At 43.4% G+C, this 72,089-nt stretch overlaps 1 protein-coding gene across 1 annotated transcript; it reads left to right on the forward strand.

Moving 5' to 3' along the window:
• The first annotated feature begins 11,011 nt into the window (after positions 1 to 11,011).
• Positions 11,012 to 39,069, forward strand: LOC120063965 (5-hydroxytryptamine receptor 2A-like). Its single transcript, XM_039014275.1, has 3 exons — positions 11,012 to 11,474; positions 31,510 to 31,710; positions 38,213 to 39,069. The coding sequence occupies exons 1-3, from the start codon at positions 11,012 to 11,014 to the stop codon at positions 39,067 to 39,069; spliced, it is 1,521 nt and encodes a 506-aa protein (XP_038870203.1).
• Positions 39,070 to 72,089: the final 33,020 nt, after the last annotated feature.

A 72,089-nucleotide genomic window follows, 5' to 3' on the forward strand; every position in this document is an offset into this window, starting at 1 on the left:
AACAATTTCAAAGATTTTACTAAGTTACAGTTCATATAAAGAAATCAGTCAATGGAAATAAATTATAATCTATGGATTTCACATGATTGGGAATACAGATATGCATCTGTTGGTTATGGATACCTTTAAAAATAGTTATGGGCCTGAATCAGATAACCAGTTAGTATCTGGTGTGACCACCATTTGCCTCATGCAGTGCAACACATCTCCTTTGCATAGAGTTGATTAGGCTGTTGATTATGGCCTATGGACTGTTATCCCACTCCTCTTCAATGGTTGTGCGAAGTTGCTGGATATTGGCGGGAACTGGAACACGTTGATCCAGAGCATCCCAAATATGGGTGACATCTCTGGTGAGTATGCAGGCTATGGAAGAACTGGGACATTTTCAGCTTCCAGGAATTGTGTACAGATCCTTGCATCATGGGGCTGTGCGTTATCAGGAAAATTATTATGCACCGCCCTATGCGACCAATCACTGCCGGGTGTGATACAGCCTGGACTGTAGTAACGCTTCTTGCACTGACATGCAGTGCCTTAGACCGCTGCACTACTCGGGTGATGGTGGCAGATGAATGGCACGACAATGGGCCTCAGGATCTCGTCATGGTATCCCTGTGCATTCAAATTGCCATCGATAAAATGCAATTGTTTGCATTGTCCGTAGCTTATGCCTGCCCATACTATAACCACACCCCACCGGCACCATAGAGCACTTTGTTCACAATGTTGACATCAGCAAACCACTCGCTCACAGGATGCTATCTGCCCGGTACAGTTGAAACCAGGATTCATCCGTGAAGATCACACTACTACAGCATGCCAGTGGCCATCGAAGGTGAGCATTTGCCCACTGAAGTTGGTTATGACGCCGAACTGCAGTCAGGTCAAGACACTGGTGAGGACGACGAGCACGCAGATGAGCTTCCCTGATCTGAATTTCCCAGAAATTCTTCGGTTGTGCAAACCCAGAGTGTCATCAGCTGTCCGAGTAGCTGGTCTCAGAAGATCCCGCAAGTGAAGAAGCCGGATGTGGAAGTCCTGGGATGGCGTGGTTACAAATCAAATCAAACTTTATTTGTCACATGTGGCAAATACAACAGGGGTAGACCTTACCGTGATATAATTACTTACAAGCCCTTAACCAACAATTCAGTTCAAGAAAGATTTAAGAAAATATTTACCAAATAACCTAAAGTAACAAATAATAAAAGGTAACACAATAAAATAACAATAACGAGGGTATATACAGTGGTACCGAGTCAATGTGCGGGGTACAGGTTAGTCGAGGTAATTTGTACAATTGGACATACTGCCAAATTCTCTAAAATGAAGTTGGGGGTTGCCTTTTATTGTCCCCAGGACAAGGTGCACCTGTGTGAAGATCATGCTGTTTAATCAGCTTGTTGATATGCCACACCTGTCAGGTGGATGGATAATGTTGCAAAGGAGAAATAGTCACTAACAGGGATATAAAGAAATGTGAGAAATAAGCTTTTTGTGCATATGGAACATTTCTGGGATCTTTTATTTTAGATCATGAAACATGTGACCAACACTTTACAAGTTGCATTTATGTTTTTGTTCAGTATATATATATATTATTAAACATTTAAAACTGAAATATCACATTTACATAAGTATTCAGACCCTTTAGTCAGGACTTTGTTGAAGCACCTTTGGCAGCGGGTTATAGCCTCGAGTCTTCTTGGGTTGACGCTACAAGCTTGGCACACCTGTATTTGGGGAGTTTCTACCATTCTTATTTACATAAGTATTCAGAACTTTTACTATGAGACTCGAAATTGAGCTCAGGTGCATCCTGTTTCCATTAATAATCCTTGAGATGTCTTTACAACTTGATTGTTGTCCACCTGTGGTAAATTCAATTGATTGGACATGATTTGGAAAGGCACACACCTGTCTGTATAAGATGAAACAAAAACCAAGCCATAAGGTCGAAGGAATTCTCCGTAGATCTCCGAGACAGGATTGTGTCGAGGCACAGATCTGCGGAAGGGTACCAAAACATTTCTGCAGCATTGAAGGTCCCCAAGAATGCGGTGACCTCCATCATTCTTAAATGGTAGAAGTTTGGAACCACCAAGACTCTTCCTAGAGCTAGTCGCCCGGCCGAAATGAGCAATCGGTGGAGAAGGGCCTTGGTCAGGGGGGTGACCAAGAACCCGATGGTCACTCTAACAGAGCTCCAGATTTCCTCTTTGGATATGGGAGAAGCTTCCAGAAGGATAACCATCTATGCAGCACTCCACCAAATCAGGGCTTTATGGTAGAGTGGCCAGACGGAAGCCACTCCTCAGTAAAAGGCACATGACAGCCTGCTTGGAGATTGCCAAAAAGCCTCCTAAAGGACACTCGGACCATGAGAAACAATATTCTCTGGTCTGATGAAACCAAGATTGAAATCTTTGGCCTGAATGCCAAGCTTCACGTCCGTAGGAAACTCTTTAGCCTTCTTCACCTCACTGTCTGTTTGAGTGGATGGACCATTTCATGTTGTCAGTGATGTGCACGCTTTTCACCCTCTCCGCTGTGGCCATGTCGATATGGATGGAAATGCCCCTCTGTAGCATAGCATCTTAGATCAGTGACATCTAGATAACCAGTCAGTTACTGTTGGTTTACAATGTCCATCTATAACTCTTGTGAGATATAGATCAGTCAGCCTTCCAATGGGATGTGATGGATCACAGTGACCTTTGACCTTTACAGGGGTTTAACATCTGTTTGCTTTCCTCCATTCTCATCTCATTGAATTATATCATAGCACAGTCAGTAACTGTTGATTGAGAACAACATGATTTATCTACATAAGTCTTTTAACTGGGTGACCTTTGACTTTTGACATCAGTTTATTTCCTTTTCCTCTCATAGCTATCGATCACTTCTGTATATCCGCACATTATTAATGGTGTAAGCAGATAAAACGAGAGAGGAAGGGTTGAGGGAGGGAGGGAGGGATGACTGTATCTGTCTTTGTGAACAGCGAGGACAGGTTGTTTATCAAGATGAAGTGTTGTGGAGAAGGGAGGGGAGTGTTGATGGAGGACATTGTTTAGGACTACAGTCAGCAACATGAATATTATGGTCTATTGAGCCAATCTCTGTTCTCTCTGTCGTCCACTCAACATTTGTTTTATCTGAGGTAGGCTTCAGTAGGCAAAAAAGGGGAAAATCACTGTCCTTACTTACCAATATTTCTGAGCCACCTGACCTGCCTCCTGAAAGATGAGCCCAAGGACAGAACACCTGTTATGTCTGACATGGGGCTATCATCATGACCTGTAACACATGGGGGAATGCATATTGATTACAGTACCTTGAGCAACATCCTTGTGTCCAGACTTACAGTAAAATACAGTACAGATAGTAGTTTACTATAGTTAATCTTCCATATAATCTGAAATGACACTGATGTAGGACAGTGAGGTAAGGTGTGATGGTAAACGTGGAACTCTCAATCAAGCCCTCTGCCATTAATATGACAATTGGAAGTGGGGTTGGATGACTTCCTCTCTCTAAAAGGCCAGATGAAGGTTAATAAAAACACATTTTGAATATCGAAAAAAAAAGAAGATATTTGCATAATTTCCTGATTGTTAGACTATCTGTCTGTCTGTCTGTCTGTCTGTCTGTCTGTCTGTCTGTCTGTCTGTCTGTCTGTCTGTCTGTCTGTCTGTCTGTCTGTCTGTCTGTCTGTCTGTCTGTCTGTCTGTCTGTCTGTCTGTCTGTCTGTCTGTCTGTCTGTCTGTCTGTCTGTCTGTCTGTCTGTCTGTCTGTCTGTCTGTCTGTCTGTCTGTCTGTCTGTCTGTCTGTCTGTCTGTCTGTCTGTCTGTCTGTCTGTCTGTCTGTCTGTGTGTGTGTGTGTGTGTGTGTGACCTTTGCCGAACAGCAATTGAGAGCATAGCCTGTCTGGCCAGTGTGAAAAATTAAGCTTGGCCTCACATATTCTCCTTTGTCCCATCTGCTGTTTTACCACCTTAGTATTCATTAGCTAGGTGCCAAAAGAGACATTTGCACCGTTCTGAAGACATACAGTATACGTTCACAACCTGTGAGATAATTTAAATTGTAGCTATTACAAATATCTTCGAAACTATATGGAAATGTACATTAAACACGACTACAGAGTAGCCTGACTCATTTGTTTAAAAGTTACATTTCCTTGTGCTGTTTTAAATACTCTCAGACACATTATTCAGTCTCCATTTTAAGAGCCCTTGCGTAGCACAAGAGTCTGATAATTGGTGGTGAAAATGTATTTAGTTTGTATTTCCATTTGTTAATTGCTTTGTTTATTTCATCTGTCTAACATGTAATTCAATCAAACAGTGAGCTGGATCTCATTTCGCTGCCCAATCCAATATCTGATATCTAGATGCCAATCAAATTCATGTGGCTTACGACATGAGGAAGTCACTAAGCCCGGCCCACTTGGACTTTAGATAATACAATTTAGAATATAGAGCGCTTATAAAAATGGCAGAGGGAGGAAAAATAATAAATTCCAATGAGAATAATTTTTGGGTGGATCATAAAAAAGGATTCCATTATTTCACTGGATCACAGTAAATCTCCACGAATGCTTGATTTTATTGGCACTTTTATTAAGCGCTTCGGTCATAAATGAATGGACCTCCCTTGTCTGGGATAAATGATTTGGCCAGGAGGAGTGAAGGAGGAATGAGAGAGCAGTGAGAGAAGAGTGAGAGAGCAGCGAAAGAGGAGTGAGAGAGCAGTAAGAGGAGCGGACTGGTACGATAGGAATCACAGCAAGTGACCCAGCTCAGCGGTAGCAGGGCCAAGCTATAGGATACGTTTGGTTGGGACACTCTCAGCTGTCACCTCTATCAATGGAATTTGTGGCTTACGGTTTCAATATTCCTTCTAGTTGATTCCGTAGTGCACTGTAGCTGACATTGCAATGTTATGATAGACTTCTGTTATGATAGACTTCTGTTATGATAGACTTCTGTTATGATAGACTTCTGTTGGCAAAGACCAGCAGCTGTGTATGAATTGTATGATTTATGATTTATTGTATGATTCCCTGCAGAAGCATTCAATAGTCTTGTTATGTTAACAGTGCTTTGAGTGTGTGTCTGACTGTCAAAGTGGTAATATAGTGAATGTGTCTGTCTGCAACGTTTTACCACTACAGTATGTGTTTGTGTGTGTGGGGATGTGTATGTTCATGTATGTCCGTGTGTGCCTGTGTGTGTTGTCTGGCGTGTGTGTGTAAATGTAGGCAGCTACAGTATCTTTGTCAGGCAGCAGCCTCCGCTCATATCAGGTTTTTTTCAGTGTTAATTCACGCCAACACCGCTACAGTATAGCGCTCTGCTACATGAATTAGCATATAGCTAATTGAAAGGGCAAACAAACTAGCCGAGTCATCTCTGTTATGTGGTGCTGGCTGTAACTTCATAGTATCTACCATGACTCCTACTAATACTATGTGGCAGGTAGCCTAGTGGTTAGAGTATTGGGCCATTAACCGAAAGGTTACTGGTTCAAATTCCTGAGCAGACAAGGGGAAAATCAGTCAATATACCTTTGAGCAAGGCATTTAACCCCAATTTGTTCCAGGGGTGCTGTACTACTATGACTGACCCTGTAAAACAACACATTTCACTGCTCTGATGTGTTGATACAACATTGTATTTATTCACTACTCCACTAATGAGGGAGATCATAAATCTCCAGTACAGTGACAGGAGAAGACATATCACCTCACTATCTTATGATGAATGCACTAACTGTACATCACTCTGGATAAATGACAAATGTAAAAATGGGAAGGAATCTACTTAAGACACATGAAACACTAACATACAAAACAGAAACACCTTTCAACCCCACACTGGCTTACGTAAATAATGTTCCCATTAGATACACAGATTCTGTATAATGCTTGCTTTCAGGTTCAACACACGTACAGTCAGCCAAAGACACATCTGTTCTCTCTCTCTCTCTCTTCCTTTTTTGGCTCATTCAATCATTTATCTCTATCATCCTAATCCCATTTTATCCTGGCATTACCACTATCTCTTTCATGACTCAAGCTCATGTGGTTGGCAGCAGAGAAATGTTTGTGTTCCTTGTCCCTGTCTGCCTGCATGCGTGCATACATGTATGTATGCTAGAGTATGTATCTAAATATGTTATGTTTGTGTTTATGTGTCACATCAAATCAAATGTTATTGGTCACATACACGTGTTCAGCAGATGTTATTGTGGGTGTAGCGAAATGCTTGTGTTTCTAGCTCCAACAGTGCAGTAATATCTAACAAGTAATATCTAACAATTTTATAACAATACACACAATACACACAAATCTAAAGTAAAAGAATGGAATTAAGAATATATAAATATTTGGACGAGCAACGTCAGAGCGGCACAGACTAAGATACAGTAGAAGAGAATAGAATACAGAATATACATATGAGATGAGTAATGCAAAATATGTAAACAGTATTAAAGTTACTAGTGTTCCATTATTAAAGAGGCCAGTGATACAGTTGAAGTCACACGTTTGCATACTCCTTAGCTAAATACATTTAAACTCAGTTTTTCACAATTTAATCCTAGTAAAAATGCCATGTCTTAGGTCAGTTAGGATCACCACTTTATTTTAAATATGTGAAATGTCAGAATAATAGTAGAGAGAATGATTTATTTCAGCTTTTATTTCTTTCATCACATTCCCAGTGGGTCAGAAGTTTACATACACTCAAATAGTATTTGGTAGCATTGCCTTTAAAATTGTTTAACTTGGGTCAAACGTTTCGGGTAGCCTCCCACAAGCTTCCCACAATAAGTTGGCTGAATTTTGGCCCATTCCTCCTGACAGAGCTGATGTAACTGAGTCAGGTTTGTAGGCCTCCTTGCTCGCACACGCTTTTTCAGTTCTGCCCACACATTTTCTGTGGGATTGAGCTCAGGGCTTTGTGATGGCCACTCCAATACCTTGACTTTGTTGTCCTTAAGCCATTTTGCCACAACTTTGGAAGTCTGCTTGGGGTCATTGTCCATTTGGAAGACCCATTTGCGACCAAGCGTTAACTTCCTGACTGATGTCTTGAGATGTTGCTTTAATATATCCACATAATTGTCCTCCCTCATGATGCCATCTATTTTGTGAAGTGCACCAGTCCTTCCTGCAGCAAAGCACCCCCGTAATCAGACCAGAGGACATTTCTCCAAAGTACAATCTTTGTCCCCATGTGCAGTTGCAAACCGTAGTCTGGCTTTTTTTATGGCGGTTTTGGAGCAGCGGCTTCTTCCTTGCTGAGCGGCCTTTCAGGTTATGTCGATATATGACTCGTTTTACTGTGGATATAGATAATTTTGTACCTGTTCCTCCAGCATCTTCACAAGGTCCTTTGCTGTTCTTCTGGGATTGATTTGCACTTTTCACACCAAAGTACGTTCATCTCTAGAAGACAGAATGCGTCTCCTTCCTGAGCGGTATGATGGCTGTGTGGTCCCATGGTGTTTATACTTGCGTACTATTGTTTGTACAGATGAACGTGGTACCTTCAGGCATTTGGAAATTGCTCAAAGGATGAACCAGACTTGTGGAGGTCTACAATTGTTTTTCGGAGGTCTTGGCTGATTTCTTTTGATTTTGCCACGATGTCATGCAAAGAGGCACTGAGTTTGAAGTTAGGCCTTGAAATACATCCACAGGTACACCTCCAATTGACTCAAATTATGTCAATTAGCCTATCAGAAGCTTCTAAAGCTATGACATCATTTTCTGGAATTTTCAAAGCTGTTTAAAGGCACAGTCAACTTAGTGGATGTTAACTTCTGACCCACTGGAATTGTGATACAGTGAATTATAAGTTAAATAATCTGTCTGTAAACAATTGTTGGAAAATTGACTTGTATCGTGTACGAAGTAGATGTCCTAACCGACTTGCCAAAACTATAGTTTGTTAACAAGCTATTTGTGGAGTGGTTGAAGAACGAGTTTTAATGACTCCAACCTAAGTGTATGTAAACGTCTGACTTCAACTGTATATAGGGCAGCAGCCTCTAATGTGCTAGTGATGGCTATTTAACAGCCTCATGTCCTTGAGATAGAAGCTGGTTTTCAGTGTCTCGGTCCCAGCATTGATGCACCTGTACTGACCTCACCTTCTGGATGACAGTCTTGGAGGGCAGGTAGTTTGCCCCCGGTGATGCGTTGGGCAGACTGTACCACCCTCTGGAGAGCCCTGCAGTTGCGAGCGGTGCAGTTGCCGTACCAGGCGGTGATACAGCCCGACAGGATGATCTCAATTGTGCATCTGTAAAAGTTAGTCAGGGTTTTAGGTGCCAAGCTAAATTTCTTCAGCCTCCTGAGGTTGAAGAGGCGTTGTTGCGCCTTCATCACAACACTGTCTGTGTGGGTGTACCATTTCAGTTTGTCAGTGATGTGTACGCCGAGGAACTTGAAGCTTTCCTCTGCGGTCACCTTCTCCTCTGCGGTCCTGTCGATGTGGATAGGGGGGTGCTCCCTCTGCTCTTTCCTGAAGTCCACAATCAGCCCCTTTGTTTTGTTGATGTTGGGTGAGAGGTTATTTTCGTAGCACCACACTCCCAGGGCCCTCACCTCCTCCCTGTAGGCTGTCTCGTCATTGTTGGTAATCAGGCCTTCTACTGTTATGTCAGTCTGCAAACTTGATGATTGAGTTGGAGGCGTGCGTGGCCACGCAGTCATATGTGAACAGGGAGTACAGGAGGGAGCTGAGCAACACACCCTTGTGGGGCCCAAGTGTTGAGGATCAGCGACGTGGAGGTGTTGTTTCCTACCTTCATCACCTGGGGGCGGCCCGTCAGGAAGTCCAGGACCCAGTTGTGTGTTAGTACTTTATGTCCTCCTACATGTTTCTGCTTAAGCAAGTGTGTGAAAGCCCCCAGAGTGGGGGGAAAGAGGTGGTCCTTCGGTGTGTTCAGCAGGGGGGTTTATTGTGCTCAGACTGGTCCTTCGGTGTGTACAGCAGGGGGGTTTATTGTGCTCAGACTGGTCCTTCGGTGTGTACAGCAGGGGGGTTTATTGTGCTCAGACTGGTCCTTCGGTGTGTTCAGCAGGGGGGTTTATTGTGCTCAGACTGGTCCTTCGGTGTGTTCAGCAGGGGGGTTTATTGTGCTCAGACTGGTCCTTCGGTGTGTTCAGCAGGGGGGTTTATTGTGCTCAGACTGGTCCTTCGGTGTGTTCAGCAGGGGGGTTTATTGTGCTCAGACTGGTCCTCCGGTGTGTACAGCAGGGGGGTTTATTGTGCTCAGACTGGTCCTCCGGTGTGTACAGCAGGGGGGTTTATTGTGCTCAGACTGGTCCTCCGGTGTGTACAGCAGGGGGGTTTATTGTGCTCAGACTGGTCCTTCGGTGTGTACAGCAGGGGGGTTTATTGTGCTCAGACTGGTCCTTCGGTGTGTTCAGCAGGGGGGTTTATTGTGCTCAGACTGGTCCTTCGGTGTGTTCAGCAGGGGGGTTTATTGTGCTCAGACTGGTCCTCCGGTGTGTACAGCAGGGGGGTTTATTGTGCTCAGACTGGTCCTCCGGTGTGTACAGCAGGGGGGTTTATTGTGCTCAGACTGGTCCTCCGGTGTGTACAGCAGGGGGGTTTATTGTGCTCAGACTGGTCCTCCGGTGTGTACAGCAGGGGGGTTTATTGTGCTCAGACAGCACTCAGAAGGACCCCTGTATGCACACTATGCTCCCTGGATTCAGCTTATTTATCAATTCAAAGCAGTACTTTTATGAGCTCTCACATAACTTCTAATGCTACTGTGTGTACATGGAAGACCTACAGTGAACTGGACTGTGTCAAGAGTGAGAGAGAGAGGGGGAGAGAGAGAAAGAGAGCACGCAAATTGAGTGAAAGAGGGGAGGGGCAGTGAAAGAGGGGAGGGGAGGGGCAGTGAAAGAGGGAGTGAGAGAGAGAGTGTGAAACAGGGAGGGAGAGAAAGGTGGATGGAGACAGGAACAGAACACAAAGTGTGTGAGAGAGCGAGAGAGAGCAAGAGAGAGTGAGAATGTGAGGCACGGAGAGCATATGTGAGTGCCTGTGAGAAAGCAGAAACAGCACACAGTGGAATACTGCTCAGTAACTGACGGCTGAAGTGGGAACTTCCTAATAATCAGGGGACCTGGAGAACCTGTCACTTGTCAAATAGGAAAGAAAGCAATGTAGGCTCTGTTGAGGCTGGATTAAAGGGCTAAAGGAATAAGGAAGAAAAAAAGAAAAAATGGAAGAAAAGTAGAGGAATGTTTTTAGGGTGACTGTTTTTCCCAAACTAGGATTTTCCATCCATCACATCTGGCAAAACTCGTCTCCCTCCCAGCTCAGAGAACGGACCTGGCTGGAAGTGTGTGTGTGTGTGTGCGTATATGTGTGTGAATGTGTGTGTGTGTGACTGAGAAAGAGAGAGATAGTGTGTGTGACACCTGTCGTCACTCATCATGCTTCTGAATCATTTCCATAGCACTCACACACAGCTGTAAACCCTAGCAGGAGCAGCAAAGACACCTGAGGATTATCTGACACACACACGCACATCTCATGTCTAAACTTCTCCATCGCTAAGATGACGTAAGGATTTAACCGAGCAAACGGTGCCATCTGACAGCGTGGATACCTTTCTCACCAAACTGGCATGCTAGAGTTGAGCACATTCTAATGATTCTACTTTCCTGAATCCAAATGGATTCAACCTCTGATCAACAGGTGATAATGTGGACCTGAGAAAAGGAATGAATGTGAGAAATAGAGCTTAGGGTAATTGCTCTCTGGTTTGGGATACTTGCAACAGAGCGAAAGTCATAGACCTCTATTGTTCTGTGGCGTTTTTTGACACGTTGCTCTGAGCACGATGGTGGAGACCATGTGGAGACTTTTAAGGACCCGACACATCCCTTTTGCTCCTCTCTTGTAAGAGACCTGTAGGAGTAAGTGTGTTGTTGTAAGTAAAGTGCTGGAGGTGTATGGGAACTGACATAATGAACCTGCACGGGAACGTATCGGAGTTGATCTCATCTGCTGTCAAAGCTGTAACTATTCCGCCCTTTAACCCTGAACCTTGGCTTCCCGGGTCAGAGGGACTTCTGGGAAATGGAGGCAGGAATTTTTCAAACGGGTGTAACAGGAATGAAGACGCCGATGTGAATTACTTTCCATCAGGCAACTGGACTCATGGCGTCAGGGGTTACAGTGAGGAAGGGAGGATCCTGGCATCATCGCTGTGTGCAACGGGGATGATGGCAGTGGACAAGAACTGGGCAGCGTTGCTGATCCTGGCGGTCATCGCCGTTACGGTGACGGGTAACATCCTGGTTATCATGGCTGTGTCTCTGGAGAAGAAGCTCCAGAATGCCACCAACTATTTCCTGATGTCGCTGGCCGTCGCTGACATGCTTCTGGGCATCCTGGTTATGCCCGTCTCCATGGTCACCATTCTCTATGGTGAGTGAGTTCCAGCTCAAGTTCAAAAACGTAATTGTCCCATCGTTTGATTAACAATGTATATCTGTCTTTGGCTTGCAGACAAACAGGCTCAGACACAGCATGCAGACATACGGGCTCAGACAAAGCATGCAGACATACGGGCTCAGACACAGCATGCAGACATAGGGGCTCAGACAAAGCATGCAGACATAGGGGCTCAGGCACAGCATGCAGACATACGGGCTCAGACACAGCATGCAGACATAGGGGCTCAGACACAGCATGCAGACATACGGGCTCAGACACAGCATGCAGACATACGGGCTCAGACACAGCATGCAGACATACGGGCTCAGACACAGCATGCAGACATAGGGGCTCAGACACAGCATGCAGACATACGGGCTCAGACACAGCATGCAGACATAGGGGCTCAGACACAGCATGCAGACATACGGGCTCAGACACAGCATGCAGACATACGGGCTCAGACACAGCATGCAGACATACGGGCTCAGACACAGAATGCAGACATACGGGCTCAGACAAAGCATGCAGACATACGGGCTCAGACACAGCATGCAGACATACGGGCTCAGACACAGCATGCAGACATACATAGTTGGAAAATGACATTTCTTTATGCAGATTTTTGAATATTCGGATGAAAATATGTCGCCAATTGGATGGAAACCTAGCTACAGCTCTAGTTTCTTGGTTTTGCTTAGATCATGAGATGGAGAACATGCAGCCTTCTGACAACTGCTGAACTAGGGGAAGATGTGTTTCATATAATCCCCTTATCCTCAGACCTTCACTCTTTAGACTGTCTTTATGAGAGGAAGATTGCCCCCTTGGAAAAAATTGAACTAATCCCCTGGGTGATGGACTAGAGACATGTAAAGAGAGAGAGGGAGAGAGAGAGAGCAGAATAGAAAGAGAAGAAGAGAAAGAGACAGATACAGTCAGCAGAGAGAGAGGGGAGAGAGAGACACACAGACAGAGACAGAGACAAAGAGAGAGAAAGAGAGAGTGCGAGGGGGGGGGGGGGGGGGACTGTGTGTAGCGTTTGTTTGGCTAGGGTTAGAAACTTGGTTTGTGCTCAGCTATTTAGCCAGACACGGGTAGAGTTCATGTCAATCCAGCAGCAGCAAAACAAGAGTCAGCTGGCATGAGAATGAGCCTCAGCAGCTTCCTCTCAGACACGACCACACACAGAACAAAACAAAGCCATGTCATTATCTGCTGTCAGAGAACCAGATGTGTGATAGCAGGGCAACAGGTCATTCACAGACGGAGAGAGACAAGCGGAGGAAAATAAACAAGTGGTTTCGAGAGGCGAAAAACAAGCGATGGGAATGACAGAGTTCCTGATGCTTCAATCAAGGGAGGGACTGGGAGAGAAACATCAGAGAGAGAGGCAGAGAGAAGAGAGGGAAGAGACAGGGGGATGAGAGGGACGAGACAACAGCCTTGTTTATACCTGGTGCTAACATAGCGGGAGAGGTTGTTGTCCTGGCACCACACTGCCAGTTCTGACCCCCTCCCTATAGGCTGTCTCATCGTTGTCGGTGATCAGGCCTACCACTGTTGTGTCGTCAGCAAACTTAATGATGGTGTTGGAGTCGTGTTTGGCCATGCAGTCATGGGTGAACAGGGAGTACAGGATTAGACTAAGTACACACCCCTGAGGGGCCCCCGTGTTGAGGATCAGTGTGGCAGACGTGTTGTTGCCTACTCTTACCACCTGGGGGCGGCCCGTCAGGAAGTCCAGGATTCAGTTGCAGAGGGATGTGTTTAGTCCCAGGGTCCTTAGCTTAGTGGGCACTATGGTGTTGAACGCTGAGCTGTAGTCAATGGACAGCATTCTCACATAGGTGTTCCTTTTGTCCAGGTGGGAAAGAGCAGTTTGGAGTGCGATTGAGATTTCGTCATCTGTGGATCTGTTGGGGCGGTATGTGAATTGGTGTGGGTCTAGGGTATCCAGGAGGATGCTGTTGATGTGAGCCATGACCAGCCTTTCAAAGCACTTCATGGCTACCGATGTGAGTGCTCCGGGGCGGTAATCATTTAGGCAGGTGACCTTCGCTTCCTTGGGAACAAGGACTATTGTGGTCTGCTTGAAACATGTAGGTATTACAGACTCGGTCAGGGAGAGGTTGAAAATGTCAGTGAAGACACTTGCCAGTTGTTCCGCGTATGCTTTGAGTACACATCCTGGTAATCCGTCTGGCCCCGCGGCTTTGTGAATGTTGACCTGTTTAAAGGTCTTGCTCACATCGGCTACCGAGAGCATTATCACACAATCATCCAGAACAGCTGGTGCTCTCGTGCATGCTTCAGTGTTGCTTGCCTCGAAGCGACTTGTAAGATATCCAGACACAATGCATGCCTGACTACCTCCTGAGGTTGTCTACACCCATCTAAAAATGTGGACACACATTTGTCCTCATCTTGTCAGAATGTGGACAAGATCAGGACATATTAAGGACATATTATGCATGTTAGAACCAGGTAAAAAGGAGAGGAGCAAGAAAGGGTGAAGAGGAAATTGAGTGTTTAGGTATGTGATAGGGGGGCAGTTTGAAAAAAGATTTAGTAAACGGACAGACCCTTTTAATCACGTGATTTTATGTGAAGTTAATGTGATAACATGTGCAATGTGATAACATGAAACTACACATGTGGAAACATGATCTCATGTGATATAAATGTGACAACATGGAGATGCAAAATTTTACGATGTGATCCCATGAAACTATACGTGTCAAAATGTTTGCACATGTGAAGACCCAGGTGTCAAAATGTAATTGAAAATATCTTACCTTAAAAGGCATAATTGGCATTAATTCAATTTAAACAGTCATGGTCCCCTGCAGGTTTTATCTTGTTCCCGGTTTGTTCCAGAAATGTTCAAAAGAACATTTTTAGAACGTTCTTAGAACATTGTGTCATGGTTTCCTTGAGGTTTTTGTCTAGTTGCGGTGAAAATGCAGTAAATCTACAAGAAGCTCTACAAGAAGTGTTCATGGACAGTATGTTAGGGTACAGTGTTGTTCCCTAGGGTAAAAAAAAGTCACAGGTACACATACACTATATATACAAAAGTATGTGGACACCCCTTCAAATGAGTGGATCCGGCTGTGAAATCAAGTACACAACATGCAATCTCCATAGACAAACATTGGCAATAGAATGGCGTTACTGAAGAGCTCAGTGACTTTCAATGTGGCACCGTCATAGGATGCCACCTTTCCAACAAGTCAGTTTGTCAAATTTCTGCCCTGCTAGAGCTGCCCCGTTCAACTGTAAGTGCTGTTATTGTGAAGTGGAAACGTCTAGGAGCAACAACGGCTCAGCCATGAAGTGGTAGGCCACACAAGCTCACAGAACGGGACCGCCGAGTGCTGAAGCACGTAAAAATCATCTGTCTTCGGTTGCAACACTCACTACCGAGTTCCAAACTGCCTCTGGAAGCAACGTCAGCACAAGAACTGTTCCTCGAGAGCTTTATGAAATGGGTTTCCTTGGCCGAGCAGCCGCACACAAGCCTAAGATCACCTTGCACAATGCCAAGCGTCGGCTGGAGTGGTGTAAATCTTGCTGCCATTGGACTCTGGAGCAGTGGAAACACGTTCTCTGGAGTGATGAATCATGCTTCACCATCTGGCAGTCCGACTGAGGTTCATACAGAAATGTTTTTCGAGAGTGGTGTGGAAAAACTTGACTGGCCTGCAAAAAGCCCTGACCTCAACCCCACTGAACATCTTTGGAATGAATTAGAACACTTACTGCGAGCCAGGCCTAATTGCCTAACATCAGTGTCCGACCTCACTAATGCTCTTGTGGTTGAATGGAAGCAAGTCCCTGCAGCAAAGTTCCAACATCTAGTGGAAAGGCTTCCCAGAAGAGTGGAGGCTGTTATAGCAGTAAAGGGGGGACCAACTTCATATTAATGCCCATGATTTTGGAATTAGATGTTCGACGAGCAGGTGTCCTCATACTTTTGGTCATGTAGCGTATGAACTCACATGGTACAGTTCGGTACCTTGCAGGTATAATGTGACATTTTCTACGCAATTTTTGTAATATAAGGTACGATCATCCCAGCGCGTTGATGGTTGAGGGCAATGTACACCCATCAGTGAAAGTGTTATAGCAGTTTAAGTGTTTGATGCTTATGCCGATGTAAGTCAAGCACCTCTTTTGACACTGTCTGTTCTGCAAACTTTGTAAGAGAATGTGTCAGTAATGAGTTGCACTGTAAAGAGGTTATTGTGCTTTTTCCAGTAACTCAATGGCAACTTGTTACCAGTGTGAATTTGTAATTTCTTAACTGAAAACAATTTGTCAGTAAGTTATTGTAAAATTCACAATAACTTACTGTCAAAATGTTGCCAGTAACCTACAGGCAACTTGCTGCCACTAGCAATACATGCCAGTAACTTACTGTGGCTTCACTGACTCTTCTGTTGATAACATGCAACGTTACTTGCTGATTGGCAGCAGTCCCTGAAAACACATCCAGCCCAAAGTGTGTGGTTTAAAAAATACTTAGTAGTCACTAAAAGTTCCGGATTATGTGTTTAAAGCCTGACATAGCTGCATGTGATACCAAAGAGCCTTACCATATTTCATTTATAGCAAGTCAGCATGTCATTGTACTCACTTCCCATCTACACCATCAGGTCAGTGAGTGTGACAGATTAACTACAGTAAATAACTGTGAATATTACAATAACCCACTTGCAGCTAGTTGAAAGAAAGTTATTGAAAATTAAACATGAACTTTATGTGAACCAGCTGAAATTAAGCCACTGGAAAATGCACAGTAAGCTCATAACAGAGAAGCATGTGATACTCAAAAGATTTACATAGATTGTAGCACTGACCTTGACAAAAGAGGTGCCCATGTTCTTCAACATTACAATAAATCCCTTAATGGTACAAGATTTCTATTGACGGTTGGCACAAATACAACATATTTTAGACCATTCCCCGAAATATGCTAATGAATCCCCACCAATACATTGCTCCCACCTACATTTCAAATTGCACTAATGATTGTACCTTATATTGAATATATTGGGTAGACAAACGTACCACTATACTAGATTATCCTCACAGTCACATGAACCCTAAAAGATACTGACCAGTATGATGTGAGTTCCTATGTTCCTATGACCTTTTTGTACACCAGGGAGCAACATTGTACCGTAACCGTACTCTTATTTTTGAGAGAATGTGGACATACAGTGCCAGTCAAAAGTTTGGACACACCTACTCATTCAAGGGTTTTTCTTTATTTTTACTATTTTCTACATTGTGGAATAATAGTGAAGACATCAAAACTATGAAATAACAATAATATGGAATCATGTAGTAACCAAAAAAGGGTTAAACAAATCAAAATATATTTTATATTTGAGATTCTTCAAAGTAGCCAGCCTTGATGACAGCTTTGCACACTCTTGGCATTCTCCCAACCAGCTTCACCTGGAATGCTTTTCCAACATGCTTGAAGGAGTTCCCACAATTGCTGAGCACTTGTTGGCTGCTTTGCCTTCACTCTGCAGTTCAACTCATCCCAAACCATCTCAATTGGGTTGACTGGTACTGTATGTTCTTGGTAAAAAAAATAATTAAACATTTAAATGTACCTGGTGACCCTGCTGAGACATTAAAGGGATAATGCGGGATTTTGGCAACGAGGCCCTTTATCTACTTGCCCCGAGTCAGATGAACTTGTGGATGAACTTTTTATGTCTCTGTGTCTAGTATGAAGGAAGTTAGAGTTAGTTTTGCGAGCCCATGCTAGCATTAGCACAATGACTAGATGTCTATGGGTATCTGCTAGTATCTGCTGACATTGGGGAAGTAGATAAAAGGCCTCCTTGCCTAAATCCCGAAGTATCCCTTTAATGCACTCCAGACCAAAATGTTGCAAGTTCAAATCCCCAGAGCATTTATGCACACTTAACGTCAAGTGTCCCTGAGCACTGCTACTTAATCACACAATTATTGACTTGATTCTGTGCACCTTTTAACAGTGCAGAAATGTATTCTTTCCAATAAATTTGTGGCAGATCTCTGTCATGGACACAGACCTGGTGGTATAGCAACAAAAAAAATCAGGTTGCTGGCATCTCCCTTACAGAAAAAAACACATAATTTTACATGTGGAAAATCATTGGAAAATGTGTTTTTGGAACACTTAACATGTGGCATTTCAAATGTGAAAACATGTGCTTTTGGAACATATCACGTGACATTTCACATGTGAAATCATGTGTTTTTGGAACACTTCATATGTGACATTTCACGTGAAAACGTGATCACATGAAATTCATGTTTTTTCCCTAAAAGGCTCTGCATGGTCAATCCCCCGCAGAAGTCAGAGCAAACATACTTTTTGTGCTTCGCGGAGCAGTGCTGTTGTGAAGGAACTTGCCAAGGAAATTAGTTTCTGTTTATACAGGACTTCCAGCCCCCACCTACCATCAACCAATAATGTCAATGCGGAGCTATACGGAGCCCTCCGCATTGTTACAGAATGTGAAAGGTTTACAGCGATGCGGTACGGAGCTTGATTTGGCCTCTGCATGCCTCCTGAGGCTCCACAATTCTGTTACACCCTCCATACAAAGCCTCTGACCACATTTTCAGATCAAGCATAAACTGGCTGAGTGAGGAATGTTAGGATTTTTCAAAGATGTTCTCAAGACATTTGTTTTACCAGTCATCAGGACATCACATGATGGTCCCAGATGGTCCCAAGCCATTTATAAGTAAAGTAATTGTATGGTTGTTTTAAAGTAAGTGGTACACTGTTCAGCTAAAATATGACCTAGTCTGAGAATTGAACTCACAATCACTGGATTTCAGGTGCACTGATCTGTCTGCTGCACCACAAAGCCTGTTATATTCCCCTACACCTTTCTTACCTATAATACATCTCTGCACATAGCAGAAGTGTGCCATCTGCAGTCTGAACTTCTGTTTTATATAGTTATAAATTCATCTGACTACTCTCATCATTGATTTAATTGACTTATTTCAGCAATTTGAGAGTTTTCTGTATAGTTGTCTGATGTTGGTGGGGCATATTATGTTTCAATGCTACTCCAGAATCACTATGATAAATATAATCGTTTTTCTTGAGTATACTTTTAACAAAGCTGAGATTTACTTTGAAGTCAAAAGTGTAAGAACACAGGTTAAATCAGTTGTTGACACAAGTGAAGGCGTAGCAGAAAGATTGGAATGCACGTTAAATAATAATTACTGTATAAATAAACATACGCAATGTAGTCATGTGAGTCAAATATGTAAGTTAAAAGCACTGTGTGCGTATCATAACAACTCATTTTTGCTGATTTCACATGTGAAACATCATGTGGTTTTTCTGTAAGGGGAGAAAGAGAAAAGGAGGATTAGATTAGAGCTTTTCTTGCTTATCCTCCCACTGTTATTTATACATAACTAGTAGTTTCACATTCTACCTACTGGAGCCCACCAGCGGTTTACTGTGTAAATGCAGCAGTTAGAGGTGATGGATTGGGGATGTATTTATTTACACTGCTGTGTGTTGATTTATGGAGCCTCTGACTGCTTCCAGTCCTCTTGTAACTAGTTCTAGAACCCTGTTTACACCAATGTCAAGACCAGGAATAGGGACATCAACCATGACATATTGTACACACACACACACACACACACACACACACACACACACACACACACACACACACACACACACACACACACACACACACACACACACACACACACACACAAGACCTGGGATAACTATATTTTTTATCTATGCTTTGTTGAAAGTAACACTTTTTCTGGGGGAACAAATACTCACTTTGTAGGTAACTACAACTATTTGAATAGAGATCCCCAAAAATCACTACTTTAATAACTATTTGAATACAGATTTCAGAAATAAACTACTTTTTAAAACTATTTGAATACAGATATGTGAAAGCAACTACTTAAAAAAATATATTTGAATACAAATCTCAGGTAGTGACTACTTTTCTGAAACTAATGGATTGGATGCATTCAACTAATGGAACTGGAACTGCATGTTGACTATAGAAATAGCATGAATACTTTTCCAATATATTTGGCAGTCATTTTTTATCTACACAATACATTTCTATCTGAGCATTCTGCAAATGCAAATTCTCCGGTGTTAAAAATGAACACAGAGTGTTAAATTGACACTGAACGTGTTGAGTCTGTGGACCTATACAGACACTGGAACAGTGTTAAATTAACAGTGCTTAGTGTAAAGCATTATTTAAATATTTCCCGGAGTGCCTTGCCTTTGAGTAAATTGTAGAGTTACCACTCATGACTGTATTTGTTAGTTACAGAGACATGGTTTTTGCATTCATCCATTTTTGGTCCTGTTGAGTTCACCAAGTGGAAAGGAAAGGCTGATACCTAGTCAGTTGTGCAACTGAATGCATTCAACTGAAATGTGTCTTCTGCATTTAACCCAACCCCTCTGAATCAGAGAGGTGTGGGGGGCTGCCTTAATTGACATCCACGTCTTCGGTGCCTGTGAGCTCCTAAGTTAATATATTATCATACAAAAAAACAATTCAAATATATATTTTTTTAATGATAACATATTTGCTTAGGATGTCACTTGGTGAAGTCCATAGGACTGAAAATTGATGAATGCAGACAAAACAGAAGCTTATTCTACATTAAATAAAACATATTATTTGAACAACAGTGCAGAAAGTGGGGTTTCACAATTTAAAAAAATGAAATTATGTCTTGACCATCACCGATATCATGTCTGTCGCCTAATTAGCATCCCAGATTTAACGAGGCGGAAGATGAGTTCATAATTTCCTTTTAAATGGGGGCTTAGGTGGTGAGCTGCAGTAACTGAAATCATGAAATGCCAACACCCCCACAAACCTCCCTTCAACAGACAAAATGATAAGCTTACACAGAAGACTAGACACACACACACTCACGAGTGATCGCAAGGAGACACACAACTGCACACACACACACCAACACACACGCAAGCATGGACACACACACACACAATTAGCACCTGTTTCAAGAACTCTGTCTGTCAGATAGTTCCTTGCCCTTCAACAGCTCTTTCTATCTCTCTCATAAATTATAGTGGCAGTTTGCTGTTTAATTAGATTTGTGAGTTAAAAAGGCAAAACATGGATGGAGTTCATCTTAATTATAAGTTTCCCTCTTTTTCCTTATTCATACCCTGCTGTCATACAACCCTACCCCCAGTGTTTCTAACCTGAGTTCCCCTGATGACAAGACTGTGTGATGTTTTCTCTGCATGTGACAAAGCATGAATTTACTCTCTCCTGCTTCTGTGGATAAAGCCTTTGATATCAGCCTCGTCACCAGATGACTTTACACTTCCTTAAGCCCCCTATCTTCCCCTGCAAAGTCTGTTTCCAGCTGTGAAGACAGGGCTCAGTAACCTCAAAGTCAGAGCAACAAGCCTAGATCAGACCAGAGAAATTATCCCAGAGGACCAGATCATTATCATTCAACTGGGATATATACTGTACATGATACATGTACATCAGAGATAAGAGGAGTTTAGATTACTGTGTCTGTCCATTAAGCAGCAGGAGGACAGTGGACACTCTTCATGTTCCAAACGTGGAAGTAAACCTTTTTACCATGCTAGGGGTCTGCCTGTGATATATACTAAACAAAAATATAAACGCAACCTGCAACCATTTTCAAAGGAAATCAGTCAATGGAAATACATTCATTAGGCCCTAATCTATGGATTTCACATGACTGGGAATACAGATATGCATCTGTTGGTCACAGATACCTTAAAAAAAAGGTAGGGGAGTGGATCAGAAAACCAGTCTGTATCTGGTGTGACCACCATTTGCCTCATGCAGCGCGACAAATCTCCTTTGCATAGAGTTGATCAGGCTGTTGATTGTGGCCTGTGGAATGTTGTCCCACTCCTCTTCAATGGCTGTGCGAAGTTGCTGGATATTGTCTGGAACTGGAACACACGATAATCTGGAGCATCCCAAACATACTCAATGGGTGCCATGTCTGGTGAGTATGCAGGCCACTGGGACATTTTCAGCTTCCAGGAATTGTGTACAGATCCTTGCGACATGGGGCCGTGCATTATCATTTTGAAACATGAGATGGTGGCGGATGAATGGTACGACAATGGGCCTCAGGATCTCAACACGGTATCTCTGTATTTTCAAATTGCTATCGATAAAATGTACACTTTACATGTTGCGTTTATATTTTTGTTCAGTGGATATAATCAGAGTTAGTTACATATACTGAACTGTCGATGAAGATCATAAAAGAAAATGTCTGATACAAGGTGTGGGAAGAGATATCAGACCTCATGTTCATGATGTAGAGTTGAAGTCTGAAGTTTACATACACCTTAGCCAAATACATTTAAACTCAGTTTTTTACAATTCCTGACATTTAATCCTAGTAAAAAGTCCCTGTCTTAGGTCAGTTAGGATCACCATTTTAAGACTGTGAAATGTCAGAATAATGCTAGAGAAAATTATTTCTTTCAGATTTTATTTCTTTCATCACATTCCCAGTGGGAAATTTACATACACTCAATTAGTATTCGGTAGCATTGCCTTTAAATTGTTTAACTTTAACTTCCACAACCTTCCCACAATAAGTTGGGTGAATTTTGGCGCATTCCTCCTGACAGAGCTGATGTAACTGGGTCAAGTTTGTAGGCCTCATTGCTTGCACACGCTTTTTCAGTTCTGCCCACAAATTTTCCATGGGATTGAGGTCAGGACTTTGTGATGGACACTCCAATACCTTGACTTTGTTATACTTAAGCGATTTTTCCACAACTTTGGAAGTATGCTTGGGTTCACTGTCTATTTGGAAGACCCATTTGAGACCAAGCTTTAACTACTTGCGGCGCCGACAGAGATGGCCGCCTCGCTTCGCGTTCCTAGGAAACTATGCAGTATTTTGTTTTTTTTACGTGTTATTTCTTACATTGGTACCCCAGGTAATCTTAGGTTTCATTACATACAGTCGGGAGGAACTACTGAATATAAGAGCAACGTCAACTCACTATCATTACGACCAGGTATATGACTCTCCCGAAGCGGATCCTGTGTTTTGCCTTCCACCCAGTACAATGGATCTGATCCCAGCCGGCGACCCTAAACAACGACGCCGTAAAAGGGGCAAACGAAGCGGTCTTCTGGTCAGGCTCCGGAGAAGGGCACACCGCGCTCCACTCCCTAGCATACTACTCGCCAATGTCCAGTCTCTTGACAACAAGGTTGATGAAATCCGAGCAAGGGTAGCATTCCAGAGAGACATCAGAGACTGTAACGTTCTTTGCTTCACGGAAACATGGCTCACTCGAGAGACGCTAACGGAGTCGGTGCAGCTAGCTGGTTTCTTCACGCATCGCGCCGACAGAAACAAACATCTTTCTGGTAAGAAGAGGGGCGGGGGGGTATGCCTTATGATTAACGAGACGTGGTGTGATCATAACAACATACAGGAGCTCAGTCATTCTGTTCACCTGACTTAGAATTCCTCACAATCAAATGCGACCGCATTATCTACCAAGGGAAATCTCTTACATTATAATCACGCCGTATATATTCCCCCCCAACACATCGATGGCCCTGAACGAACTTTATCTGACTCTATGTAAACTAGAAACCACACACCCTGAGGCTGCATTCATCGTAGCTGGGGATTTTAACAAGGCTAATCTGAAAACAAAACTCCCTAAATTCTATCAGCATATCGATTGTGCTACCAGGGCTGGTAAAACCCTAGATCATTGTTATTCTAACTTCCGCGACGCATATAAGGCCCTCCCCCGCCCTCCTTTCGGAAAAAGCTGACCACGACTCCATTTTGTTGCTTCCTACAAACAGAAACTAAAACAAGAAGTTCCCGCGCTCAGGTCTGTTCAACGCTGGTCCGACCAATCTGATTCCACGCTTCAAGACTGCTTCGATCACGTGGATTGGGATATGTTCCGCATTGCGTCCAACAACAACATTGACGAATACGCTGATTCGGTGAGCGAGTTCATTAGAAAGTGCATCAGTGACGTAATACCCACAGCAAAGATTAAAACATTCGAAAACCAGAAACCGTGGAATGATGGCAGCATTCGCGCGAAACTGAAAGCGCGAACCACTGCTTTTAACCAGGGCAAGGTGACCGGAAACATGACCGAATACAAACAGTGTAGCTACTCCCTCTGCAAGGCAATCAAACAAGCTAAGTGCCAGTATAGAGACAAAGTAGAGTCGCAATTCAACAGCTCAGACACAAGAGGTATGTGGCAGGGTCTACAGCCAATCACGGATTACAAAAAGAAAACCAGCCCCTTCGCAGACCAGGATGTCTTGCTCCCAGACAGACTAAATAACTTTCTTGCTCGCTTTGAGGACAATACAGTGCCACTGACACGGCCCGCTACCAAAACCTGCGGGCTCTCCTTCACTGCAGCCGAGGTGAGTAAAACATTTAAACGTGTTAACCCTCGCAAGGCTGCAGGCCAGGCCCAGACGGCATTCACAGCCGCGTCCTCAGAGCATGCGCAGACCAGCTGGCTGGTGTGTTTATGGACATATTCAATCAATCCTTATCCCAGTCTGCTGTTCCCACATGCTTCAAGAGGGCCACCATTGTTCCTGTTCCCAAGAAAGCTAAGGTAACTGAGCTAAACGACTACCGCCCCGTAGCACTCACTTCCGTCATCATGAAGTGCTTTGAGAGACTAGTCAAGGACCATATCACCTCCACCCTACCTGACACCCTAGACCCACTCCAATATGCTTACCGACCCAATAGGTCCACAGACGACGCAATCGCAACCACACTGCACACTGCCATAACCCATCTGGACAAGAGGTATACCTATGTGAGAATGCTGTTCATCGACTACAGCTCAGCATTTAACACCATAGTACCCTCCAAACTCGTCATCAAGCTCGAGACCCTGGGTCTCGACCACGCCCTGTGCAACTGGGTACTGGACTTCCTGACGGGCCGCCCCCAGGTGGTGAGGGTAGGTAACAACATCTCCACCCCGCTGATCCTCAACACTGGGGCCCCACAAGGGTGCGTTCTGAGCCCTCTCCTGTACTCCCTGTTCACCCACGACTGCGTGGCCATGCACGCCTGCAACTCAATCATCAAGTTTGCGGACGACACTACAGTGGTAGGCTTGATTACCAACAACGACGAGACGGCCTACAGGGAGGAGGTGAGGGCCCTCGGAGTGTGGTGTCAGGAAAATAACCTCACACTCAACGTCAACAAAACAAATGAGATGATTGTGGACTTCAGGAAACAGCAGAGGGAGCACCCCCCTATCCACATCGACGGGACAGTAGTGGAGAGGGTAGTAAGTTTTAAGTTCCTCGGCGTACACATCACGGACAAACTGAATTGGTCCACCCACACAGACAGCGTTGTGAAGAAGGCGCAGCAGCGCCTCTTCAACCTCAGGAGGCTGAAGAAATTCGGCTTGTCACCAAAAGCACTCACAAACTTCTACAGATGCACAATTGAGAGCATCCTGTCGGGCTGTATCACCGCCTGGTACGGCAACTGCTCCGCCCACAACCGTAAGGCTCTCCAGAGAGTAGTGAGGTCTGCACAACGCATCACCGGGGGCAAACTACCTGCCCTCCAGGACACCTACACCACCCGATGTCACAGGAAGGCCATAAAGATCATCAAGGACAACAACCACCCGAGCCACTGCCTGTTCACCCCGCTATCATCCAGAAGGCGAGGTCAGTACAGGTGCATCAAAGCAGGGACCGAGAGACTGAAAAACAGCTTCTATCTCAAGGCCATCAGACTGTTAAACAGCCACCACTAACATTTAGTGGCTGCTGCCAACATACTGACTCAACTCCAGCCACTTTAATAATGGGAATTGATGGAAATTTATGTAAAAATATATCACTAGCCACTTTAAACAATGCCACTTAAAATAATGTTTACATACCCTACATTACTCATCTCATATGTATATACTGTACTCTATACCATCTACTGCATCTTGCCATCTTTATGTAATACATGTATCACTAGCCACTTTAAACTATGCCACTTTATGTTTATATACCCTACATTACTCATCTCATATGTATATACTGTACTCTATACCATCTACTGCATCTTGCCTATGCCGTTCTGTACCATCACTCATTCATATATCTTTATGTACGTATTCTTTATCCCTTTACACTTGTGTGTATAAGGTAGTAGTTGTGGAATTGTTAGGTTAGATTACACGTTGGTTATTACTGCATTGTCGGCACTAGAAGCACAAGCATTTCGCTACACTCACATTAACATCTGCTAACCATGTGTATGTGACAAATAACATTTGATTTGATTTGAACTTCCTGACTGATGTCTTGAGATGTTGCTTCAATATATCCACATAATTTTCCTGCCTCATGATGCCATCTATTTTGTGAAGTGCACCAGTCCCTCCTGCAGCAAAGCACCCCAACAACATGATGCCGCCACCCCCGTGCTTCACGGTTGGGATGGTGTTCTTCGGCTTGCAAGCTTCCTCCTTTTTCCTCCAAACATAACGATGGTAATTATGGCCTAACAGTTCTATTTTTGTTTCATTAGACCAGAGGACATTTCTCCAAAAAGTACGATCTTTGTCCCCATGTGCAGTTGCAAACCATAGTCTGGCTTTTTTTATGGCGGTTTTGGGGCAGTGGCTTCTTCCTTGCTGAGCGACCTTTCAGGTTATGTCAATATAGGACTTGTTTTACTGTGGATATAGATACTTTTGAACCTGTTTCCTCCAGCATCTTCACAAGGTCCTTTGCTGTTCTTCTGGGATTGATTTGCACTTTTCGCACCAAAATACGTTCATATCTAGGAGACAGAACGCGTCTCCTTCCTGAGCGGTATGACAGCTGCGTGGTCTCATGGTGTTTATACTTGCATACTATTGAACCAGACTTGTGGAGGTCTACAATTGTTTTTCTGAGGTCGGCTGATTTCTTTTGTTTTCCCATGATGTTACGCAAAGAGGCACTGAGTTTGAAGGTAGCCCTTGAAGTACATCCACAGGTACACCTCCAATTGACTCAAATGATGTCAATTAGCCTATCAGAAGCTTCTAAAGCCATGACATAATTCTCTGGAATTTTCCAAGCTGTTTAAAGGCACAGTCAACTTCTGACCCACTGGAATTGTGATACAGTGAATTATAAGTGAAATAATCTGTCTGTAAACAATTGTTGGAAAATTGACTTGTGTCATGCACAAAATAGATGTCCTAACCAACTTGCCAAAACTATAGTTTGTTAACAAGAAATTTGTGGAGTGGTTGAAAAACAAGTTTTAATGATCCCAACCTAAGTATATGTAAACTTCCGACTTCAACAGTAAATTAAATTAAATCCACGTGGGTACTGTAACTTAAATTGCATTTGAGTTTCCATGCATAATTTACTCAAGAGTCACACATCTCAAGTTTGGATTCAGACGATAAAAAATAGTTTTTTTCATAGGATCTCGTAAGAAATACTACAGTATACGGTTTTATTATAGTATCTCATACAGGCAGTATGAGGTTGAGTTATTGGACAGACAGCAGACGTGTTCCCATGGCACCAGACGTCTGAGGTTCACATGATCCGTCACTCATCAGACAGGTGAGAGACGAGAGAACCCAACCAGCTAAAGAGGGCAACGTGAGATATGAGTTACTGTACATCTATGCTCTCCCTCCCCACCCTCCCCACCCTCCCCACTCTCTCTCTCCGGTCTCTCGCCTGGGTGTATTCGTTACGGAAACGGTTTACCGTTTCAGAACCAAATGGAAGCCAACAGAGCAAACCAGAGATTCCAGTTGGATAGATTCAGGTACAGTGGATTCGGAAAGTATTCAGATCCCCTTACAGCCTTATTCTAAAATGGATTAAATTACAATTGATTGGAGTCCACCTGTGGAAAATTAAATTGATTGGACTTGATTTGGAAAGGCACACACCTGTCTATATAAGATCCCACAGTTGACAACGCATATCAGAGCAAAAACCAAGCCATGAGGTCGAAGGAATTGTCCGTAGAGCTCTGAGACAGGATTGTGATGAAGTACAGATCTGGGGAAGGGTACCAAAAAATGTCTGCAGCATTAAGTCTCCAAGAACAGAGTGGCCTCCATAATTTCTTAAATGGAACAAGTTAGGAACCACCAAGACTCTTCCTTGAGCTGGCCACCTAGCCAAACTGAGCAATTGGGGGAGAAGGGCCTTTGTCAGGGAGGTGACCAAGAACAGATGGTCACTCTGACAGAGCTCCAGAGTTCCTCTGTGGAGATGGGAGAACCTTCCAGAAGGACAACCATCTCTGCAGCACTCCACCAATCAGGCCTTTACGTTAGAGTGGCCAGCTCAAGAGTGGCCTTTACTGAGGAAGCCACTCCTCAGTAAAAGGCACATGACAGTCCGCTTAGAGTTTGCCAAAAGACACCTAAAGGACTGAATGTCCATGAGTGGCCCAGCCAGAGCCCGGAGTTGAACCCAATGGGACATCTCTGGAGAGACCTGAAAATAGCTGTGCAGAGACGCTCCCCATCCAACATGACAGAGCTTGAGAGGATCTGCAGAGAAGAGCAGAGAAGAATGGGAGAAACTCCTCAAATGCAGGTGTGCCAACAAGCTTGTAGCGTCATACCCAAAAAGACTCAATGCTGTAATCGCTGCCAAAGGTGCTTCAACAAAGTACTGAGTAAAGGGTCTGAATACTTATGTAAATGTAATATTTCCGGGAGGGTTCTGGGATACATTTGCAAAAATTTAGAAAAACCTGTTTTTGCTTTGTCATTGTGGGATTTTGTGTGTACATTGATGAGGGGGAAAAACAATTGAATCCGTTTTAGAATAAGGCTGTAATGTAACAAAATGTGGAAAAAGTCAAGGGGTCTGAATACTTTCCGAATGCACTGTAGGTCCCTCCCCGTTTCGTTCGTTTCCGTTTAAGAAACGTTTTGCAACAGAATTGGCGGATGAATTCCCTTCTGCTCTCCCTCCTTCTTTCTCTCTCTCCTCACCTGCTCTGCCTTTCACCTCTCTCTCAGGCAACTTGTTCATTTGGACTGTATTATTCCTGTCATTGTGCCATCAGAGCAGCGTGGAATAGACTGACACTCTTTGAGCCTGAAGATGACACATTGGCAAATTGCCTTCTACTCTCCTCTATTCTCTCTCTCATCTCCAAATTCTCTCCAGCTCTCCTTCTAAAGACACACCTGATTTAAAGGGTAGTATTATCATTACAAACATATTTCCTGGCTGTTTCAACATACACACACTCACATGGTCCAACGGTGTGTTTCTGGGTTCTGCACCGAATGTAATAACTGATTCTAGTCTTTTCAAAGGAGCAGACCTCTTGATGTTCTGAATCAGAGTCACAATCGAAAGGCCTTCCAGCCATTATACAGGATTGTTTTTGTCAGAACACAGACATATTGTTGGAATAACCTGTCATTGTTTCACCCATTGTATTGGCCCTGGTGGATTAGAGTTCTGTGAGCTTTCATGTCAATGAGTTGATTTCACATGTTCTTGGAGAGATAGGCTTTATTAAATTGGATTAATTCTGTATGGTAACCTTTTTGAATTTCTACAGATGGTCTTTTCCAAGTGGACTTAAGTGGAATCCGGCCAAAAGAAGTGTCAAACATATGGCTAGCGTTTTAAAAAGAAAAATACATATTTTGGGGGAAAGCAAACTCAATTTACTTTAAAACAAAATCTAAACTGTCTAGAAATAATAATGGACCTACATTCATACAGTTTCTTGACTGTGTCCAGCTTGCTAATAATCACCGGAATGAAAACAAGACAGTCAGGGAGCATCGGAAATTCCCAAAACGTTGGATAGAGGACTATTTTTTGCCTCTTCTGACGGCGAGGAAATATAACACATTTTCAGTGAGGCCCTCCGGACCTCGTTGAAGACCAAACGCGGCCCCCGGGTGCAAAATGAGTTTGACACCCCTGATCTAGACCTACAGAGGCAGAGAGCGAGAGGAGAAGGGGGAGAAAGGGAGATGGAGTAAAGAGAAACATGTTAGAAATACACTATTCACCCCTGACACAAGGCAGCACTGAGGAAGTACTAAACCAGATAAAGTCAGAAAGAAAACCTGTTCAGAATTCTTTATGCCGGTTGGGTCCACATAATTTAACAAATCCTTTAGCGGTCTCTGGAGATACTCTTTGTGTCTGTCATTGATGAAAGACTTGGTGTATACACTGTGTGGTCATGAAGGTCTCTAGCTCACCATGTCTCTAGCTCACCATGTCTATTCCTCTCTCCTTCTCCCACTATCTTTCACTGGTCCTCTCTCTTTCCCATTCTCTACCCCTCTCTCTCTCTCTCCCTCTTTCTCTCTCACCATTCCTCACTCTGTTTGGTAGGAAATACAAATGCAGCTTTGGTCAGGGGGAAGGCAAACAAGCCTGAAGCTGTCAGCAAGTTTGAGGAGAAAAGCGCTTTCATTTGTCTCCAGTGCCCAAATTGATGCCCCTGCCAATATCTGCATGGACATATACAGCATCCCTCTGTGGAACTTAACCGAACGTGTCCTCTTTCTTAGGGTGTTCAGACAAGCGTGTGCACTTCTCTGCCTGAGCTGTGAAATACTGCAGTGTCAAGTGTTTTGGGGTTTCTGAAAAGTAGTAGTGAAAATATGTTACTTTTCAGCAGTCTTCTTTTCACTGGGGTTATTGGTCGCTCTGCGAACAGCACTGAAGGGTAATTCACTGTGGCTGCTCTGCAAGGCCTTAAACCAGCATCATTAGGCTCTCTCTGCTTCTCTGGCTGCAGGTCAGAAAGACTCATTTAGGCTAAATCCTACAGGGTGGGATGGAGACAACTCAGGCAGACTGATTAGAGATAAGGGAATGTACTACACTATATTGGCTGCAGGTGACACATCATCATTATAAGATCCTAATCCGCAAACATGGACTGCCTCCATTTTATCCCCCCTACCCTATTCCCTCTATCTTCCCTCCATCCATTTCGACATTCAGATGGGCAGACCAAAATATATCTTACCACAAAGAGGTGCATGCTGAGACAGCTGGATGTCTAATGACTTTCTACCTCAGAAAGATGAAAGAGGGAGATAGAAGAGAGAAAAAGGAAGGAAGGGATAAGGACGAAAGACATGCAAAGGAAAGAAGAGAACGAGAAAGGCAGAGCGATAGAGAAGGAAGAAGAGAAAGAGACACACAGTCAGTCCGTGACCATGGTGATGACAATGAGTCACTGAGTCCAAATAAACAGGCTTTCTGTAAGGTTCTCCTTCACCTGGAGGAGAGGAGCGAGGGAGTCTGACTTCCCCATGGAGAGAGAGAAATAGAGGATAAAATGGAGAAACAGTGTAACTGCCACGTCTGACTGTGGATGCAAAAGTGACATTCCCTATCTCCAGGTTATTATCCAGGCAGAGTATTTGTTTTGGCCTGGTGTGGGGATCTGTTGCATACTATCAGATTCTGCTGCCTGGTCTTTATTCGGCACGTTACTGTGTAAACTTTTAATTTGGAGGTTGTATTAAGTTTTGTCTTTGTGGGGGATGTAGTTACAGTTTCTCAAGAGTAATATTTTATTATAAAAAGCCTTCTACATTCTGTGAAAGGCTGCCTTGCGCTGTGTGTGTTAACCTCAGTGTGTATGTGTCTTAAAGTAGCTTAAGTCTGTGTTTTAGAGGGTTTGGTTCCACACATCTGAGGCTTTCTATTTGATGTATTTTGGTCACCTCATAAGAAGCTTTTTAGTGGATATTACTACCCAACAACTCTGTTAAAAATGTCACAATGCCACTGCAAATGTGTTTTACAACCAACTCCAATTTCATAAAAACGAATCTGTGTTAAAAGTCTCACATACTGTATATTGTGTAACTGGTATTCCCATTCCCATTTTTTTTCTTCTCCAGAGTTCATTGTTTTCTCTGTGTTCCCCCCTACAGACTACTGGTGGCCCCTGCCCTCTGACCTGTGCCCTGTCTGGATCTATCTGGATGTGCTGTTCTCCACAGCCTCCATTATGCACCTGTGTGCCATCTCTCTGGACCGCTACATTGCCATCAGAAACCCCCTCCACCACAGCCGCTTCAACTCCCGAACCAAGGCCCGCCTCAAGATCATGGCTGTCTGGACCATCTCTGTGGGTAAGAAACAGGAAGAAAAGCCTGTACAAGTACACTACCATTCAAAAGTATGGGGTCACTAAAAAATGTCCTTGTTGTTTGAAAGAAAAACACATTTTATGTCCATTAAAATAACATCAAATTGATCAGAAATACAGTGTAGACATTGTTCATGTTGTAAATGACTATTGTAGCTGGAAACGGCTGATTTATGGAATATCTACAAGGGGGGAAAAAAGGGGCCCATTATCAGCAGCCATCACTCCTGTATTCCAATGGCACGTTGTGTTAACTAATCCAAGTGTATCATTTTAAAACCCTAATTGAGTGGGAGGCCCCGGTGCACAACTGAGCAAGAGGATAAGTACATTAGAGTGTCTAGTTTGAGAAACAGACGCCTCACAAGTCCTCAACTGGCAGCTTCATTATGGCTTTTTCTTTGCATCTCCGCCTAGAAGGCCAGCACCCCGGAGTCGCCTCTTCACTGTTGACGTTGAGACTGGTGTTTTGCGGGTACTATTTAATGAAGCTGCCAGTTGAGGACATGTGAAGCGTCTGTTTCTCAAACTAGACACTCTAATGTACTTGTCCTCTTGCTCAGTTGTGCACCGGGGCCTCCCACTCCTCTTTTTATTCTGGTTAGAGCCAGTTTGCGCTGTTCTGTGAAGGGAGTAGAACACAGCGTTGTGCGAGATCTTCAGTTTCTTGGCAATTTCTCGCATGGAATAGCCTTCATTTCTCAGAACAAGAATAGACTGACGAGTTTCAGAAGAAAGTGTTTCTGGCCATTTTGAGCCTGTAATCGAACCCACAAATGCTGATGCTCCAGATACTCAACTAGTCTAAAGAAGGCCAGTTTTATTGCGTCTTTAATCAGTACAACAGTGTTCAGCTGTGCTAACATAACTGCAAAAGGGTTTTCTAATGATCAATTAGCCTTTTAAAATTATAAACTTGGATTAGTTAACACAACGTGCCATTGGAACACAGGAGTGATGGTTGCTGATAATGGGCCTCTACACCTATGTAGATATTCCATAAAAAAATCTGCCGTTTCAAGCTACAATAGTCATTTACAATTTGATGTTATTTTAATGGACCAGAAAATTTGCTTTTATTTTAAAAACAAGGCAATTTCTAAGTGACCCCAAACTTTTGAATGGTAGTGTATATGCTGCTCCCTTGAGAGAGACAGACAGAGACCATGTGTCTGTATTTGTTAATATAAAGTGTGGTTGTCAGGGGAGGGGCATATTTAGAACCAAGTCTTTGTAAAACACCCCCACATTTGAACATTTTACTGTTGGATATGGGCAAGGCAACAGGCGCCATGGGGTGAGAGCAAAGGAGGGATGGAGGCTGTGAATGAGGGAATGAAAGGAGAATGACTCATAAGCAACTGTAATTTGAGTTTTAAGGTCTATATTATTTAGCGTAAAAGCCAAGGCGACTGAACAATCAGGACTTTATAATGGCCTAGTTGATATCCAGCTGATCAAGTCAATGGCCTAGCATGAAAAGGAAATGATTGAGCCACTAATGCAGTCTGGTGCATCAAGCCATCAGACTTAGCTCCATACAGAATAAACATGTGTCATGTACAGTGGCAAGAAAAAGTATATGAACCCTTTGGAATTACCTGGATTTCTGCATAAATTTGACATAAAATTTGATCTGATCTTCATCTAAGTCACAACATTAGACAAACACAGTGTGCTTAAACTATTAACACACAAATTATTGTATTTTTCTTGTCTATATTGAATACATAATTTAAACATTCACAGTGTAGGTTGGAAAAAGTGTGTGAACCCCTAGGCTAATGACTTCTCCAAAAGCTAATTGGAGTCAGGAGTCAGCTAACCTGGAGTCCAATCAATGAGACTGGATTGGAGATGTTAAAGCTGCCTTGCCCTATAAAAAAACTCACAAAATTTGATTTTGCTTTTCACAAGAAGCATTGACTGACATGAACCATTCCTCAAACAAAAGAGATCTCAGAAGACCTAAGATTAAGATTTGTTGACTTGAAAAAACTGGAAAGGGTTACAAAAGTATCTCTAAAGGCCTTGATGTTCATCAGTCCACGGTAAGACAAAGTGTCTATAAATGGAGAAAGTTCAGCACTGTTGCTACTCTCTCTAGGAGTGGCCGTCCTGCAAAGATGACTGCAAGAGCTCAGAGCAGAATGCTCAATGAGGTTACGAAGAATCCTAGAGTGTCAGCTAAAGACTTACAGCAATCTCTGGAAGATGCTAACATCTTTGTTGACGAGTCTACAATACGTAAAACACTAAACAAGAATGGTGTTCATGGGAGGACACCATGGAAGAAGCCACTGCTGTCCAAAAAAAACATTGCTGCACATCTGAAGTTCGCAAAAGAGCACTTGGATGTTCCACAGCGCTACTGGCAAAATATTCTGTGGACAGATTAAACTAAAGTTGTGTTGTTTGGAAGGAACACACAACACTATGTGTGGAGAAAAAAAGGCACATCACACCAACATCAAAACCTCATCCCAACTGTAAACTATGGTGGAGGGATTATCATGGTTTGGGACTGCTTTGCTGCCTCAGGGCCTGGACAGCTTGTTAGCATCTACGGAAAAGGAATCCCCAAGTTTATCAAGACATTTTGCAGGAGAATGTAAGGCTATCTGTCCGCCAATTGAAGCTCAACAGAAGTTAGGTGATGCAACAGGACAACAACCCATTAGACAGATGTAAATCAACAACAGAATGGCTTGAAAAACAGAAAATACGCCTTCTGGAGTGGCCCAGTCAGTCCTGACCTCAAATGCTGTGGCCTGACCTCAAGAGAGCGGTTCACACCAGACATCCCAAGAATATTGTGGAACTGAAACTGTTTCGTAAAGAAGAATGGTCCAAAATTCCTTCTGACCGTTGTGCAGTCTGATCCACAACTACAGAAAACGTTTGTTTGAGGTTATTACTGCCAAAGGAGGGTCAACCTGTTATTAAATCCAAGGGTTCCCATACTTTTTCCAACCTGCACTGTGAATGTTTACACGGTGTGATCAATAAAGAGATGAAAAATTATAATTGTTTGGGTTATTAGTTTAAGCAGACTGTGTTTGTCTATTGTTGTGACTTAGATGAAGATCAGATCAAATTTTATGACCAATTTATGCAGAAATCCGGGTAATTCCAAAGGGTTCACATATTTTTTCTTCCCACTGTATGTTGCGTGAAAGGCAGCACACCCAACTATTTCTGTATCGAAGCTGAAGCTGCTGCTAAAATGAGACATGCCCTGCTGTAGGAGTTATCAACTTTTAGGGTTCAAATAACCAGACCTAAATTTGTATATAATTTAAGAATATTAGAGGGTGATCAGATCAAAAATAAAAACTGCCTGTCAGACTTGTGGCTCCTTTCCATTGCTTCAAACCAATGCCTCAATACCACCACTAATGATCCAGTCATGCTGGTCAATACCACCACTAATGATCCAGTCATGCTGGTCAATACCACCACAAATGATCCAGTCATGCTGGTCAATACCACCACTAATGATCCAGTCATGCTGGTCAATACCACCACTAATGATCCAGTCATGCTGGTCAATACCACCACTAATGATCCAGTCATGCTGGTCAATACCACCACTAATGATCCAGTCATGCTGGTCAATACCACCACTAATGATCCAGTCATGCTGGTCAATACCACCACTAATGATCCAGTCATGCTGGTCAATACCACCACTAATGATCCAGTCATGCTGGTCAATACCACCACTAATGATCCAGTCATGCTGGTCAATACCACCACAAATGATCCAGTCATGCTGGTCAATACCACCACTAATGATCCAGTCATGCTGGTCAATACCACCACTAATGATCCAGTTATGCTGGTCAATACCACCACTAATGATCCAGTCATGCTGGTCAATACCACCACTAATGATCCAGTCATGCTGGTCAATACCACCACTAATGATCCAGTCATGCTGGTCAATACCACCACTAATGATCCAGTCATGCTGGTCAATACCACCACTAATGATCCAGTCATGCTGGTCAATACCACCACTAATGATCCAGTCATGCTGGTCAATACCACCACTAATGATCCAGTCATGCTGGTCAATACCACCACTAATGATCCAGTCATGCTGTGTAGAGACCCCGGTAGGCAGGGAGAGACATTGTCACATAGAACCAGGGAAGCAGAGAGAGACAACACACAACGTGGGGAGGAATGAACCCCTAATATGACTCACCATTCCACAGGTTCCAGGCCCCAGGCGGAAAGTTATCATATGATACGCTGCTGCCTGCAAATTAAATAAGATATTCACTGCTGCTTATCTTCATGTTATGTATCATCCCCCTCTCCTCTCGTCCATCTGTACACGGCAGACCGAGAAAGAGAAGAGAAATAGAAGCTGAAGTGTAGCTGATGTTACACAGAACTGAGATGATGTATGCTGTTAAATAAACCCTGGAACAGTGCTGCTACTGCCCAGCCTATTGTACAAGACTCCTACCACAGAGAGAGTTCACTGAAGACCTTACAAAATCCCACCTATACACAGAACACATGTCTACACGTACACACCTCATCCTGTACAACGAATGTGTGCACGCACATACACACATTGCGCACAAACAAAGTCTCACACACACGAGTCCACACCCTCACACTGACACACACCTCAAATCGCCATGACCAAGGAAAGTTCCTGGGCCATGACCAGGACATAAAAACATTTCATATCAACCAATCATTTTTGTAAGACCGCAAAGCTCAATTAAATAATAATACTCTTTGGTCCTTGTAACCTGCAGTCTTTCTCTTTCTATTAAATCATTCAGGAGCATCCTGCAGCTTCCTGTATTTCTGTCATGTTGTGATGTGTCTTCCCTGGAGCTGTATCTCTCTCTCTTCAGACACACTGGGTATAGTTTCCTAGAGCAAAGAAACACGCAATTACCAAAGGCGTAACAATGTACATGTTGACATCAGCAGTTCAATGTCAATGTAACTGCCACAGAAAGATTTTGTGCAAACATGGAGGGATAATTAGCTGAGCTGTATTTATTGGAATACATTTCTTCTCTTAGCATTTCTTCTTCCTGAGGTTAAGCTCAAGTTTTGGGAAGGGTGAGCTGATCCTAGGTCTGTGTCTAGTGTAATCTCTAACCCGGAGCTCAGTGTATCTGTGGCTCTGGTATTGACGTGTTAGTGTGGAAACATGGCAGAGATGGTTGAGATGTCTGGATCAGGTATGTGTTCTTTGGCCTGTCTCCAACTGCAGGGCAAGGGAACCCAGGGAACCACTGAGCACACACCCAGGGCAATGTGAAGCTAGTCCAAACAACCTGCAATACTAGGGAAGAATAAAGTAAAGATACAGGAACATAAACAAAGGCTTACATTAAGAAATGTTGGACTTAAGTCATATGATTGATTCAGGGTTCCATGGCCATCTGGTAGCAAAATATTGTCTTGACTCTTTCAACTGCTTCCACATCCCAACCCACACACAATAAGAATTCTCTTTCTCAACTTGCTAATACTCTTGACGAAATTGCATTACTGCATTTTCTCTAAGCCAGCCAAAAAAATAGTGGTTAAGAAAACATCAACTCAAAGAAAAACTCCACCTTTCTCTCTCCAAGCCCCTCTATCTTTTGAGGAAGGAGATTGTCAGGGGGAAGAGAAAGAGAGACAAAATGTCTATTTAATTTCAGAATTCTGCAGGCGTGTTGATGGATGTTTGCCTCTTAAATTTGACAGGTCTGTAGTAAAATGGTGAAAAAACGAGTGACTATTTAATTCCTTCAGATCTGGATGCCAGACCAGACAGAATTGGGGAAATAGGCTAATGCCCTTGCAAATGTGAGGTTGTAAATCATTGAATCTGTTACCAAAGCCTAAAGCGATGTGATCTTAATTGGAGCTGGTTCTGGCAACTGTCCCCGTCTATTTTCCTGGTCTAAGCCCCAAAATGGCCGTCAATTTCAGGCCAGTTGAACTCCCTCCCTAAGGTTATTAGTCTTTGCATCTCACTGTGTTGCAATGGGGATGAAAGCCTTAGTGAATGGCTCCAGATGCTTCTGTCCCTCTCCTTCACAAATCCAGTTATTGGACACTAATGACACTAATGCTGGGCCTGTGAGGGGAAATTGCAGGGTTTATCTGTCCTGGTGGGCACACAGTAGTGATATGAGGACTATTGCATTATTGATGCCAGAGGATCCTGCCGTGGTGGATTGATTTATGGTGGGAATGCGCAACAGGTGTGCTTTGCCCGTAGAATGATCTGTACATTATAGGGCCAGACATTTTGATATTACTGGCACAATCTTGAAGTGCCACACTGCTATTTACCGTTTAGGCAGAGACAAGCTGTACAAAATTGCTTTTACTTTTTCAATTTGAAATCTTAAATAAGAAGTGGAACACATGTAAGCACGCATGTACACACACACACACACACACACATCTCATACTAAACTAACCTCTCTCGCCTCCGTGTCTTTCTGTAGGTATCTCCATGCCCATCCCCGTCCTAGGCCTGCGGGACCACACCAAGGTGTTTAAAGAGGGCAGCTGCTTGCTGACAGACGACAGTTTCGTTCTGGTGGGCTCCTTCGTGGCCTTCTTCGTCCCCCTCACCATCATGGTGGTCACCTACTTCCTCACCATCAGCGCCCTCCAGAACGAGGCTACCCTCTGCCTGGACCAGCTGGTGCCCCGGCCAAAGAGGATCGCCACCCTGACCCTGGGCTTCCTCCCGCAGGGCTCACTCTCCTCAGAGAAGCTCTTCTTCAGGCGTTCGCTCAGCCGTGACACGGGAGGGGTAGGAGGAGGGGTCGGCGGGGCCGGTGTGGACCCGCGGTACGGGCGTCGCACCATGCAGTCAATCAGCAACGAGCAGAAAGCCTCCAAGGTCCTGGGAATGGTCTTCTTCCTGTTCGTGGTCATGTGGTGTCCCTTCTTCATCACCAATGTGTTGGCGGTGGTGTGCGACCCTGTGAACTGTGATCCGGGGGTGATGGGGGGGCTGCTGAATGTGTTTGTGTGGGTGGGATACCTCTCCTCAGCCATCAACCCTCTGGTGTACACTTTGTTCAACAAGACGTACCGTGCAGCCTTCTCCCGCTACGTACGCTGCCAGTACAGCCCGGAGAGGAAGCCTCTGCAGCTCATACTGGTTAACACCATCCCTCCGCTGGCCTACAACTCCACCCACCTGCCCCTGGAGGAAATGGGGTCCCTTGGGAATGGGGTCCACAGCGGTGGAGGACCCAGGGACTCCCTACGAAACCTTGTGAGGACCAAATCAAACTCAGACAAACACAAGGCAACCAGGGACAAAGATGAGAGCATCAGCTGTGTGTGAGGCTGTGAGCCTGTAAGGACTCAATCTCCCATAATCCTAGTGGAATGTGCTGGGTTTTTATTAGATTTCCCATCTCAATCTTGTTTTGGGAGGGAAACACTGGGAACGGGGGTTCCTGTGCTGGAGCATGCTCAGTAGTTCCATGGTGAGACTCATGCTGCCAGGAAACAGGGAAATAGGAAACAGGAAGAACAGAGAGAGGAAAGACAATACCTGCCTCACAAACACTTAAACTAGTAACACCAGAAGAGAACAACTGAGCTAATACTATATTATCAGCAACAGCCAGTCCCCCCCCCCCAAAACAAACACCACAGACAAAATCTATATTTGTGTATACATTGTGCACATAAATAAATACCTGTATGTTCTGTTTTTGTTGTCATTAACCGAAGAGAAAGACCTATCTTGTGATCTTGTGTTTTCCTTGACGCGGTATTAAAATACAGAAATGTGTAATGGTGGGATGTAGGCTAAATGAAGATATGTTGAGGGATTCCTAGGCATAGCTCAATGGACTAAACAACCTTACTTTTAAAGGCATGGGACTCATTTGAACTACGTGTTGTTGTACCTACAGTATGATTGATGTGATGTGATGTTATAACCCCTCCCTCTTATTCATGGTGAACCCACCATCTCGACTTTACTACAAGGTCCTCTGATCTCAACCCTACTCAAGCGTTGAACTGATGTTTAAAAAATATATATTAAAAAAAATATCTTCAATAAAATGTTGATGTTGCCTGGGTAATCACGTCTAACTCCAATGGAAAGAGTTGTGTTATTTGATGGAGTTTATTGTGGCACCGATATTACCAGGGGGGCAGCCAACGTACAATTTTCTTCTTGACACAAATGAAATGATTTCTGTTTCCGATCAAAGTAAAATAGAAATTGAAGCCTTTATGAGTGTGTGGTAGTCATTTTCTTAGTGTGTATGTCTGACTGGTCAAAGCAGACCTGGTTTTTAACTGCAGACCAAGGAGAAGCAAAGTGTGTAAGTGTTTGGGCAAAGTACAGTAACACTTTAATAATAAACCATTTATAAGGGATTCACCATTTATTAACCATTACTACCACATTTGTAAATCTTAGTAAGCTAGTTGTTCATAAATGTATACATATTTCCCTAAACATCCTGTGTTGTGATTATTCTTTTACCAGCTACTGCAGGAATGTCTGCCAATGGCATGCCCATCTTTTTGTGAGAAGATGCAACCTGATCTCCTAGTTTCAATTACACTGGTCACTCAAAACATTTATGAAGTATTTATGAAGCATAAATAGTGCTCACTTTAGATTAGGGGCTGCAACAATACTTTACCAATGATTAGTAAATGGTTTATTAACGTGGGAGTAATGATTAATAAATGGTGAACACACGCTTAATAAATAGTTTATTACGGACCCTTAAAATAAAGTGTTGCCAAACTAACATCTCATTTAGGAGTTTTATCCTCAACACTTGGGGGATAAAACATGTGGGTCGGTAACACTTATGGATAGTTTCACACATGAATGGAAACACTCGCAGATGTGCACACGTACACACACACTTTTGTGATTCGAATCAATTAGAGAAGCCACGACTGTTTTCAATCTGCTTCCATCTGATTATCACACACAGACTGAGTGACACAAAATAAATATTCACAGCACTTCTAAAAAGTGAAGCTGTTTGTGCCTGTAGGGGAGTCTGTGTGTGTGTGTGTGTGTGTGTGTGTGTGTGTGTGTGTGTGTGTGTGTGTGTGTGTGTGTGTGTGTGTGTGTGTGTGTGTGTGTGTGTCTGTGTGTCTGTGTGTGTGTGTGTGATGCAAATAAATTGCTTGTCATGTGAAAGTTTGAGTGCTTGTTTGGGTGAATGTCTGATCAAGTGTCTCATAACGTTTATGAGATAATGATGATCATTAATGTATGAGTCACATCCATAAAGGCAGTGTGTGGTGGCGTGAACCGCCAGTCCCGTGGCTGCTATGTATTAGAATTAGCTTAGAGCACTATGTGGGCGCGGGAGCGCACACACATACACACACAATTACCCTTCACCCATCTCTTAACCCACCTTTCATGCTCCCCAATCCCTCTTCATTGAAGTTACCCACTCACCACTACATTATTCACAAAGGCTGTCAGCCTGATCATTATAACTTCTTCACCATTTAACAACATACCTGGATGATTCTCCAACAAGAAGTAGGAACAGGTCATGTGCCATCAAGAAAAGAGCAAATGTCCCAAATGTCACTTGCCTAGTTAAATAAAGGTTAAATAAAAATACCAAAAATGGCCCAATCAGCATAACTTAAAACCCAACATAAGTACATAATAGATACATTATAGTTACAACATGAAGGCCATTCCCAGCCTGGAGACTGTGGTCAGATGGTCCTCCCTCTCTTACATCATAACATGACTCAGTCACCTATGGTAACGTTAGGAGAAGTAGAGGATAGAGCTGCAGGGGTTTCATTAAGGTCACATTAATTCAACAATTTCACTGGAATCGCTTCAGAGCTGGGTGCGGAGAAGGGATGAATTCATTCGAAATATGAGGAGAGAGGGAAGGTGGGAGGGAGAAGGACAGAGGAGTGAGGAGAAAGGGTACGGTAGGCACCTATCCTATTCTCAATGGTTTCTTTTAGGGACTGAGCTTGTGTCAGTCTATGAAATTATTAAATCAGGAAGTGAGAGAAAGAGTGGGACTGGATAATGGGGAGAAAGGAGCGTAGGAGACCTAAAGAAACTGAAAAGGGGATAAAAGAGAGGCAGAGAGGGAAGAATGAGAAAGAGAGCAAGAGAGAGAGGGAGAGAGAGAGAGAGTGCGAGTGAGTGAGAGAGCGAGCTAGCTAGCCAGAGGGCGATGCTTTCAGAGTGCTAGCTACTGTGACTCTAGTTTCAATCATAAAGGTGGACAGGTGAGGGTTTTTTAACAAGGCTGAGGTGTTTATCCTTTATTTCAACAAGCATTTGAAAATGTTCTCACAGAGAAGGAATGATTACCGTTTCTATCAAGGGCTTTAATCTCTAAATAATCTCATTCAAGCTGTTTTCCTGAAAATAGTTTTTGTGTATTTGGCTCTGATTTTCACAGCTGCAGAGCAGTTTAATCGATTCCTTTTCATCTGTCGCCATATACAAATTACTCATATTTGATAAATAGGCATTTAAAGTGCATGGAGGAGGGATTAATATTAAAATGGATTTTACACAGACAAAATATCAATATGCATTTTAATACACATCAATACACGGTGTTATATATCAGCAATGAGATACTGTTTTACTAAAAAACAGAGTGGAATTTCAAAACAGACCAAAACATTTCAGATCAGATTCATAGTTATGACATTTACATTATCGGTAGGAATTTCAATCACCTGGTACTCTCCATATTCACTTCGCACTCTCTACGCACAGCACACACAGTATCTTGAGTTACACGGCTGTCATAATAAGAACAATTTAATACGCACTTCCCTCTCTGGCCTATGGCAGTCATTGATCGGCAGTCAAACATCATGAAGTGGGTATGATGCACATAGTGAGACACATAGTGAGGCACACATTGGTTATGAGGCACAACTATCTGGCTCTGCAACTGAAGTAATTTATTGTAAATACTATATGACTGAGCTGTCTTCGACCTGATGGTTCGCTGACGAAGGCACTGCATCTCAATGTGGCAACAACCAATGAAGTCATTGTCAGTGGCAAGTATTAATGGATGCCAAGGGAAGCCAGGCTTCCACCAAAAATGTACCACTTTCTTTTCAGCATTTATCTTTCGTCTCTCTGTGTTTCATAATTTTCATTCAATTCACAAAAGGCTGAATGTATCTCACCGGAGAAAACATCCGATCGAGTGAAACAGTCTCAGTATACCCCACTGTCTCAGTATGTGTAGCCCAACTATCTGATGCTGTCTGGTCAAAAAGGGTATGGCATTTTTGCACCCGTAGCATTGAATGCAAGGGAAGCCAGCAAGCATTTGGCCTCTGTTGATAAAATTTATTTTTATTTTATTTCACCAGGTAAGCTAGTTGAGAACGACAAAGAAGTTGTCATTTACAACTGGGACCTGGCCAAGATAAAGCAAAGCAGTGCGACACAAACAAAACAGACTTACACATGGAATAAACAAGCGTACAGTCAATAACACAATAGAAAGAAAAGAAAGTCTATATGCAGTGTGTGCAAATGGCATGAGGAGGTATGGCAATAAATAGGGCATAGTAGCAAAGTAATTACAATTTAGCAGATTAACACTGGAGTGATAGATGAGCAGATGATGATGAGCAGATGATGGTGTGTAAGTAGTGATACTGGTGTACCAAAGAGCAGCAAAGTAAATAAAAACAATATGGGTATGAGGTAGGTAGATTGGGTGGGCTATTTACAGATGGACTATGTACAGCTGCAGCGATCGGTTAGCTGCTCAGATAGCTGATGTTTAAAGTTAGTGAGGGAAATGTAAGTCTCCAGCTTCAGCGATTTTTGCAATTCATTCCAGTCACTGGCAGCAGAGAACTGGAAGGAAAGGTGGCCAAAGGAGGTGTTGGCTTTGGGGATGACCAGTGAGATATACCTGCTGGAGCGCGTGCTGTTATCGTGACCAGTGAGCTGAGATAAGGTGGAGCTTTACCTAGCATAGACTTATAGATGACCTGGAGCCAGTGGGTCTGGCAACGAATATGTAGCGAGGGCCAGCCGACTAGAGCATACAGGTCGCAGTGGTGGGTGGCATAAGTCACTTTGGTAACAAAACGGATGGCACTGTGATAGACTGCATCTAATTTGCTGAGTAGAGTATTAGAAGATATTTTGTAGATGACATTGCCGAAGTCGAGGATCGTTAGGATAGTCAGTTTTACTAGGGTAAGTTTGACGGTGTGAGTGAAGGAGGCTTTGTTGCGAAATAGAAAGCCGATTCTAGATTTGATTTTGGATTGAAGATGTTTGATATGAGTCTGGAAGGAGAGTTTACAGTCTAGCCAGACACCTAGGTATTTGTAGTTGTCCACATATTCTAGGTCAGAACCGTCCAGAGTAGTGATGATAAACGGGCGGGAGGGTGCGGGCAGCAAATGGTTGAAAAGCATGCATTTAGTTTTACTAGCATTTAAAAGCAGTTGGAGGCCACGGAAGGAGTGTTGTATGGCATTGAAGCTCGTTTGGAGGTTAGTTAACACAGTGTCCAAAGAAGGGCCAGATGTATACAGAATGGTGTCGTCTGCATAGAGGTGGATCAGGGAATCACCCTCAGCAAGAGCGACATCGTTGATATATACAGAGAAAAGCGTCGGCCCGAGAATTGAACCCTGTGGTACCCCCATAGAGACTGCCAGAGGTCCGGACAACAGGCCCTCCGATTTTACACACTGAACTCTATCTGAGAAGTAGTTGGTGAACCAGGTGAGGCAGTCATTTGAGAAACCAAGGCTATTGAGTCTGCCGATAAGAATACGGTGATTGACAGAGTCGAAAGCTTTGGCCAGGTCGATGAAGACGGCTGCACAGTACTGTCTTTTATCAATGGCGGTTATGAAATCATTTAGTACCTTGAGCGTGGCTGAGGTGCACCCGTGACCAGCTCGGAAACCGGATTGCACAGCGGAGAAGGTACGGTGGGATTCGAAATGGTCAGTGATCTGTTAACTTGGCTTTCAAAGACTTTAGAAAGGCAGGGCGGGATGGATATAGGTCTGTAACAGTTTGGGTCTAGTGTGTCACCCCCTTTGAAGAGGGGGATGACCGCGGCAGCTTTCCAATCTTTAGTGATTACGGACGAAACGAGAGGTTGAACAGACTGGTAATAGGGGTTGCAACAATGGCGGCGGATAATTTTAGTAAGAGAGGTTCCAGATTGTCTAGCCCAGCTGATTTGTACGGGTCCAGGTTTTGCCGCTCTTTCAGAACATCTGCGATCTGGATTTGGGTGAAGGAGAAGCTGGGGAGGCTCGGGCAAGTAGCTGCGAGGGGTGCGGAGCTGTTGGCCGGGGTAGCCAGGAGGAAAGCATGGCCAGCCGTAGAGAAATGCTTATTGAAATTTTTGATTATCATGGATTTATCAGTGGTGACCGTGTCGCCTAGCCTCAGTGCAGTGGGCAGCTGGGAGGAGGTGCTCTTGTTCTCCATGGACTTTAGTGTCCCAAAACTTTTTGGAGTTAGAGCTACAGGTTGCAAATTCCTGACTGACTGTGTGTATTGGTTCCTGACTTCCCTGAACAGTTGCGTATCGCGGGGACTATTTGATGCTATTGCAGTCCGCCACAGGATGTTTTTGTGCTGGTCAAGGGCAGTCAGGTCTGGAGTGAACCAAGGGCTATATCTGTTCTTAGTTCTACATTTTTTGAAAGGGGCATGCTTATTTAACCTCTCTGGGGTAGGGGGCAGTATTTTGACATCCAGATGAAAAGCGTGCCCAAAGTAAACTGCCTCTTACTCAGGCCCAGAAGCTAGGATATGCATATAGTATATGCATATTTGGATAGAAAACACTCTAAAGTTTCCAAAACTGTTAAAATAATGTCTGTGAGTATAACAGAACTGATATGGCAGGCGAAAACCTGAGAAAAATCCATCCAAGAAGTGGGATTTTTTGTAGTTTTCCATTGACTGCCTATACAGTATCCAATAACTTAGGACTCAGATTGCACTTCCTATGGCTTCCACTGGATGTCAACAGTCTTTAGAAATTGTTTCAGGCTAGTATTCTGAAAAATGAGGGAGTAAGACCACTCTGAGTGAGTGGATAGTGGAAAATCCCCAGACCTGTTTGCTGCACGCGTCCGAGAGCGCGCTTTTCTTGTTTTTCTTTTGAAATATTATTGATTATTATGACTAAAAACAACCTGAGGATTGATTATAAACATTGTTTCTACGAACTGTACTGATACTTTTGGGATTTTTCGTCTGCCTGTTGTGACTGCCTTTGAGCCAATGGATTACTGAACAAAACGCGCCAACAAAACGGAGGTTTTTGGATATAAAGAGGGACATTATAGAACACAACAAACATTTATTGTGTAACTGGGAGTCTTGTGAGTGCAATCATATGAAGATCAAAGGTAAGTGATTAATTTTATCGCTATTTCTGACTTTTGTTACTCCTCTACTTGGCTGGTTACGGTTTGTAATGTTGTGTGTGCTGGGCACTGTCCTCAGATAATCGCATGGTATGCTTTCGCCGTAAAGCCTTTTTGAAATCTGACACAACGGTTGGATTAACAAGAAGTTAATCTTTAAGCCGATGTTTAACACTTGTAGGTTTTATGAATTTTTATTATGAGTATTTCTGTTTTTGAATTTGGCGCTCTGCAATTTCACCGGATGTTGGCCAGGTGGGACGGTAGCGTCCCACATACCCTAGATTAAGATGGTGAGGAAATTGCTTTTAAAGAACGACCAGGCATCCTCGACTGACGGGATGAGGTCAATATCCTTCCAGGATACCTGGGACAGGTCGATTAGAAAGGCCTGCTCGCAGAAATGTTTTAGGGAGCGTTTGACAGTGATGAGGGGTGGTCGTTTGACAGCGGACCCATAGCGGATGCAGGCAATGAGGCAGTGATCGCTGAGATCCTGATTGAAAACAGCAGAGGTGTATTTGGAGGGCAAGTTGGTCAGGATAATATCTATGAGGGTGCCCATGTTTACGGATTTAGGGTTGTACCTGGTGATTTCTACCAATGAAGTCATTGTCAGTGGCAATATAGAGTTGAGGTCAGAAGTTTACATACACCTTAGACAAATACATTTAAACTCAGTTTCACAATTCCTGACATTTAATCCTAATAAATATTCCCTGTTTTAGGTCAGTTAGGATCACCACTTTATTTTAAGAAATGTCAGAATAATAGTACAGAGAATTATTTATTTCAGCTTTAATTTCTTTCATCACATTCCCAGTGGGCCACTCCAATACCTTGACTTTGTTGTCCGTCAGCCATTTTGCCACAACTTTGGAAGTATGCTTGGGGTCATTGTCCATTTGGAAGACCCATTTGTGACCAAGCTTTAACTTCCTGACTGACGTCTTGAGATGTTACTTCAATATATCCACATCATTTTCCTGCCTCATGATGCCTCAAGCACCCACACAACATGATACTGCCACCCCGTGCTTCACGGTTGGGATGGTGTTCTTCGGCTTGCAAGACTCCCCCTTTTCCTCCAAACATAACGATAGTCATTATGGCCAAACAGTTCTATTTTTGTTTCATCAGACCAGAGGACATTTCTCCAAAAAGTATGATCTTTGTCCCCATGTGCAGTTGCAAACCGTAGTCTGGCTTTATGCCGGTTTTGGAGCAGTGTCTTCTTTCTTGCTGAGCGGCCTTTCAGGTTATGTCGATATAGGACTCGTTTTACTGTGGATATAGATACTTTTGTACCTGTTTCCTCCAGCATCTTCACAAGGTCCTTTGCTGTTGTTCTGGGATTGATTTGCACTTTGCACACACATATATATATATATATATATATATATATATATATATATATATATATATATATATATAAATAAAAATATAATCAGCGTTGAGCTAAACTGACTAAGTTCAACTGTGAATGGTCCTGGTGCACCAATAAAAAGTGTCAAGGGAAGCCAGTATGGATTTGGCTTCACACCAATCACATCACAGCAAAACGTAATTGACAGAAAAAACTTGAATTGTTACCCTTTTGTTGTGTCGTTGTCCTCTGGGGCTAGCAAAAATGTTTTAATAATCAGCCCCTTCCTAAATAGCCATGGATGGAGATAGGATTTTGGACTTTGTTATGGTGATTCTGACCCAACCATAAATTCAGACATTATGCCCCTGGCCTGATAGGATGGAAGTTCAACATGTAGCTAGATGTATACTGAACAAAAATAAAAACGCAATGTGTAAAGCGTTGGTCCCATGTTTCATGAACTGAAATAAACTATCCCAGAAAATGTCCATATCCACAAAAAGCTTATTTCTCTCAAATGTTGTGCACAAATTTGTTTATGTCCCTGTTAGTGAGCATTTTTCCTTTGTCAAGATAATCCATCCACCTGGCAGGTGTGGCATATCAAGAAGCTGATTACACAGGTACACCTTGTGCTGGGGAACATAAAAGGCCACTCTAAAATGTGCAGTTTTGTCACACAACACTATGCCACTGTAACGGCTCCCACCAAAGGTGGCTCTCCTTCCTGTTCGGGTGGCGCTCGGCGGTCGTCGTCACCGGCTTACTAGCTGCTACTGACTTTTCCTCCCCCTCCCTTTTTGTTGAGTAGTGACACCTGTTTGTGGTTAGGGTGATTTGTGGGGCTTTATTACCCAGCAGCCCGGCCTGCTGGGTGTGCGGGATTGTTGTGTGTACAGTCTGTACATTCTTGTGTGTCAGGGTACGTGTACGTTGGTTTGTGATTTTCGTGTTTCTCACTTTGTTTGTGGTGAAGCATTTGTTTTAGAGTAGCGTCGTGTTTTCACCCGTGTGGGGAATTAAATTTGGAACGCTACTCTGAACTCTCTGTCTCCTGCATTTGACTCCTTTCATCCACTACGCCCCGGGCATTACAGAATCCCGCACTCGCTACAGGAATGGAGTCAGCAGGAGCAGCGGCCAACCCACTCCCATCTATGGAGGAACGGGTGCTTCATCACACTACCGTACTCCATCGCATCGGTTCCGCCATGGATCAAATGATGGAGAGAATGGACCGATGGGAGAGGAGTGGTCTCCTCTCTCCACCTGCAGTCTCTCCAGCTCAGGATTCCTCCTCTCCTCTCTCACCATCCTCCGGCTCCAGCGCTCTCCGTCTTGCGCTCCCGAGGGATTATGATGGAGCGGCAGCGGGATGTCAGGGGTTCTTGTTACAACTAGAACTGTACCTGGCAACCGTGAGACCCACTCCCTCGGGAGCGGAGAGGGTGAGTGTCCTCATCTCCTGCCTAACGGGTCGTGCTCTGGAGTGGGCTAACGCTGTCTGGAATGTCGCAGATTCAGCGAAGGAGCACTACCCCCGGGAGAGCGACTGGTTCATCTCAGGCAGGAGAAGAGGAGCGCCCAGGATTACGCATTGGAGTTTCGGACCTTGGCCGTGGGGTCTGGGTGGAACGACAGGGCCCTTATAGATCACTACAGATGTAGTCTCCGGGAGGATGTCCGCAGGGAGCTAGTGTGCCGGGACGAAGCTCTCTCCCTGGATGAGCTTATTGATATGTCCATCCGGCTGGACAATCTGCTGGCTTCCCGCGGCCGTTCGGAGAGGGTCCTGTGCGTTCCACCACCCAGCACCCCTGCACCCATTCCCATGGAGTTGGGAGGAGCCGTGCCGAGGGGTACCGGAGGAGGAGGCTCCCCCTGCACCAGCTGTGGTCGGAGAGGACACACGGCCGATGGGTGCTGGGGGGGGGTCCATCTGGGGGTCGAGATGGCAGGCGGAACATTTCTGAGTCATTGACTGAGTCACCTCAGGTGAGTAAGCACCAGACTCACCCAGAACCCCCTGTTTGTCATATGTTTGTCTTAATTTATTTTCTTACGTTTTTTCCCTCTTCCCAGCATAAGGCACTAGTCAATTCAGGTGCAGCTGGGAACTTTATGGATCGCGGACTCGCCATCAAGCTAGGTGTTCCGCTTGTGCCGATACATTCTCCTTTTCCCGTGCACTCCCTAGATAGCCGGCCATTAGGGTCAGGTTTGGTCCGAGAGGCCACGGTTCCACTGGACATGGTGACGCAGGGAGATCATAAGGAACGTATACGTTTTTACATTATCGATTCGCCTGCGTTTCCAGTGGTACTGGGGATTCCCTGGCTGGCTAGTCACAATCCTACTATTTCGTGAAAACAGGGGGTTCTCCAGGGGTGGTCAGAGGAGTGTTCTGGAAGGTGTCTGGGAGTTTCCATCGGTGCCACGTCGGTGGAGAGTCCAGACCAGGTGTCCACAGTTCGCATTCCCCCCGAGTATGCCGATTTGGCAATCGCTTTTAGTAAAAAGAAAGCGACTAAATTACCACCTTATCGACCGGGTAGGGATTGTGCGATAGATCTCCAGGTAAACGCTGCGCTTCCCAAGAGTCACGTGTACCCTTTGTCCCAAGAGGAAACGGTGGCTATGGAGACATATGTCACTGAGTCTCTGGGACAGGGGTACATTCGGTCCTCCATCTCACCCGTCTCCTCGAGTTTCTTTTTTGTGAAGAAAAAAGAGGGAGGTTTGCGTCCGTGTATTGATTATAGAGGTCTAAATGCCGTCACAGTGGGGTTTAGTTACCCACTACCTCTCATTGCTACGGCAATGGAATCATTTCACGGAGCGCAGTTCTTCACAAAACTGGATCTCAGGAGCGCGTACAGTCTGGTACGTATTCGGAAGGGAGACGAGTGGAAAACCGCATTTAGTACCACAATCGGGCCATTATGAGTACTGCGTCATGCCATATGGGTTAAAGAATGCTCCCGCCGTTTTCCAATCCTTTGTAGACGATATTCTCAGGGACCTGCACGGGCAGGGAGTGGTTGTTTATATCGATGACATTCTGATCTACTCAGCCACTCACGCCGCGCATGTGTCTCTAGTACGCAAAGTGCTTGGTAGACTGCTGGAGCATGACCTATATGTCAAGGCTGAGAAGTGTGTGTTCTCCAAACAAGCCGTCTCCTTTCTGGGTTATCGCATTTCCACCTCGGGGGTGGTGATGGAGGGTGAACGCATTAAGGCCGTGCGTAATTGGCCGACTCCGACCACGGTAAAAGAGGTGCAGCGGTTTTTGGGTTTTGCCAACTACTACCGGAGGTTTATCTGGGGTTTTGGCCAGGTAGCAGCTCCCATTACCTCACTGCTGAAGGGGGGTCCGGTGCGTTTGCAGTGGTCAGCAGAAGCGGACGGAGCTTTCAACAGGTTGAAGGCGCTGTTCACGGATGCGCCCGTGTTGGCGCATCCAGACCCCTCTCTAGCATTCATAGTGGAGGTGGACGTGTCCGAGGCTGGGGTAGGTGCCGTGCTATCACAGCGCTCGGGTACGCCACCAAAACTCCACCCCTGCGCTTTTTTCTCTAAGAAGCTCAGCCCAGCGGAGCGTAACTATGATGTGGGGGACCGGGAGTTGTTAGCGGTGGTCAGTGCTCTGAAGGTGTGGAGACACTGGCTTGAGGGGGCTAAGCACCCTTTTCTCATCTGGACCGACCACCAGAACCTGAAGTATATTCGGGCAGCTAGGAGACTGAACCCACGTCAGGCAAGGTGGGCCATGTTCTTCACCCGATTCCAGTTTACTCTATCGTACAGACCGGGCTCCCAAAACATAAAGGCGGATGCACTGTCCCGTTGTTTCGACACGGAGGATCGGCCCACCGAACCTACCCACATCCTTCCCGCCTCAAGGCTTATAGCACCAGTGCGTTGGGAAGTGGACTCGGACATCGAGCGGGCATTAAGGGCGGAACCCGCTTCTCCTGTGTCCGGCGGGGCGGAAGTACGTGCCCCTTCGGTGTTCGGGACAAATTGATTCGGTGGGCTCACGTCTACCCTCCTCGGGTCACCCTGGGGTGAGGAGGACAGTGGGGAGCCTTCGGGGGAGGTATTGGTGGCTTACTTTGGCTAAGGACGTTGGGTTTTATGTCTCCTCCTGTTCGGTATGCGCTCAGAGTAAGGCTCCTAGGCACCTTCCTAGAGGGAAGTTACAACCCTCCCCGTTCCACAACGGCCTTGGTCACATCTATCCGTAGATTTCCTGACCGACCTTCCCCCGTCTCAAGGGAATACTACGGTGCTGGTGATTGTGGATCGGTTTTCTAAGTCCTGCCGTCTCCTCCCGTTGCCCGGTATCCCTACAGCCCTGCAGACTGCGGAGGCATTATTCACCCACGTCTTCCGGCACTACGGGGTGCCGGAGGACATCGTTTCTGATCGGGGCCCCCAGTTCACGTCCAGAGTATGGAGGGCGTTTATGGAGCGTTTGGGGGTCTCGGTCAGTCTTACCTCCGGTTATCACCCTGAGAGTAATGGGCAGGTGGAGAGAGTGAACCAGGAGGTGGGTAGGTTTCTGCGGTCGTATTGCCAGGACCGGCCAGGGGAGTGGGCAAGATACATCCCATGGGCCGAAATGGCCCAGAACTCTCTACGCCACTCCTCTACTAACATGTCCCCCTTTCAGTGTGTATTGGGGTACCAGCTGGTCCTGGCACCATGGCATCCGAGCCAGACCGAGGCTCCTGCGGTGGAGGAATGGTTGCAGCGCTCCAAGGAGACATGGAGGGCCGTCCAGGAATCACTTCAACAAGCTAGTGGACGGCAGAAGAGGAGTGCTGACCGCCACCGCAGTGAGGCCCCCGTGTTTGTACCGGGACAGGGTCTGGCTCTCGACCCGAAACCTGCCCCTCCGCTTGCCCTGCCGGAAGCTGGGTCCGCAGTGTGTAGGGCCCTTCAAAGTCCTGAGGAGAATAAACGAGGTGTGTTATCGATTACAACTCCCTTCCTATTATCGTATTAACCCCTCGTTTCATGTGTCTCTCCTCAGGCCGGTGGTAGCTGGTCCCCTGCAGGACGGTGAGGTACCGGAGGTCCCTCCTCCCCCTCTCGACATCGAGGGGTCCCCGGCATATAGGATACGAGCCATTCTGGACTCAAGACGCCGGGTGAGGGGCCTGCAGTACCTCGTGGACTGGGAGGGGTACGGTCCGGAGGAGAGGTGCTGGGTACCGGTGGGGGACATTCTGGATCCATCGATGTTGAGGGATTTCCATCGCCTCCATCCGGATCGCCCTGCGCCTCGCCCTCCGGGTCGTCCTCGAGGCCAGTGTCGGCGCGCTGCGGGAGCCGCGCGTCAGGGGGGGGGTACTGTAACGACTCCCACCAAAGGTGGCTCTCCTTCCTGTTCGGGTGGCGCTCGGCGGTCGTCGTCACCGGCCTACTAGCTGCTACTGACTTTTCCTCTCCCTCCCTTTTTGTTGAGTAGTGACACCTGTTTGTGGTTAGGGTGATTTGTGGGGATTTATTACCCAGCAGCCCGGCCTGCTGGGTGTGCGGGATTGTTGTGTGTACAGTCTGTACATTCTTGTGTGTCAGGGTACGTGTACGTTGGTTTGTGATTTTCGTGTTTCTCACTTTGTTTGTGGTGAAGCATTTGTTTTAGAGTAGCGTCGTGTTTTCACCCGTGTGGGGAATTAAATTTGGAACGCTACTCTGAACTCTCTGTCTCCTGCGTTTGACTCCTTTCATCCACTACACCCGGGCATTACAGCCACAGGTGTCTCAAGTTGAGGGAGCATGCAACTGGCATGCTGACTGCAGGAATGTCCACCAGAGCTGTTGCCATAGAATTGAATGTTAATTTCTCTACCATAAGCTGCCTCCAACATCGTTTTAGAGAATTTGGCAGTATGTCCAACCGGCCTCACAATCGCAGACCACCTGTAACCACGCCAGCCCAGGATCTCCACATCCGGCTTCTTCACCTGCGGGATCGTCTGAGACCAGCCACCCGGACAACGGATGAAACTAAGGAGTATTTCAGTCTGTAATAAAGCCCTTTTGTGGGGAAAAACAAATTCTGATTGGCTGGGCCTGGCTCCCAAGTGGGTGGACCTATGCCCTCCCAGGCCCATCCATGGCTGCGCCCCTGCCTAGTCATATGAAATCCATAGATTAGGGCCTAATGAATGTATTTCAATTGACTGATTTCCTTATATGAACTGTAACTCAGGAAAATTGTTGAATGTTGCTTTTATATTTTTGTTCAGTAGTTCAACATGTAGTTAGACTGGCCTGGCGCATCATTGCCCTTGAAAGGAAGTTAGGCTAGCGAGTAAGCATTTTAGCCAGGTAGCCTAGGACAACAAAAAATAAAAGCCTGTAATGTGTGACAGAGTCATAGACCTTTTCAGTAACATGAAAGAGAGGAGAATGGTATTGGCGTTTCTCTACAAGTAGGGTGAGTCAACAAGTTTTTTCTACTCGTTGCTAGGGTTAAATGGCGGGAACCAGGTTATCGAGATTTACCGGGAATTACTGCCCAAAACCACTCTTTTCCTGGGATAAATAACTGAGAAACCTGTAAATTATTTATATGAACAGCATGGCGTGAAATGGAACTGTTAAATTATGTGTGATGTCTAAATCTGGCTTATCTACGGCCTCTGCATGATGAATCATCAACGCTCAGGGTGGGAACAGACAGCCCATCTCAATATGTAGACCTATCATCTTATGGAAACTTTTTTCTTGTGACAGGTAGGCCACATTTGCTGCAGCATAGCCTATGCTATAGTAATATCAAGGTGTGCACAATGATGATGGCAGGAGTGCGCAATGCTGGGGAGAAGAGCGGTAGCAGGCGTGACAATAAATACAGAATGCACCTCTAATTTACCCATCTCCATCTGGCTTTCAGTGGTCACCTTATTTTTTTATTGTAAAGATTATAATTTTTTACATTTCAGCTTTAAAACAGCCTATCACTCGAATATCGTTGCTTTAAATCAGTGCGCTCCGGAGCACTCTCTTGCAGTCTTTCTCTCCCTCTCAACTCCATTGAAATTGCATCCAAAATATATAATCCTGTTCTAGATTGATATATAGCTCTATATCGAGATGTCCTAGACTACATTTTTCAGGTAATAAATTCAATGCAGTATTGGCCTTATATTTAGCTAATTAACGATGGGTTATGCATAATAAGCTTCTAACTTATAGCCTCTGTATCTAGCACAATATGCACACACCTTGTGCTCCTCTGGCCTCTCCTTAAATGCTTATTTTCAAGAAGATTGAATGGTTACTGGATGTGTCTGAATAAATAACTGCTATAGCCTACCGCCATTTGCTCTTCTTTCAAATTCCCCGTTAGTTTTATTGGCTGCTTTATTTAAAATTCAGCAAGAGCTTGCTGATTGTTAAATACATTAAATTGTAAAATGTATTTAATTTATTGCTCATCGGGCTCAGGTAGCGTCGGGATTGAATTTTCGATCAAAGCTCTAATCAAATCCAGACTAAGGCCTATTTACAGTATATTCTTTATAATGCTTTTGAATGACACTTCCGGCTTTGGCGGGAAATACCAGGTTACTTGGAAAAAAGTGATTTGTTCTCAGGATGGAACATTTGTAAAATACCGAGAAAATATTCAATCCTAACACACACACACTTCACCAGACAGGTGTGCTTGAATTTATTCTGCTGCTGTGCCTTATTATTGTCTCTGCCTTAGGCCTATCAAGGTATCAAGGCATATGAACTAACAGGTTATATAGCAAACAATGCAATTATCACAACACATACAGTGGGAAGAAAAAGTATGTGGACCCTTTAGAATTCCCTGGATTTCTGCATAAATTCGAGGGTGACTTGTCTGTGTGCAGAGGGTCCCTGGTTCGAGCCCAGGTAGGGGTGAGGAGAGGGACGGAAGCTATACTGTTACACCTATGGTGTAATGGTCATAACATTTTATCTGATCTTCATCTAAGTCACAACAGTAGACAAATACAGTCTGTTTCAACTAATAACACACAAACAATTATACGTTTTCATGTCTTTATTGAACACACCATGTAAACATTCACAGTGCAGGGTGGAAAAAGTACTCTTTACAAAACTGTATCAGTTCAGCAATATTCTAAGGATGTCTGGTGTGAACCGTTCTCTTGAGGTCATGCCACAGCATCTCAATCGGGTTGAGGTCAGGACTGACTGAGCCACTCCAGAAGGCGTATTTTCTTCTGTTCAAGCCATTCTGTTGTTGATTTACATCTGTCTAATGGGTTGTTGTCCTGTTGCATCACCTAACTTCTGTTGAGCTTCAATTGGCGGACAGATAGCCTTACATTCTCCTGCAAAATGTCTTGATAAACTTGGGAATTCATTTTTCCGTCGATGATAGCAAGCTGTCCAGGCCCTGAGGCAGCAAAGCAGCCCCAAACCATGACGCTTCCTCCACCATAATTACAGTTGAGATGAGGTTGATGTTGATGTGCTGTGCCTTTTTTTCTCCACACATAGTGTTTTGTGTTCCTTCCAAACAACACAACTTTAGTTTAATCTGTCCACAGAATATTTTGCCAGTAGCGCTGTGGAACATCCAATTGCTCTTTTGCAAACTTCAGATGTGCAGCAATGTTTTTTTTGGACAGCAGCGGCTTCTTCCATGGTGTCCTCCCATGAACACCATTCTTGTTTAGTGTTTTACGTATTGTAGACTCGTCAACAAAGATGTTAGCATCTTCCAGAGATTGCTGTAAGTCTTTAGCTGACACTCTAGGATTCTTCGTAACCTCATTGACCATTCTGCTCTGAGCTCTTGCAGTCATCTTTGCAGGATGGCCACTCCTAGAGAGAGTAGCAACAGTGCTGAACTTTCTCCATTTATAGACACTTTGTCTTACCGTGGACTGATGAACATCAAGGCCTTTAGAGATACTTTTGTAACCCTTTCCAGGTTTATGCAAGTCAACAAATCTTAATATTAGATCTTCTGAGATCTCTTTTGTTCGGGGCATAGTTCACATCAGGCAATGCTTCTTGTGAATAGCAAAATCAAATTTTGTGAGTTTTTTTGTTGTTGTAGGGCAACATCTCCAATCTCATCTCATTGATTGGACTACAGGTTAGCTGACTCCTGACTCCAATTAGTTTTTGGAAAAGTCATTATCCTAGGGGTTCACACACTTTTTCCAACCTACACTGTGAATGTTTAAATGATGTATTCAGTAAAGACAAGAAAAATACAATAATTTGTGTGTTATTAGTTTAAGCACACTGTGTTTGTCTATTGTTGTGACTTAGATGAAGGTCAGATCAAATTTTATGTCAAATTTATGCAGAAATCCAGGTAATTCCAAAGGGTTCACATACTTTTTCTTACCACTGTAGGTTGTAATATGGCATTTTATTCCTGGCTTTGCTTCCCCGGTGATTTTACCCATGCACCGCTATTGTCAGCAGTGGACAGTTTGATTGTTTGGTTACAACTTCAAGGGAGTACATGCGAGTTTGCGGACACGCAACTCAGGACACAACACACACACACAGGTGCTAATGTAACGTATCGCACACACGCACGTCAGTCCAGTTATTAAGTCATTTGTGTGTTTGCCTGGGAAGTAATGTAACACAAACCTTTAATCATGACAGGTTTTCCTCACTAATGTCTTCAGTGCTCAGCTGTTAAAAGAGGAGCTTTAACCTCACATGGTAACTATGAGATGAAAAACAGATTTACTCTCGGTCCAGATTCAAGGATCTATTGGATGCTTTTCAGAAAGCAAAACAGGATAATAATTCCAATGTCCTTACATGGATAATGCTTTTACTCCTTCACAAACACAATTTATATCTGGTATCCAGTAAACCCAGTATAAACAGTATGTACAGTATTTCCAGTTAAACATCTAGGGAGCCATTTGACATGTTATAAATCATGCACTTTGGCTAAACAGTAGTGGAGGTTATACAGAATGACTGGTAGAGCAGAGCTGGGGAGTCTTACCAATGCTGTCTTTGCTCCAAGGTCCCTCCGTATAGGCTAGTGAGGAGCCCAGCACCAGTCCAGTGACAGTCTTAAATGTCAAGAGGTTTATGAGCCCAGAGGCAATCATCAGAGATCTGACAGGTTATTCTTTACCGTATATGTTCAACTAGCTTTGATACTCTGAATGCTCTCTTCAAAGCAGTGTTACACAACCGGTGGGTCATGGCTAGTTCCAGTCTGTCACACAGCTAAAGTCTGAGGGATATATTCCTAGAAATATTGTTTTCTTTATCAGTAAATTTTAAATTAATTGAGAAGGGTTGCAGCTTCAAAGGTTTAGGAGACCCTGCTGTAGAGGTGTCTCTTAACAAAGGTTGGTGGTTCACAAGGACTCAGACCATTTCATTTGTGACTCTTACTTGTGTGCAATCAATATGGTTATTTAAGGGATAGTTCACCCAAATTACAAAATTACACAATCATGGATTGCTGTCATACCTTGTCCATAGACTGCTTACAGGGTAAGGAAACAAATGTATAATTTTGTAATTTGGTTGAACTAATCTAATCTCCCTTTAAAGAGTCTCAAATGTTCCACCCTAGACCTTCAAATCAACATTTCTTTAAGTCTTAAATAGTTAATCAAAAAGGATGTTCACATATAAATATTTTATCCAAGGAGAGAACGGTCAACCATAATGAGAGTTTACCACAGCTGCGGCCCATCAAAAGCAACTGAACCAAACAGACACCAAAATCACAAAGACCAATAGTACTGAGTGGGGAGTCCTAAGTGGTTTAAAAGTTTAAACAGGCTTCCTCTGTCATTGTCTCCTTTCCTCCATCTCTTCACTGACATGAAAGCCCAGACTCAGTTAAAGCAATATGGAGGATGATGCTTGTTAACTATTTGGGGTGTTTTTCCAGTCGTCCTACCTAATTAAGAGTGATGAGAGGGTGATTCAGACATAATTATGCACTATAGTTTGTATTTTTCATGCCGGGAGAGTTCAACCAATGATGTCAATGGTTGATTGAGACTGCCCTCTGATCTACGAATGGAGCTATGTTTTGTAGCAATTATTGTGGCCTTTGTGTTTTGCCAATTGCACAATCACACAAGCAGTGAGTAGATATGGTTATCCTCGTGCAATAGAGCCACTGGACTTGTCTCAACCATGTTCCTATCTGCAAGGACATTACAGGATATCTAGGTTGACTAGTTTTCCCTGGCTTTGTGAAGACTACAGCCTGACGGGAGCCATACTTCCTTGTTACCAGCCTTAAAGGCAGGCTTTTCAAAACAGGGGTGGTACTAGTTTACAGGTTCACAGGAGCTACAGTATGTTATAGTGCACTGTCTATCCGAGATTGCTAAATAATTAGCTACAATGGTTACTTCTGAAAATTCTTCTTTCCAAGAGGTTTTAGCTATCAATATAAGATCTCTTTTTACACACTGTTTAGTACAGTCAGTGGTGTAAAGTACTTAAGTAGTACTTTAAAGTATTTTTCCTTAAATCATTTTTTGTAATATATCTGTAATATACTTTACTATTTATATTTTTGACAACTTTTACTTCACTACATTGCTAACGAAAATAATGTACTTTTTTACTCCATACAAAAGTGCTCGATCCAGAGAGGGCGGACGTGGCGGACGTAAAGGTAATGGCGGACTGGACGAAGTTATGTAGAGCACCTCAAGATATAACGTAATATTCAATATCGGCAAGTTAGACTAAAATATTAGCACTACATCATCTGGTGGGTGATGTCAGTAAGATTGAAACCGAAATGAATGAAATTAAAAAGGAGTACACCGTTCTGAGGGAAGCCTTACTGGACATACAAACTAGATCCATGAGAGAGTATCTGGTACTTACAGGTATCCAGGAGAAAGAAGGGGAAGTTCCTGAATCTGTAGTTAGAGTTCCTCCTTACAGCGCTTCAGGTCCAACGCAAAGTTATCGACAAAATCCAACTTGAACGTGTACACCGCTTCGGACAGAGAGGCCAAAGGTATGAACGTCCAATCGTTGCCAAATTTGCTTCATTTAAAGATAAAATAATGGTTAAAAGCCTGGGTAAAATACTTGCTGGGACCAAAATTGGCATGAATGATCAGTTTCCGAAGGAAATTGAAGAACGGCGCAAAGTTCTGTATCCAATTTTCAAAGAAAATAGATTAAAAGCGAAACGAGTAGCTCTCGTCGTTGATAAACTATATATTGATAACCAGTTGTTCAGAGACACAAAGACAACTCCATGGTTATTTTAAAAATTACAAAGTTCTCATAGATGAGGAAAATAAACACAATTCTAGCCCGGTTATGGATTGTAACAATACAATAAAAAATATAGCTTTTCTATATATCTTCACATATAACTAATTGAACACACAAGCACTAATTCAACATAGTGAAGATAAAAACTAAGTAAACAGAAGGCACAGTATGTGTGGATGGTGTGGTGTGTGTTTTTTTTTATTTGTTATGTTTGGAAAGTTGAGTGAGTGAGTAATGAAATGGTTGCATATCCCAGAGCCAATGTATTGCTGTGAGCCGGGGTATGAGAGGGCTTTCAATGTTGTTCAGATGATGGATATACTTTTATAACGAATTATACGTCTTATTTATTTATTTATTGTCCTATCATGGTGGAACATTTTTATAATAAATGATACATTTGATTTATTATTGTCCTATCATGGGGAACTACATTATCAAAATAAATGATATCTAATTATTTATTTATGATCCTATTTTAATGGTACGGTCCATGACCCTATACCCTAGACCCCCACCTGAATGACCCAGATACTAAGAAGAAGTCCTTAACTGTTTTATGTGCCTGCTGTAAGCGGTCTGTATGCAGCCAAAATGAGGTCAGAGACCAAGAGCAGCACTGCCCCCTCAAGATTCTGAGCCTGCTTGGCAGGGTTGGTCCTGCAAAGCCAAAGCCCCCTAAAGGGAGAGCATACTACACAAAGAAATTCTCAAAGCTTCTAATTAGAACCTTGACAACCTTGTACCTAGCCGGTGGGGATTCCGGTGGGGTGCCCCTACCCAGGCAGTGGCAGTGCTGGCAACACTAGCTGTAGTAACCCATGGGGAGGGGGTCACACTCGAACATTCAGAGAGGGGGTATATTATTGTGACCCTAGTGGCACAAAATCAAAGTCGGACTGCATGGAGATGCTTGGGAATATGGTCAACACGGGTGACCGTATTGTGGGTGTTTCAGGGAAAATGTGTACATTTGACCTCCATCATCTAGGATGTGACAATGGTAAATTAAATCTCTCAATTTTTGACCATTTTTTTGCGCGGTCTTGCAGGCCTCCTCATGCAGTTGCAAGTGCATTTGTAAATCAAGACCTATCTTGAGTTGGGCTCTGGGATGGTGCAATTGTTGAGAAAGTGAGTTTATGGTTTTGTGGGGGTAAGGGTTGAGTGTGTGTGGGTGTATGTGTGTATCCCACAACTGTTGTGAAGGAGTAAAAGATGTTAGGGACAATAGAGGATGTTCCACAGCTATATACACTGCTCAAAAAAATAAAGGGAACACTTAAACAACACAATGTAACTCCAAGTCAATCACACTTCTGTGAAATCAAACTGTCCACTGTCCACATTTGTGGCCTGCTGGAGGTCATTTTGCAGGGCTCTGGCAGTGCACCTCCTTGCACAAAGGCGGAGGTAGCGGTCCTGCTGCTGGGTTGTTGCCCTCCTACGGCCTCCTCCACGTCTCCTGATGTACTGGCCTGTCTCCTGGTAGCGCCTCCATGCTCTGGACACTACGCTGACAGACACAGCAAACCTTTTTGCCACAGCTCGCATTGATGTGCCATCCTGGATGAACTGCACTACCTGAGCCACTTGTGTGGGTTGTAGACTCCGTCTCATGCTACCACTAGAGTGAGAGCACCGCCAGCATTCAAAAGTAACCAAAACATCAGCCAGGAAGCATAGGAACTGAGAAGTGGTCTGTGGTCACCACCTGCAGAATCACTCCTTTTTTGGGGGTGTCTTGCTAATTGCCTATAATTTCCACCTTTTGTCTATTCCATTTGCACAACAGCATGTGAAATTTATTGTCAATCAGTGTTGCTTCCTAAGTGGACAGTTTGATTTCACAGAAGTGTGATTGACTTGGAGTTACATTGTGTTGTTTAAGTGTTCCCTTTATTTTTTTGAGCAGTGTATAATACAAATCGAGATGAGGGCGATGGAAATGCATTTGGCAGTTGATCTACTTCAATTCGGTAAATGGCACTGTGTGCTCTCTTCAAAGGATGGATCCCAGTCGGTTCAGGGCTATGGGATACAGGCGGTCGAGGGTGGTCTGCCGGGCATTGGGATGACAACCCAACCCGGGATGAGGAGGGCTTTTAGCGGGTAGAATAGTAGGGACCAATTGGAGGTTTACTTAGTAGAAATGCAAATATCATGGTACAGCTATATAGACACTCACTCATCATGTTACTTTTTAATGGTACGTTTACAAACATATATTTTGATAAAAAATAATTGAAAGTTGTGTCTCATTATGGTAAGTGGTGAAATAAGTATAGCCAGTTACAATTGTAATGGCCTAGCAGATAAGAAAATACGATCAGTATTTACCTGGCTAAAAGAGAAGGAATATAATATCTATTGTTTACAGGAAACCCATTCAACAGTTTTAGATGAAGTTGTGGAAAAAGAACTGGGGGGGCGAAATATATTTCTCCCATGGGCAAAGAAATTCAAAAGGGGTGATGGTTTTAATTAACAATCCTTTTGATCCAAATGTGCAAATTGTTAAAACAAATCCTCAAGGTAGATGGATTATTTTAAATATGTTATTGGACAATAAACATATGGCTTATTAACCTATACGGTCCGAATAATGATGATCCAAGCTTCTTTGAAAATATATATAAGAATTTATCAACTCTACAAGCAACACTAGACTCTATTATTATGGTGGGAGATTTTAATACGGTCTTAAATACCTCTATGGACCGGAAAGGAAATCACACTACAAACTATCACCCTCAGGCACTTAAGGAAATCATGATTCATGGATATATTGGAATTAGTGGATATATGGAGGCTTAAATACCCTGACCTAGTGAGATATACATGGCGGAGGCTTAATCAAGCTAGTCGTCTTGACTACTTTCTTATACCATTCTCTCTGGCACCAAAAGTTTAAAAAGTGTTGATAAGGGACAGAATGCGGTCGGATCATCACATAATTGGCATATATATTACTCTTACAGAATTTCCACGTGGGCAAGGATATTGGAAATTTAATCAAAGCCTACTAGATGATAAATAGTTTAGTACTAGGACAGAAGAATTTATAACTGACTTTGTCAGACATAACATAGGTACAGCAGATCCCCGTATTGTATGGGACACTTTTAAGTGTGCCTTTAGAGGCCATGCAATTCAGTACTCATCTATAAAACAAAAGCAATTTAGATCAAAAGAGTCCACATGTCACGTTCCTGACCTGTTTTCTGTTATTTTTGTATGTGTTTAGTTGGTCAGGGCGTGAGTTGGGGTGGGCATTCTATGTTGTGTGTTTGTATGTTTAGGTCAGGTGTAATTAGCCTTATATGGTTCTCAATCAGGGACAGGTGTTTGACGTTTCCTCTGATTGAGAACCATATAAAGGTAGGCTGTTCACACTGTTTGTTTGTGGGTGATTGTCTTCTGTGTCTGTGTATGTTGCACCACACTGGACTGTTTCGGTTTGTTCGTTCGTTTGTTGTAGTCTGTACCTGTTCGTGCGTTCTTCGTCATTTTGTAAGTTCTCATAGTTCAGGTCTGTCTACGTTCGTTTGTTATTTTGTAGTTTGTTTAAGTATTTTCGTGTTTTCGTGTTTTCTTTAATAAACTTCATTATGTCAAATTATCACGCTGCGCTTTGGTCCGAAGAGGAGGAGGACAGCCGTTACACCACATTAACAAAGGAAATTGAAGGAATAACAGTACAGTTAGATAGCAATAAAAACGGTACCATAGAGGCACAGAATAATTTAGAGGAAAAACAGAAAGAAATGATATGAATTTATTCAAGAATATATATTCAAGAATATATGTAATATATTATAAAAATAAAGCGAACTGGATGGAATATTGGGAAAAATGCACCAAATTATTTTTCAATCTTCAATATAGAAATGCTACCAATTTTTTTTTATTAAAACTTGTTACAAATGATGGAGTCACGCATGATTCACCAAAATATATTTTGAAAGAGGAGGTAAAGTACTTTAAGAATATGTTTTCGTTTCAGGCTCCTCCATCTCCACTAACTGAAACTAATTGTATGGATTTTTTCCCTAATAATAATAATGTAAAATTAACATCTGTACAGAAAGACTCATGTGAAGGCCAAATTACAGAGGAGGAACTGCTTGATGCAATTGGGGCCTTTAAGGATGGGAAAACTCCAGGGCTGGATGGCATACCAGTGGAAGTATACAAAACTTTTTTGATATACTCAAAGGACCATTATTAGCTTGTTTTAACCACTCCTATATAAATCGTAGATTATTAGACAAGCAACAAGAAGGTCTGATATCATTATTACTGAAACAGGACCCAAGTGGTATATATAAAGATCCAGTCCGTTTAAAAAATTGGAGACCTCTTACACTTCAGTGTTGGGATGCAAAAATCCTAGCAAAATGCTTGGCGCTTAGAATTAAAAAAGTATTGTCAGATATTATTCATCCTAATCAGACAGGTTTTTTACATGGACGATACATTGGAGATAATATAAGACAAGTACTGGAAACAATAGAATACTATGAAATATCGGGGACACCAGGCCTGGTTTTCATAGCTGATTTTGAAAAGGCTTTTGATAAAGTATGACTGGAGTTTATATATAAATGCCTAGAATATTTCAATTTTGGGGAATCTCTTATAAAATGGGTTAAAGTTATGTATAGTAACCCTAGGTGTAAAATAGTAAATAATGGCTACATCTCAGAAAGTTTAAAACTATCTAGAGGAGTAAAACAAGGTTGTCCACTATCGGCATATCTATTTATTATTGCCATCGAAATGTTAGCTGTTAAGATGAGATCAAACAATAATATTAAGGGATTAGAAATCCGTGGCTTAAAAACTAAGGTGTCATTTTACGCTGATGATTCATGTTTTCTTTTAAAACCACAATCAGAGTCGTCTCTCCACGGACTCTTAGAGGATCTAGATACTTTTGCTATCCTCTCTGGATTAAAACCAAATTATGATAAATGTACCATATTACGTATAGGATCCCTAAAAAAATGCACATTTTACATTACCATGTAGTTTACCAATTAAATGGTCTGACGGAGATGTGGACATACTCGGTATACAAATCCCAAAAGAAAGAAATGATCTCACTCCAATAAATTTAGCAAAAATAGATAAGATCTTGCTACCATGGAAAGGAAAATACCTGTCTATTTGTGGAAAAATCACCCTGATTAACTCTTTAGTCATATAACAGTTTACCTATTTGCTTATGGTTTTGCCTACACCTAGTGACCTGCTTTTTAAATTATATGAACAAAACATATTCAAATTTATTTGGAACGGCAAGCCAGATCAAATTAAAAGGGCCTATTTATATAACGAATATGAATTCGGAGGGCAGAAATTATTAAATATTAAAGCATTAGACCTCTCACTAAAGGCATCAGTCATACAAAAGTTATACTTAAATCCAAACTGGTTCTCTAGTAAATTGGTACGAATGTCTCATCCTATGTTCAAGAAGGGCCTTTTTCCCTTTATTCAGATTACACCTGCTCACTTTCGGTTGTTTGACAAGGAAATAATCTCCAAAATATCTTTCTTTTTTAAACAAGCCTTAGAAAGTTGGTTGCAATTTCAGTTTAATCCACCTGAAATGACAGAACAAATATTACAACAAATATTGTGGTTAAATTCAAATATACTAATTGATTAAAAAAACTATTTATTGAAGAAATGTTTTTAAAAAATGTATAATTTTAGTGAATGGTATCATAAATAGGACTGGTGGAGTTGTCACACATGCAGCTGACACAGACATATGGAAATGTCTGCTCTATCCAAAATTACAACCAATTAATTGCAGCATTACCACAAAAATGGAAGAGGCAAGTAGAAGGGGAAAAAAGTAAGGAACTTGGTATGTTGGCCCTGTATTAATGAACATAAAATGGTTAAAGAAAAGTGTGATAAATAAAAACATATGCCAATTTCATTTAAGGACCAAAAAACTGACAGCTGCGCCATATAAATTGCAAAATAGTTGGGAAGAGATTTGCGATGTACCCATTCCATGGCACATGGTTTATGAATTGATACGCAAAACAACGCCGGATTCAAAACTTCACATTTTTCAATTTAAATTACTATACAAAATTCTTGCAACTAATAGAATGTTATATATATGGGGGATACAATCTTCCCAGCTCTGCAGATTCTGCTGTGAGGAGGCAGAGTCATTAGATCATTTATTTTGGTATTGTCCATATGTAGCTCGTTTTGGTCACAAGTCCAGGAATGGCCGAAGAATTGCAACATTTGCCTAGAACTAACGCTACTACAGATAGCAATACTGGGTGATTTGAAAAGCCATAGTCAATCAATCAATATAATAATTATTTTAGCAAAAATGTTTATTTTTAATCTACAATCTGTACAAGCTATGAGAATAGGAAGGTTCAATTATTTTGTGAATCATCACAGTACAGTTGAAAAATATATGGCAAATAGAAATCCGAAATGGATGATGTTGAGAGATAGATGGGAGGGGTTGAATGGAGCTGAAGGGTGGGACTAATAACAAGATAAACAATGTAAAACATACGGGATCTGTAAAATGTATATAGGTTTGGAACTTTTGTGAAATAGCACAGTTACAAATAGAAATCAAACTGGATGTACATCAGAAATAGAGGAAGGACTAAGACCAAACAAGAGAGAACTATTGTAAAGTGTGTATAAGATGTATAAATTGAAGGTAAAAGCAGAAGTGTTTATTTGTTTACTCCAATTGGGGGATCGGTGGTAGGGTTTGCGGGGAATAATAATAAAGGTATATTCTTTAAAAAAGTATGTCTATATAGGTATGTGTATGTATATATGTGTATATGTATGCATGCGTGTATGGATATATTTACCAAAAAAATATGGGGGATTGGAAATGATGCAGACAATTACATTGATGGAAGCAACATTCTTTCCGCAATATTAAGCTGATCCACCCCTTAAAAAATGGTGGGATGATGGCTCGAGGGGCCATTAGAGGGCTGGAGTCAGTGCCCTTTGGAGTAAGCATCGGTGTGAGGCAGGAGTGTGTGCTGGCACCGGTACTCTTTAACATCTTCCTCCTATGTGTCACCCAGCTTCTCCACAAGGAGCTTGAGGACAGCAGCGGTGTTGCGATGGACTTCAGGCTGGATGAAAACCTATTTAACATCAGAAGGTTCCAAGCAACCACCAAGGTTTTGACGGAGTGGATTCTTGAGCTGCACTATGCTGATGACTGTGTTCTTGTGGCCAACACTCCGGAAGACCTTCAGCTCGTCCTTGTAGCGGCTGTGAGGGTCTATAGCAGGATGGGACTGTCTATCAACACCACCAAGACAGAGGTAGTCTGCCAATGGAGATCAAGCCCTCTACCCACCATGTCTGTCTTCACCATTGAACACATATGACTGGCAATAGTTCCGTCCTTCAAATACCTGGACAGCATTCTCTCTGAGGACTGCAGCATCGACCTCGAAATTCAAAATAAGATCAAGCAAGCATCAGCTGCCTTCGGGAAACTCAGGTGCAGGGTCTTCCAAAACAGGGATCTCCACCTCCACACCAAAGTTGCCGTCTATCAAGCCGTCTGCATCACCACACTTCTTTACAGCTGTGAAGCTTTACTTACTTTATTGTCCCCATGGGGAAATTTTGTTGCAGTGTTATGTCTACATTTAAAGTGGCATTTAAATACAAAACAAAATTGACAATGCAACTTTCATAACAGCTACATACCAATAAAAAAATATTTCTAAAACTAGCCTGCTGGCCTTACTGAGTCGATAGGAACATTAGCCCGAGCTATTTAGGAGGGGTATCACACCTGGCACAAATTATTGTCTAGTTCTGTTTTTCCTGCTGAGGGGTGCCCTGAGGGGTGCCTGGGTCACTTACAGTCACCACAACAAGTAGCTTGAGCGATTCCACATAAGATGCCTGCAGCACATCCTGGGAATCACCTGGTGCAACCAAGTGCCCCATACAGAAATACTTGATAAGACCAACTGCAAGAGTATGGAGGCCATGGTCACCCAACACCAACTGCGCTGGCTTGGGCATGTCATTAGAATGTCTCAGGAGCGCTTGACGTGGAGGATCCTGTATGGCCAGCTACATCTTGGCCGGCGGTCTGTAGGGCGGCAGATGAAGCACTACAAGGACCAGCTAAAAACGTTGCTGAAGAAGTGAAACATAAAACCTACAGACCTAGAGGATAGTGCTGCCAACCGTTTCACCTGGCGGCAGTTCTGCCAGAGCAGTGTACAGAGGTGGGAGGAGGAGAGGAGCACAAAGAGACAGCAAAAACAGCCCAGGAGACATATAACCATGCCTGCCCCCGCCAACACAGACTGCATATGCTCCAAATGAAATAAAGTTTGTGGATCTCGGATTGGACTTTAGTTACCAAATAATTCACCATTAACTCAGAAGTGGAAGTCATCATCGAATACGATGGAATACCATAAGCAAAGTAAGCCCCTGCCTATCCGCAAATTAAAAATTAAAAAATAATTTTGCTGTCTTCTTTTCTTAACTTCTCTAGGGTATGTGGGACAGTAGCGTCTCACCTCGTCAACAGCCAGTGCAGGGCGCCAAATTCAAAACAACAGAAATCCCATAATTAAAATTCCTCAAACATACAAGTATTTTACACCATTTTAAAGATACACTTGTTGTAAATCCAGCCACAGTGTCCGATTTCAAAAAGGCTTTACGACGAAAGCAAACCAAACGATTGTTAGGTCAGAGCCAAGTCACAGAAAAACACAGCCATTTTTCCAGCCAAAGGGAGGAGTCACAAAAAGCTGAAATATAGATAAAAGTAAATCACTAACCTTTGATGATCTTCATCAGATGACACTCATAGGACTTCATGTTACACAATACATGTAGGTTTTGTTCGGTAAAGTTCATATTTATATCCAAAAATCTGAGTTTACATTGGCGCGTTATGTTCAGTAGTTCAAAAACATCCGGTGATTTTGCAGAGAGACACATCAATTTACAGAAATACTCATAATAAACATTGCTAAAAGATACAAAGATACAACTGTTATGCATGGAAATTTAGGTCCACTTCTCCTTAATGCAACCGCTGTGTCAGATTTCAAAAAAACTTTACGGAAAAAGCAAACTGTTACGGATACAAGTATTCTGTGTGTATCCTGTGTGTATTTCTTTTGTTACGGATACAAGTATTCTGTGTGTATCCTGTGTGTATTTCTTTTCTCTCCTTCTCCCCTACTCACAGGTGACAATCATCATTCCCCAATCAGTCGCTAATTGGAAGACACCTGCTCCTTTTCCCTTACCCAATCACATTCCCTTTCCCTTGGTTTAAAAACCCTGTCAGTTGTTTTCTCTGGAGCTCAATCTCTCTGTCAATGCCATCTGTCTATAGATCTCTTGTTTGGTTTGCAACTACATGTCACTTTGTCCCCACCTGTGAGTATTGGTTTTGTTATGGTGTTTGTTTGACGGTGGGAAAAGGGGGTACCAAGATAAGTCGCCCATGGGCATACTTTACCCGTAGGAATACTTTGTTAAATACACTAGTTAGAACTGGGCGGACCACCCACTGTATTTTTGGTTAGTTAGTTAGCTGTTGTTGAAATAGGCTAGTCTAGCTTAGGGGTGTTTTTGGATACTTATTATTTCTTTCCTTGGGTCCAGCTCAGCCCCTTTCCCTGCTCCCCCCTTTACCGTGTGTTTAGAAATAAACCCTGTGTGTTTGACGGTAATTTAGTTGTCTGTGGTGATTTTGTTCTCACGTTACGTTTTCACTATTATAATTTGCGTGAGTTGTGTTACGGGTCCCATTACCATCCCCCCTAGACCGTCGGGCCAAAGGGATTCGTAACACAAACCATGCAATAATCTGAGTACAGCGCTCAGACGACAAATCAACCCAAAGAGATATCCGCCATGTTGTGCAGTCAACAGAAGTCAGAAATAACATTATAAATATTCACTTACCTTTGATCTTCATCAGAATGCACTCCCAGGAATCCCAGTTCCACAATAAATGTTTGTTTTGTTCAACAATGTCCATCATTTATGTCCAAATTCCTCCTTGTTGTTCGAGCATTCAGTACACAATCAAAACTCACGACGCGCGTACAAGTCCAGCGGAAAGTACGGACAAAAAGTTCCGTTACAGTCCGTAGAAACATGTTAAACGATGTATAGAATCAATCTTTAGGATGTATTTAACATAAATCTTCAATAATGTTCCAACCGGAGAATTCCTTTGTCTTCAAATGCGATGGAACACAGCTAACTCTCACATGATCGCGCATGGTCAGCGCATGGTCAGCTCGTGGCACTCTGGGAGAGACCTTACTCAATCTCCTCTCATTCGTCCCCACTTCACAGTAGAAGCATCAAACAAGGTTCTAAAGACTGTTTACATCTATTGGAAGCGCAACATGACCATTTCCACTGTATCTTGGATAAGCAAAGAGTTAACCTACAAACCTCAGATTTCCCACTTCCTGGTTGGATTTTTTCTCAGGTTTTTGCCTGCCATATGAGTTCTGTTATACTCACAGACATCATTCAACCAGTTTTAGAAACTTCAGAGTGTTTTCTATCCAAATCTACTAATAATATGCATATCCTAAGATCTGGGCCGGAGTAGCAGGCAGTTTACTCTGGGCACGCTTTTCATCCACATGTGAAAATACTGCCCCCTACCCCAAATAAGTTAATATAAGCAATTTGACATGATTTATACTTTTACTTTTGACACTTAAACTTAAGTACATTTTTGCAATTACATTTACTTTTGATACTAAAGTGTGTATATATATATACACTGCTCAAAAATAAAGGGAACACTAAAATAACACATCCTAGATCTGAATGAATTAAATATTCTTATTAAATACTTTTTTCTTTACATAGTTGAATGTGCTGACAACAAAATTACACAAATTATCAATGGAAATCAAATTTATCAACCCATGGAGGTCTGGATTTGGAGTCACACTGAAAATTGAAGTAGGCTGATCCAACTTTGATGTAATGTCCTTAAAACAAGTCAAACGTGGCGTTGGTGGATGGAGCGAGACATGATGTCCCAGATGTGCTCAATTGGATTCAGGTCTGGGGAACAGGCGGGCCAGTCCATAGCATCAATGCCTTCCTCTTGCAGGAACTGCTGACACACTCCAGCCACATGAGGTCTAGCATTGTCTTGCATTAGGAGGAACCCAGGGCCAACCGCACCAGCATATGGTCTCACAAGGGGTCTGAGGATCTCATCTCGGTACCTAATGGCAGTCAGGCTACCTCTGGCGAGCACATGGAGGGCTGTGTGGCCCCCCAAAGAAATGCCACCCCACACCATGACTGATCCACCGCCAAACCGGTCATGCTGGAGGATGTTGCAGGCAGCAGAACGTTCTCCACAGCGTCTCCAGACTCTGTCACGTCTGTCACATGTGCTCAGTGTGAACCTGCTTTCATCTGTGAAGAGCACAGGGCGCCAGTGGCGAATTTGCCAATCTTGGTGTTCTCTGGCAAATGCCAAACGTCCTGCACGGTGTTGGGCTGTAAGCACAACCCCCACCTGTGGACGTCGGGCCCTCATACCACCCTCATGGAGTCTGTTTCTGACCATTTGAGCAGACACATGCACATTTGTGGCCTGCTGGAGGTCATTTTGCAGGGCTCTGGCAGTGCTCCTTCTTGCACAAAGGCGGAGGTAGCGGTCCTGCTGCTGGGTTGTTGCCCTCCTACGGCCTCCTCCACGTCTCCTGATGTACTGGCCTGTCTCCTGGTAGCTCCTCCATGCTCTGGACACTACGCTGACAGACACAGCAAACCTTCTTGCCACAGCTCGCATTGATGTGCCATCCTGGATGAGCTGCACTACCTGAGCCACTTGTGTGGGTTGTAGACTTCGTCTCATGCTACCACTAGAGTGAAAGCACCGCCAGCATTCAAAAGTGACCAAAACATCAGCCAGGAAGCATAGGAACTGAGAAGTGGTCTGTGGTCACCACCTGCAGAACCACTCCTTTATTGGGGGTGTCTTGCAAATTGCCTATAATTTCCACCTGTTGTCTATTCCATTTGCACAACAGCATGTGAAATGTATTGTCAATCAGTGTTGCTTCCTAAGTGGACAGTTTGATTTCACAGAAGTGTGATTGACTTGGAGTTACATTGTGTTGTTTAAGTGTTCCCTTTATTTTTTTGAGCAGTGTATATATAAATAGTTGAAGTTTACATAAACTAGTTTTAATGACTCGAACCTAAGTGTTTCAACCACT

Source organism: Salvelinus namaycush, chromosome 19, assembly GCF_016432855.1.
Source record: "Salvelinus namaycush isolate Seneca chromosome 19, SaNama_1.0, whole genome shotgun sequence".
Classification (NCBI taxonomy): domain Eukaryota; kingdom Metazoa; phylum Chordata; class Actinopteri; order Salmoniformes; family Salmonidae; genus Salvelinus; species Salvelinus namaycush.

Coding starts and splice junctions, on each gene's coding strand:
- LOC120063965 (XM_039014275.1), top strand. CDS start 11,012: ATGAACCTGCACGGGAACGTATCGGAGTTGATCTCATCTGCTGTCAAA. Junction 11,475..31,509: donor CATGGTCACCATTCTCTATG/GTGAGTGAGTTC, acceptor TCCCCCCTACAG/ACTACTGGTGGCCCCTGCCC. Junction 31,711..38,212: donor TGTCTGGACCATCTCTGTGG/GTAAGAAACAGG, acceptor GTCTTTCTGTAG/GTATCTCCATGCCCATCCCC.